This window comes from Ovis canadensis, chromosome 5, assembly GCF_042477335.2.
Source record: "Ovis canadensis isolate MfBH-ARS-UI-01 breed Bighorn chromosome 5, ARS-UI_OviCan_v2, whole genome shotgun sequence".
Lineage (NCBI taxonomy): Eukaryota > Metazoa > Chordata > Mammalia > Artiodactyla > Bovidae > Ovis > Ovis canadensis.
Window position 1 is genome coordinate 86,989,502 of NC_091249.1, and position 72,089 is coordinate 87,061,590.

The following is a 72,089-nucleotide window of genomic DNA, read 5'->3' on the forward strand; positions in this document are numbered from 1 at the left end:
CAACAGACTGGTTCCAAACAGGAAAAGGAGTACGTCAAGGCTGTATATTGTCACCCTGCTTATTTAACTTCTATGCAGAGTACATCATGAGAAATGCTGGGTTGGACGAAGCACAAGCTGGAATCAAGACTGGCAGGAGAAATATCAATAACCTCAGATATGCAGAGGACACCACCCTTATGGCAGAAAGTGAAGAGGAACTAATAAGCCTCTTGATGAAAGTTAAAGAGGAGAGTGAAAAAGTTGGCTTAAAGCTCAATATACAGAAAATGAAGATCATGGCATCTGGTCCCATCACTTCATGGGAAATAGATGGGGAAACAGTGTCAGACTTTATTTTTTGGGGCTCCAAAATCACTGCAGATGGTGACTGCAGCCATGAAATTGAAAGACGCTTACTCCTTGGAAGGAAAGTTATGACCAACCTAGATAGCATTTTGAAAAGCAGAGACATTACTTTGCCAACAAAGGTCCGTCTAGTCAAGGCTATGGTTTTTCCGGTGGTCATGTATGGATGTGAGAGTTGGACTGTGAAGAAAGCTGAGTGTTGGAAGAATTGATGCTTTTGAACTGTGGTGTTGGAGAAAACTCTTGAGAGTCCCTTGGACTGCAAGGAGATCCAACCAGTCCATTCTGAAGGAGATCAGCCCTGGGTGTTCTTTGGAAGTAATGATGCTAAAGCTGAAACTCCAGTACTTTGGCCATCTCATGTGAAGAGATGACTCATTGGAAAAGACTCTGATGCTGGGAGGGAATGGGGGCAGGAGTAAATGGGGACGACAGAGGATGAGATGGCTGGATGGCATCACTGACTCTATGGACGTGAGTCTGAGTGAATTCCGGGCATTGGTGATGGACAGGGAGGCCTGGCATGCTGCGATTCAAGGGGTCGCAAAGAGTCGGACATGACTGAGTGACTGAACTGAACTGAGGCCAGATAATTAGATTTTTTTTTTTTTTGACAGCTGCTCCACTGGATTATTTAAGTTAATGGCTTAATAGCTTTATACCCAACTTAACACCTTTCTTCAGAAGAACTATCAAGTGCAGGGAACTCCAATACCACTGTTTTAAATAAAAGTCATCTTTGTAAATTATTCTAAGTAAAGGCCTAGTATAAGAAGAACTTTTTTTAAAATTTTTATTTTTACTTTATTTTACTTTATAATACTATATTGGTTTTGCCATACATTGACATGAATCTACCATGGGTGTACATGCGTTCCCAAACACTTTTTATTGCTACTGTATTTTTTGTTTCCAGTTTCTATTAGGGTTTTAGTTTTAAATTATCCCTGAATAACAAATGTTCTCAAAGCTTCAGGCCACCAGCACAGAACATTAATATCCCATTTCTACTGAATTTCAAACTATTTTTTGACTCTCATACCCTTGTTCATCTTTCTGAGATATAATTATTAAAAACAGTCAAGCCATAATCACATTGATACTATTTAAGCAATTGTTCTCTGCAGGGAAGCTACAGTGGTTTTTGAGTGAAAAGAAAAAAAAAATCAGGTGACATTTCAAGCAATATACTTCCTGATTCTCTTAGTGAAGCATATGTAACACTTCAAATCATAACTTATTTTCGTACTAAGAATTGTTCCTGCCTCAGAACAGAATTGCCCACGGGAACTTCTTGAGGAGATTTTCTGGTATAGAAAAAAAGTCAGTCATATTCGTAATCAATTTATTCCTGTCTTGGGACAGAAACACAACTAGGCCCACTCATAAAGTCAGAGGTCATTGTCTTCAAAGGTTGTAGGTTCCAAGAGGTAACAGTAACTTCTAACCTATAGTTGATGCCTGCCATGTAGGAACAGGATCTGGTACTGCAGTATTTTGCCATTCTTCCCCCCACAGGAAGAAGGAAATCTTAGACTAGCTGTGAATTTCTGGACTTAGAAATGTCAGTGACGAATTCACATATTTAAGATATATTTTGTTTGTCACACTAAATGTTCAGGCCAGACCTATCTAATGAGCTGCTGGATTAAGACTTCTGCTTTAGGTCCTGTATGACTGCCCAAATTCATTTATTCAGAGATCCTAACCTGAGCATAATGCTAGACAGTGAGACACTACATCATTTCACAGCTACCAAAGGCAGGATCTGTGCAGCTAATTACAGTTCTGGTCTTTATTAACTACTGGCTTAATGGAATCCATTGTTGGGAGGACACTGTGACCAGAGGAACTGAGCTATTTCTCCCTACTGGGTCAAAAGTGCACTGTTTGCTAATACCAAGACAAAGAGTCAAAGAGCTATCATCTTCTAAAATCTTTTCTTGGTCCCCTCTAATTGCTGATAAGAAAACAATAATAATCCTCTTTGACTGGGTTCTACATATCCCCTTCTATGACTCTACTTCATATTAATATTATTCTAGACCAGCAAGTATCTGAAAGAACTGTCAGTGATAATATATCTGTACCTTTATCATAGGTCTATACTATTATTTTTTTTCCTTATCCCATGAATCGACTACCAGTTCCTAATGATCTTTCTGAAAACTATGAACCAAGAACAGTGAACAATGTCTTTCCAATCACTTTCTGAACTGAATAAATTTTTTCAGAATAACTATTTTATTCAGAAACTAGGTATGTAATAAGAAAGAACTACTCTTAATGAAGAGAGAACTCTCTTACTATGAACCATTCTGTTTCTTTGTTTTTCTTTCTCTCTCTCTCTCCTTCCCAGTACATCTTTGGATATTCATGGTTCTAGAGTACAAAAGAACAACTTGAACCTTGAACACCTCTATACAGAACACAATGATACCACTTGCTTGAATCTGTGACTAAACTCAGAATGTAGAAATATGTGTATGTGTGTGTTTGTGTGCCTTAAATTGACTACTGTATTTATGTAATAGTTTAACTGAATTGAGAAGCTACTCTTCCTATTGCTCATTTCTTCTTTATGCATCTTCCTCTAAGATCTACTTTTTATTTCTTGCTTAGAAATAAAACTATTCTTCTTCCTACTTTCTATCTCTTACAATTATCTCTGAGAACTTGATACATCAACTATTTACACTTCTATCTCTGTCACTCTTCACTTCATTAAAAAAAAACTATCAATCTTGAATTTCTACAGAAAGAATTCTTAAATTTTATGTTACTTGTTACCATTGCTTACCATGTTAACCAATTTCAGCAACATCTCTCTATCTTTTTTGAGGTATGTTAGCAAATAACATTGTATAAGTTTAAGCTATACAAATACAGTGATTTGAAATATGTATATATTGTAAAAATGGTTACCAATGTAAGGTTAGTTAATACACACATCACTTCACATAGTCAAAATCTGGGAGGAAGGGTGATGGTCAGAAATTTAAAAATATACTCTCTTAGTAACTTTCAAACATACAACATCGTACTATTAACTATAACAACCACACTGTACAGTACATCCCCAGGACTCATTCATCTTATAACTGGAAGTTTGTACTCTTTGTTCATCTTCACCTATTTTCCCCTCCCATCCACTCCCCGAGAAAGGGAGACAGTTTATTTAAATCTATTTCAACATTTTTAGACAAATAAAATATGCTACAATACATTTACAATGCTGACTAAAACGTTGCCCTTTTATATTGCTCAGAATTATATTAAGTGTTTTTGTCAAGTCATAGTGTTACTTACTCTGTAAAAGTTATAATATTAAAATGAAAATGATACCAAGATAGAAGAACACGATACATAATGTGACATCTCTGGGCTTGAAGGAGGTTGACAACATAGTACACTGAGGCTCTTTGTTGCTGATTGAGCAATATTTACCTAAATATAAATGTGTTTTAGAAACAAATGGAAAGACTAGGGGCAGGCAGAAGAAAGAGAATGCAAAATCTGTGAAATCTAGTGGCTGTGTTCATGCTGCCAAGAACTTAAGGAGAAACAAACAAACAAAAAATCCTTCAGATTGGAGTGCAATGCATTACTTGAAACTTAAGAATGATGAACTAAAGAGCCTCTTGATGAAGGTAAAAGAGGAGAGTGCAAAATCAGCTGAAAACTCAACATTCGAAAAACTAAGATCATGACACTTGGTCCCATCACTTCATGGCAAATAGATAAAATGGAAACAGTGACAGACTTTATTTTCTTGGGCTCCAAAATCACTACAGATGGTGACTACAGCCATGAAATTAAAAGAAGCTTTCTCATTGGAAGAAAAGCTATGACGAATCTATACAGTGTATTAAAAATCAGAGACATTACTTTGCCAACAAAGGTCTGTATTGTCAAAGCTATGGTTTATCCAGTAGTCACTTATGAATGTGAGAGTTGGACCATAAAGAAGGTTGAGTGCCTAAGAAGTGATGCTTTCGAACTGTGGTGTTGGAGAAGACTCTAGAGAGTCCCTTGGAGAGTGAAGAGATCAAACTAGTCAATCTTAAAGGAGATCAACCATGAATATTCATTGGAAGGACTGATGCTGAAGCTGAAGCTCCAATACTTTGGCCACCTGATGTGAAGAGCTGATTCATTGGAAAAGACTCTGAGGCTGGGAAAGACAGAAGGCAGAAGGAAAAGGGGACAGCAGAAGACGAGATGGTTGGATGGCATCACTGACTCAATGGACATGAGTTTGAATAATGTCCAGGACACAATGCAGGACAGGGAAGCCTGATGTGCTGCAATATGTGGGATTGGAAAGAGTCAGACACGAATAGCTACTGAACAGCACCAACAAGAATAAGATGCAAATATACATTCACAGTGTCCTTGAAACATCCCAATCACCACCCTCATCTAGTCATGGCACTAAATACACAGACAAATGTAATCTAGACAGAATCACTTTGGGGGGAAATATGGGGAAGAATCTGGAATAATTAGTTCCTCAAAGTGAGACTGTGAGAGAAAGAAGGCTAAATAAATAAGTAAATAAATAATTATTACAGTGAACACCTGTGGTGGTATCCAATTATCTTTGCCAGTGTGCTTGATCAAATCAGTGGTTAAAATCATGCAGGTATATTTCTTCACTGCCTCATTCTTTCACCTGTCATCATCTTAGCAATACACTTGAGAAAGAATGTATTCATCTGATGAGAATCACACTAAAGCTCATTTTATCATCACAAAAGATGATATTTAACTCCTTCACAGTATGTTCAATTATTATTTAATCTTATTGTCTCAATACACAGGTTAAAATTTTAAAAACAACATTCTATAATATATTAATAGTTCAGTTCAGTTCAGTTGCTCAGTCATTCCTGACTGTGCAGCCCCATGGACGGCAGCATGTCAGGCCTCCCTGTCTATCACCAACTCCCAGAGTTTACGCAAATTCATATCTGTTGAGTCGGTGATGCCAGCCAACCATCTCATCTTCTGTCATCCCCTTCTCCTCCCACCTTCAATCTTTCCCAGCATCAGGGTCTTTTCAAATGAGTCAGCTCTTTGCATCAGGTGGCAAAAGTATTGGAGTTTCAGCTTTAGCATCAGTCCTTCCAATGAATATTCAGAACTGATTTCCTTTAAGATTGACTGGTTGGATCTCCTTGCAGTCCAAGAGACTCTCAAGAGTCTTCTCCAAAACCACAGTTCAAAAGCATCAATTCTTTGCTCTCAGCTTTCTTTACAGTCCAACTCTCACATCCATACATGACTACTAGAAAAACAATAGCTCTGACTAGATGGACCTTCACTGGCAAAGTAATGTCTCTGCTTTTTAATATGCTGTCGAGGTTGGTGATAACTTTTCTTCCAAGGAGCAAGCATGTTTTAATTTCATAGGTGCAGTCACCATCTGCAGTGATTTTGGAGCCCCCCAAAATAAAGTGTGTCAGTTTCCAATATTTCCCCATCTATTTGCCAGGAAGTGATGGGACCAGATGCCATGATCTTAGTTTTCTCAACATTGAGTTTTAAGACAACTTTTTCACTCGTCTTTTACTTCCATCAAGAGGCTCTTTAGTTTTTGCTTTCTGCTATAAGAGTGGTATCATCTGCATATCTGAGGTTATTTATATTTCCCCTGGCAATCTTGATTCCAGCTTGGGCTTCATCCAGCCCAGCATTTCGAATGATATACCCTGCATATAAGTTAAATAAGCAGGGTGACAATATACAGCTTTGACGTACCCCTTTCCTGATTTGGAAATAATCTGTTGTTCCATGTTCAATTCTAACTGTTCCTTCCTGACCTGCATACAGATTTATCAGGAGGCAGGTCAGGTGGTCTGGTATTCTCTTTCAGAATTGTCCACAGTTTATTGTGATCCACACAGTCAAAGGCTTTAGCATACTCAATAAACCAGAAATAGATGTTTTTCTGGAACACTCTTGCTTTTTCAATGATCCAGCGGATGTTGGCAATTTGTTCTCTGGTTTCTCTACCTTTTCTAAATCCAGCTTGAATATCTGGAAGTTCATGGTTCACAAACTGTTGAAGCCTGACTTGGAGAATTTTGAGCATTACTTTGCTAACATGTGAGATGAGTGCAATTGTGCGGTAGTTTGAGCATTCTTTGGCATTGGCTTTCTTTGGAACTGGAATGAAAACTGACCTTCCCCAGTCATTAATAGTAAGGATCTTTATTTAGTTTTTATGTTTGCTTGTAGAAATATCTCTGGTGTTTCATTGCTACATTCAATATTTTCCTTTAATTTAGCTATTAACCTTAAAAATCCTCCTGGAAAGATTTTAATCTGTTTATGTGTATTTTCAAGAATGTGTATTTAATTTTCTCTAATGATCTCTACTAACACCAAGATTGTTTTGTTCAGTTTATTGATGTGATTCAGCAGAGAGATGTTAAATCAACCTTACATTCCTGAGGCAAACCACCTAAGTTACAAAGACTTATACTATTAAATTACCTTTGAGAATAAATTATCCAGTATATTTATGTGTATATTCAAAAGTGAATTTATTATACAATTTTATTTTTCAATGTTGCCTTGCTTATTTATTATTATGCTTAATTTCTTCTTCTTCTTTTTATTTTTTAAACTATACTCTTCTCTATTTCTAGAACATCATATCCTTTATTGGGGAAAGCAAGGCTGACAGTGTTTTAGAACCAGAGAGGGAAAAAAATAGGACAGCAAAAATGATAGTCAAGAAATGAAATGCTAAAGACAGAGAATGTCCTGTTTCTGTGAGGAAATGTTCATGTAAAGACACAGGAGAAATCTTTCATTATACCTCCAGAGTAATAATTATCCATTAGGCAGCATGGTCTGACAATATGTCTATTTTTATATCTATAAATTTTCAATTATGAAGTGAATGAGTGAACTAAAGATTAGGTGAACATTAAATTTAAATTCTAATTTATTTTTAAACTTGTTACCTGTCATTTTAGTGCATAGCTCCAAATATTTGAGAGACCTATGAGACTTTAAAGGGAAAAAAACAATCTCCAATGTGAATTTTTTATCCTGAATATATGCATTTAATATATTTAGCAGTCTAAGCATGTTCACTCTAAAATCAATAGAAAGAAACTGAAAAACAGCTTATTTCTAAAAATTTGGGGCTTATTCCAATATTATGCCTCTGAAGAAAAGGAAAGTTAAGGAAGAAATTAAAGTTTTCTTTAAAGATCATAAATCTACTGAGAAATGTCAAAACATCTCATAAAGATTAATTGTCTAAGCTTCAATGCATCTCAACAAGGTGGAAATCTTTGTTTGTTTAAATAACTGCAGTTTGCCACTTTATAGACAAAGATAGTTGGAAATTATACAATAATTTACAGTACCAAATTTTTTAAAAATGTAATCTAATTACTTGTATATGAACAAAAAATAATGCATACAAATCAACAATACCTATTTAGCAAGAATAAAATAAACCAAAATAAACTCATCAAACATGTTAGAAGGAATGTCTATTATGAAAGAGAAAGGGAGGTAGAGTGTAAGGACAAAAGACAGAAAAAAAAGAAATTTTGTAAAAGCTTTTCATTACTAAGCTACCTTAAGTAAGTAAACCTGATATTTTTGAGTGTCACCATGAAGCTTTTAAAGTTTAATTAGCTGTTGACTAAAACACTTTTCTAGTTGTCCTAGAATGATACAGCCTCTAAAATCTTGTGGTTAAAAATACAGGGAAAGATTAATATGTTTGAATAAGCTGACCCTTTTTTTTTGTTTGATTAAGGATATTAGATGGTCCTGATTCAAAAATATATAAGGTGCTCATCATGGAAAAGAACTCCTCAACCTCCTGTATTCATATCCTTTTCTCAAATACAAATAAGAAGACAGCGAGAGTTCACTTTCTACCTAAATAAATATATAGAGTTTACGAATTGCCAAAGACTATGGATTCTATTGGACCAATTTAAATGGAAAATAGAATTACTATACAATCCAGAAACCTCTTCTGGGTTTATTTCCAAAAGAAATCAGGATCTCAAAGATATACATGCACTCATATGCTTATTTCAGCTTATTCATAATAGCTGAAATGTGAAAACAACCCAATACCCGTCAACAGATGAATGGATAAAGACAATGTGATATATACATACAATGGAATATTTTTCAGCCTTAAAATAGAAGAAAATCCTGCCATTTGCAGCATGAGCCTGGAGGACATTAGATTAAGTGAAATATCAGTATCAGTTCAGTCACTCAGTCATGTCCAACTCTTTGTGACCCCATGGACTGCAGCATGCCAGGCTTTCCTGTCTATCACCAATTCCTTAAGTGAAATAAGCAAGTCACAAAAGAAAAAATAGTGAATGATTCCATTAATATGAGATATTTAAAAGAGCTGAACTCACAGAACCAAGAGATAAGTGGTGGTTGTTTGTGGTTGAGAGGAGGAAGTAAGGAGTTGTTATTCACTGAGTATAAAGTTTCAGTTATACATGATGAACAAGATCTAGAGATCTGCTGTACAGCATTATGTGTGTAGTTAGCAATATGATAAAATTTTTACAGGGTAGATCTTGTATTAAGTGTACCTACCATACACAAAAATTTGTTTTTAAAAAACTTTAGCTGGAAAAATTAATTTCTGATCTCTGTTTGAAAGGAAGAGCAGGAGCTAAAACACTGCCAACTTCACCTTCACATGTGGCCAAGTTTAGTAGGTATTACTGGGAAGCTTCTCTCCACCTATCAGGCCCCCTTCCTGTAATTAAGACATGTCAACAGTTAAGTCAGAGAAGGCAGTGGCACCCCACTCTAGTACTCTTGCCTGGAAAATCCCATGGACAGAGGACCCTGATAGACTGCAGTCCATGGGGTCTCCAAGAGACGGACACGACTGAGTGACTTCACTTTCATTTTTCACTTTCACGCCCTGGAGAAGGAAATGGCAACCTACTCCAGTGTTCTTGCCTGGAAAATCCCAGGGATGGGGAAGCCAGGTGGGCTGCCATCTATGGGGTCACACAGAGTCAGACACAACCGAAGCGATTTAGCAGCAGCAGCAGTTAAGTGGCAATATCTCACTTCATGGTTCCTAAAACTGATATAGTCTGTTCATGGATATCATTGTGCTCACATTGTTGTTCTCCTTGAATCAAAAAGAATGGGATATATTACTGTTCCCATGTCTCTGACAAAAATAGAAAAATTAATGATAAACTGAAATGCCTGCCTATTTCAGTATAACTGGAAGAAAAAAAAAATTCTATATAGAAATGAAGATGCCATTCAACCAGCTTCAATCAAGCTACCAACCTGGTCCACAAATGCACTCAAGTTTGGGATCCCTGATGTATGAAACTAGGGTACAGCAGATAACTATAGTAACTACTAAAAGAATTAAGATTTTCTATTTTTTGTGAAGAAATAGAGCATCAAAGACTATTTATTGAAGGTTCCTAAACTATAATACTACCTATTCTTAGTTGTTTTTTTTTTTTTTTTTCACAAATTGAATGAATTACCCAGCTGGTCATAAACTTAAGGAAAGAAATAACAGCAACCTTTATAGGCTGCTGCCCTATTCAGGCTGCACCCCCAATTCAGAAACTCTTCTGACAGTCTTATCACCATGGCAGAAAAATATTTGGTATATTTAGTAATTTCCATAAAACTTCAAACAGGCCTGATAGTTCTACTGTGTAAATCAAACATTCTTTTTTTGTTGTTGTTGTTATTGTTGAAAATTTTCATAGATTAATTGGGAACATTATGTAGATCAGATTATCTCAAACTTTAGTTTCAATCTAAATCACCAGGCTTATTATAACACATTTTTCTTAACCACATTCCTCAAATTTTTGACTTCGTCAATCTGGGATGGTGCCTGAGAATTTACATTTCTTTCAAGATCTCAGGTGATACCACTGATCCATGGTTCATATATGAAGAAACACTGAAGCCATAATACAATTGGGAAGTAATATATGAAATTTTTTAATCAAAGGCTACTAAGAGAATTTATGTCATGGTAAATATTTACAGCTTTAAATAACATTTTTATATAAAAGCAAGTAGCTTGACCTCTGTATTAGCACTTCCTAAAGGGTAAATCCTCTAAGTATATTCAGTTCAGTCGCTCAGTCGTGTCCAACTCTTTGCGACCCCTTGAATCACAGTACGCCAGGCCTCCCTGTCCATCACCAACCCCCGGAGTTCACTCAGATACACGTCCATCAAGTCAGTGATGCCATACAGCCATCTCATCCTCTGTCGTCCCCTTCTCCTCCTGCCCCCAATCCCTCCCAGCATCAAACTCTTTTCCAATGAGTCAACACTTCGCAAGAGGTGGCCAAAGTACTGGAGTTTCAGCGTTAGCATCATTCCTTACAAAGAAATCCCAGGGCTGATCTCCTTCAGAATGGACTGGTTGGATCTCCTTGAAGTCCAAGGGACTCTCAAGAGTCTTCTCCAACACCACAGTTCAAAAGCATCTATTCTTCGGCGCTCAGCCTTCTTCACAGTCCAACTCTCACATCCATACATGACCACAGGAAAAACCATAGCCTTGACTAGATGGACCTTAGTCGACAAAGTAATGTCTCTGCTTTTGAATATGCTGTCTAGCTTGATCGTAGCTTTCCTTTCAAGGAGTAAGCGTCTTTTAATTTCATGGCTGCAGTCACCATCTGCAGTGATTTGGAGCCCAAAAAATAAAGTCTGACACTGTTTCCACTGTTTCCCCATCTATTTCCCATGAAGTGATGGGACCGAATACCATGATCTTCGTTTTCTGAATGTTGAGCTTTAAGCCAACTTTTTCACTCTCCTCTTTCACTTTCATCAAGAGGCTTTTTAGTTCTTCTTCACTTTCTGCCATAAGGGTGGTGTCATCTGCATATCTGAGGTTATTGATATTTCTCCCGGCAATCTTGATTCCAGCTTGTGTTTCTTCCAGTCCAGCCTTTCTCATGATGTACTCTGCATAGAAGTTAAATAAGCAGGGTGACAATATACAGCCTTGATGTACTCCTTTTCCTATTTCAAACCAGTCAGTTGTTCCATGTCCAGTTCTAATTGTTGCTTCCTGACCTGCATATAGCCTTCTCAAGGGACAGGTTAGGTGGTCTAATATTCCCATCTCTTTCAGAATTGTCCACAGTTTATTGTGATCCACACAGTCAAAGGCTTTGGCATAGTCAATAAAGCAGAAATAGATGTTTTTCTGGAACTCTCTTGCTTTTTCGATGATCCAGCAGATGTTGGCAATTTCATCTCTGGTTCCTCTGCCTTTTCTAAAACCAGCTTGAACATCAGGAAGTTCATGGTTCACATATTGCTGAAGCCTGGCTTGGAGAATTTTGAGCATTACTTTACTAGCATGTGAGATGAGTGCAATTGTGTGGTAGTTTGAACATTCTTTGGTATTGGCTTTCTTTGGGATTGGAATGAAAACTGACCTTTTCCAGTCCTATGGTCACTGCTGAGTTTTCCAAATTTGCTGGCATATTGAGTGCAGCACTTTCACAGCATCATCTTTCAGGATTTGAAATAGCTCAATTGGAATGCCATCACCTCTACTAGCTTTGTTTGCAGCACTTCCTAATGGATAAAACCTTCCTCTAACTTAAATACTTTTATTTGTGTAAGTGGCCTCTGGGTTAGCATATAAAGTGATACTTCCATAGCAAGTACCATTTTTTTTTTTTTGGTGTATGTTTAGGAAAAATGTAGAGGGAAAATAAAGTAACATCTTAGTACTCTGCCAAAAGGAAAGATATCTAGCCCAGAATTTTATAGTTTATTAATTTTTAAAACAGATCTATATTCAGGATTGCAAAAAGCTTAAACGGGATTTTTTTTTTAATGTTGAGAAGGTAAAACGTCTTACTGAAAATAAACCTTAAAAAAATTATACAAACACATAGTTTTCAAAGCTATGGTTTTTCTAGTAGTTATGTATGGATGTGAGAGTAGGACCATAAAAAGGCTGAGTGCTGAACAACTGATGCTTTTGAACTGTGGTGTTGGAGAAGACTCTTGAGAGTCCCTTGGACTACAAGGAGATCAAACCAGTCCATCCTAAAGGAAATCAATCCTGAATACTCATTGGAAGGACTGATGCTGAAGCTGAAACTCCAACACTTTGGCCATCTGATGCGAAGAACTGACTCATTCGAAAAAATCCTGATGCTGGGAAAGATTGACAGCAGGAGGAGAAGGGGACGACAGAAGATGAGATGGTTGGATGGCATCACCGACTCAATGGACATGAGTTTGAGCAAGCTCTTGGAGATGGTGAAGGACAGGGAAGCCTGGCGTGCTGCAGTTCATTGGGTCACAAAGAATTAGACAGGACTGAGCAGCAACTGAACAAAAAAATTCTCTAATATCCATCACTGATCATATTCAAAATTACACATTTCATTCAAGTCATGATTCAAATATAATTCAAATATATTTTATATATTAGGTAAATTACACTCTTGAAAAATTAATGTATATAAAATACATTTGAAAATATTCATGTACATAAACTCATTCATAAGCTTAAACCTATTTTTTATGGGGTAAAAATAAATTATAGATTTTTAATTATTTTGAATGCAGCATATAAGTTCATTCCAAAACAAAATCCATATTAATGATGCCACTGATTTTTACCTATTTAAACACCTCATATCTTTTACAAAAATTACAGTTATCAATAATTCTAAAAAGTAAAATTAAGAGAACTGACTTTATTGGAATATTTCATTAAAATACCTTATATTTATAAGTTAATGCTTACTGGGCTCCATGATTATCCTCCACATATACATTCTTATTAGCACTCACATATGAAAATAAACAAAGACCACCCAACCAGAGGGTTTCCCTGGTGGCTCAGAGGGTAAAGCATCTGCCTGCAATGCAGGAGACCTGGGTTCGATCCCTGGGTCAGGAAGATCCCCTGGAGAAGGTAATGGCAACCCACTCCAGTACCCTTGCCTGGAAAATCCCATGGATGGAGAAGCCTGGTAGACTACAGTCCATGGGATAGCAAAGAGTCAGACACCACTGAGCAACTTCACTTCACTTCACCCGACCAGAACAGAGACTATTCAGAGCTTGTAATAGCAAGGAAGTCTAATCATCATCACTTGTATTACACAGAGAAACAAAGACAGGGAGGGAAATGAGATAGTTTTGTAATGAAAAGAAAGGAGGGCTTCAAGAATTTTCAAACTGGAAGTTGTTGGCATGAAGCTGAAGGCAGGCTAACTGGAAGCCAAGCACCTAATGTGAATAGTTTGGGAAGCCTGTTTGCCTTTTCTGGCTGGTCCTGAGTTGGAAGCAGGGGCAAAATATACTGAAGTTGCAGCTATTGACTAAATCCTGACCATTCTGGGCTGATTGCTACATAAGTTATGGTTTGGCTCCCCAGGTCAGATACTGCAGAGCGTGTAGGTCAGAAATCTGTGGGAATATATGCTCTGGTCATTGTTCATTTGCATATTCAATAACTCATCCATATTACATTCAAACAAGATCCTACATGTTCATGTAAACCAGCCATCAGTAATAAATTAACATAGCTTGAACTCAGAGCAACTAAAATTAACTCTATTGATATTCCATAATATAAATTCTAATTAAATAAGATAAAGAGATGTCAAAATAATTATTTTTAATGGTTTTAGAAAAGGCAGAGGAACCAGAGATCAAATTGCCAACATCCACTGGATCATTGAAAAAGCAAGAGAGTTCCAGAAAAACATCTATTTCTGCTTTATTGACAATGCCAAAGCCTTTGACTGTGTGGATAATAAACTGTGGAAAATTCTGAAAGAGATGGGAATACCAGACCACCTAACCTGCCTCTTGAGAAATCTGTATGCAGGTCAGGAAGCAACAGTTACAACTGGACATGGAACAACAGACTGGTGTCAAATCAGGAAAGGAGTACGTCAAGGCTGTATATTGTCACCCTGCTTATTTAACTTCTATGCAGAGTACATCATGAGAAAGGCTGGACTGGAAGAAACACAGCTGGAATCAAGATTGCTGGGAGAAATATCAATAACCTCAGATATGCAGATGATACCATACCACCCTTACGGCAGAAAGTGAAGAGGAGCTAAAAAGCCTCTTGATGAAAGTGAAAGAGGAGAGCGAACAAGTTGGCTTAAAACTCAACATTCAGAAAACGAAGATCATGGCATCTGGTCCCATCACTTCGTGGGAAATAGATGGGGAAACAGTAGAAACAGTGTCAGACTTTATCTTTTTGGTCTCCAAAATCACTGCAGATGGTGAATGCGGCCATGAAATTAAAAGACACTTACTCCTTGGAAGCAAAGTTATGAGCAACCTAGACAGTATATTCAAAAGCAGAGACAATACTTTGCCGACTAAGGTCCATCTAGTCAAGGCTATGGTTTTTCCAGTGGTCATGCATGGATGTGAGAGTTGGACTGTGAAGAAGACTGAGTGCTGAAGAATTGATGCATTTGAACTGTGGTGTTGGAGAAGACTCTTGAGAGTCCCTCGGACTGCAAGGAGATCCAACCAGTCCATTCTGAAGGAGATCAGCCCTGGGATTTCTTTGGAAGGAATGATGCTAAAGCTGAAGCTCAGTACTTTGGCTACCTCATGCAAAGAGTTGACTCATTGGAAAAGACTCTGATGCTGGGAGGGATTGGGGGCAGGAGGAGAAGGGGACGACCGAGGATGCGATGGCTGGATGGCATCATGGACTCTATGGACGTGAATCTGAGTGAACTCTGGGAGTTGGTGATGGACAGGGAGGCCTGGTGTGCTGCAATTCATGGGGTCACAAATAGTCGGACACGACTGAGCAACTGAACTGAACTGAACTGAACTGAATCTAGCATCATATGGTCACTATTGTATACACATAATATTGAAATGAATAAAAAGTACTTGTTCAATCAACAAGTATTCATTGAACACTACAGTGTTTGGTTGTCAAACCCAGGAAATCTAAAGCATTTCTGTAACATTTCCTTCACACTAACAGGTATCTAGAGTTCTCTTGGGGTCCCCTAAAGTCTCTGAATTGCTGGCTGTTTTGGCTGCCATATTCCAGACCTAAAGTTACCCCTAGTGGGGTAACTGATCACCCTGCCTCACATTTCCTCATTCAAACCACCATTACTTCCTTCTCCCTAATGAATCCCCCAGATCTTAGTGTCAGACTGCACCACATTTCCCAACCGGTGGTGCCATCTGCAAACTGATCTCATTCCTTCAAGATTTTGGCATCCTGCTCAAATACTTTCTTGTATTTTCTATTCCTATCATTTTTATTTGTGATTTCACAACCCAAAGAAACAATAAAACCAAAGCTTAATTTTTTCATATCAAATGAAATTAAGTGATTCCCATAAGCAGCTAGGGGTGCAAACCAGGGTCATAAACCAATCATTCTGCATATCAACAGCACCTGGGAACCTTTTTTTTTTAATTTCAGTATTCTGGTTCTACAGCCCAGACCAACTAATGTACAGTTTCAGGAATGGGGCCAGGTAACAGGTAATAAAGGAAGGAAGGCAGGCAGGCAAGAAGGAAAGAATAAGTAAATGGATGGTAAATAAGCAAGACAATTTCCTGAGGGATTTTAACAATAAGTTAAGAGCTGAAAAAGTAGCTCTACTCTAGACGTTTTCATTACCAATAGTTCCCTTGCCTCTAAAATCTTTTTTTTAATTTAAATTGAAAAAATGTTAATATCTCTGAAATTTCATTTCCCTCAAAGAGACTTCTGATCTGTTGACTTTTCTCCCTTATATTCACATTTCCCTCCCTAATCAATTAAAATTCCAACTTTACCATGTTATTCACTCACTTACAAAAATGCTCAGATCACTTGTCCCACTCTTTTCCTGCTACAATAGTGAACTGGTCTTACTCCATTTATCTGAACTATCCTTCTTGCTCACTGTAGGACTTTTTTCCTACAGTTGACTGCTCTATCTCGTTCATCACTAATGTCTCTTTCACTGGATTATATCCATCATCAAAAAATTGTTATGATAATTCTGTATCTAACAATAAGCTCTTATTTTGCATTCCTTTTCAGTTAGCATCCCTTTAACTTCTCCTTTTCACAGCATACCTCTTTGAAATGCTGTCTCCATTTATTATCTTTTCACTCTTTTCCAAACTACTCCAATCATCAAATCCATTCTTGTCAAGGTCGTAATGACTTCTACATGAAAAAGTACAGTGGCCAATTTTTAGTTCTTATATTATTCTACCTATTAGCTAGCATTTAATGTAGACGGTCACTTCTTTCTTGTAGAAATACTGATATTTGATCTATATCATACTTCAGTTTTTTCTTTCCTCCCACCTTACTCCTACTTCCTAGTTCAGTGTCCTCTTTCCTGAATGTTTATTTTCCTCCCAAACTCTAAATAACAGAGTACACAAGGGTCTGTCCTTGGATATCTTATTTTACTTAAGTACACTCAATCTCCAGGTGACCTTAGTCCGTCTCATTTTTTCATATGCCATCTTTATGCTAATGACTCACAATTTAATTCTTCGGCCTTGGCTTTCTTCTGAACTTAAGACTCCTATATCCCATCCGCCGCCTTAATTCAACCTTGCGGAGAGGAGCCTCAAATTAAACATATCCAAAAACAAACACTTGACGTTTCTCCCCTACTTTTTTCTCAATATCCTCTATCTCAATAAATGATGATAACATTCTTCCAATTCTCAGAATAAAAATCTGGCATTTACTTTTGAGATCTTTCTTTGTCTTATACCCCAATCCAAAAGCAAATCTTGCTCTTATTCCCTTCAGAATCTGTCCCACCCTGCTCCAACCATCCATTGGGGCCATTACCTCTCATGAGCCTTCTAATTAGCTCCCCTGTTTGACTCCTATACTCTTCCTGTCATTTTTATCTCCACATATTAGTCAGTGTGATTCTTATAGAACATATGTCAGATCAACCATCACTTTCTCATGCTAAAGAGAAGTAAAAACCATTCCTTAGAAACACAATTTAAAAGTTTTACCTGGTTCCCAGATATCCTACCTCCTGTGATTTTATTTTACAATCAGTTTTCTCCAGACTTAATAAACATTTTCCATTATCTGCTCCTGCTGCTACTGCTAAGTTGCTTCAGTCGTGTCCGACTCTGTGTGACCCCATAGACAGCAGCCCACTAGGCTCCTCTGTCCCTGGGATTCTCCAGGCAAGAATACTGGAGTGGGTTGCCATTTCCTTCTCCAATGCATGAAAGTGAAAAGTGAAAGTGAAGTTGCTCAGTTGTGCCCAACTCTTAGCGACCCCATGGACTGCAGCCTACCAGGCTCCTCCATCCATGGGATTTTCCAGGCAAGAGTACTGGAGTGGGGTGCCATTGCCTTCTCCTTCCATTATCTGCACATGTCCCCAAACAGTACTATTTCAGGGATTTTACACATGCTCTACCTTCTGCCTGGAAGGCTCTTCTCCCAGATATCTCAGTGACATGTTTCCTCACTAAATTCATCTCTGTTGCAATATCATCTCCCCAGGGAGGTTTTATCTGAACACCATAACTAAAAGAGCACTTTCATGGCTCTCTATTCTCTTCCTATAGTTTTAAATTTTTATTTTATATTCTTGTTCTTTTATTTATACACATACTACTTATATTATTTGTCTTTCCTCATGAAAGTCTTAAGTTTAAAGAGCAAGGACTTTGTCTATGTTTTCACTACGGTATTTGGGGAGTCTAAACCATGCCTGGCACATACTGAATATTTGCTGCTGCTAAGTTGCTTCAGTCGTGTCCAACTCTGTGCAACCCCAGAGACAGCAGCCCACCAGGCTCCCCCATCCCTGGGATTCTCCAGGCAAAAACACTGGAGTGGGTTGACATGTCCTTCTCCAATGCATGAAAGTGAAAAGTAAAAGTGAAGTTGCTCAGTCATGTCCGACTAGTAGCAATCCCATGGACTGCAGCCTACCAGGCTCCTCTGTCCATGGGATTTTCCAGGCAAGAGTACTGGAGTAGGGTGCCATTGCCTTCTCCGAGTCGTGTCTGCTAGAAATCTACAAATTATTAACCAGTTGCTTTGGTAACAGATAACTATAGAAAAAAGCTTGCCTCTATTTCTTATTTGAACTGGATAAATGGAAGATGGTGGGACAGAATGATCATTATTAGCAGAATTAAAGTAGAGGCAAGAACAAGCCAAGGTATTTTAGCCTAGCATAAGAGGTTCATACTAGAAAAGGTCTTCAGCATCAAACTAAAAAAAAAACCTAAGGTTTCAGAATAGGGAAATGATAGTATGAGAATGATTTTTAAAAGACTACTGATTTGATGGCATGAGCGAGCAAAGCTGGAAAGTGTCAGAACATTTATTTTTTTTATTTTTTTTAATGTCATAATATTTTATTTTTTTTTAATTTTTATTTTTTTTTAAATTTTAATATCTTTAATTCTTACATGCGTTCCCAAACATGAACCCCCCTCCCACCTCCCTCCCCCAAGCATGCTGCATCCTGCATCAGACATAGACTGGCGATTCAATTCTTACATGATAGTATACACGTTAGAATGTCATTCTCCCAAATCATCCCACCCTCTCCCTCTCCCTCTGAGTCCAAAAGTCGGTTATACACATCTGTGTCTCTTTCCCTGTCTTGCATACAGGGTCGTCATTGCCATCTTCCTAAATTCCATATATATGTGTTAGTATACTGTATTGGTGTTTTTCTTTCTGGCTTACTTCACTCTGTATAATCGACATTTAGAATGAGGTAATAAGGGTGAGCATCAAGGAGGAAGTACTGACAATAGTAACTAGAATGTCAGAGAACACTGGTAAAAATGGTCAAAATTCCTTTCACATATGTAAGGACAAGAAGTTAGTATTAAGTAAGAGATTTAAAAATATTATAAACACAATAGTAAGCAAGATAATAATAATAATAAATAGTAAGAACAAAATAATCTTCAACAGGTTTTTCAGATGTTTCCTTGCATGATTGTTGACACTCCACTAAGATCTCAGGAGCAGTTTCTATTGCCTTCTTTTAATGGAGTTTTGGGAACAAAATTTTCTTTACTTTCATGAAGAAAAGCCTTTGAAGAATCAAAGTGATACCCAGAACTTTATTCAATTCCTCCTGAAGTTTTGCTTCACTTTGTTTTCTTTTAGTAAGCTGAGCATGGAGTTTTAACACCTCCGATTTGAGATTGCTATTTTCATCTTTCAATTTCACAACATGCTTGATTTTTTGCTTTAGATTCTGAAGACCGAATAATTTAGCATATGAATCTCTTAGATTATTTAGTTGTTCCTGAGCCGCACAATGTTCATTCAACAAACCCTGTTTCTCTACTTCAAATGCATCCAGTTGTAGCTGAAAAGCCTTTGTTTTATTATATAATTCTTCATAGAGGAGACACCACTTACTCATTTCCTCAGTTAATTCTGCTATTGAGTTTTCTTTTTCAGCTTTTCTTGCTTCTTCCTCTTCCAGTTGTTTCTTCAAGTCTTCGCTTTGTTGCTTGAGTTAGTTCTGTAAATCAGTTAGTCTTTTAAGAGAAGAAATGGCAATTTCTTTAATTTCTGCTTCTTTAAGTGCTGATTTGGTCTGCAGATCTAGAAGCATCCATGCATATTCTTGATTTGAGTTCTCAGTTGCCAATATCTCGGACATCCTCTGCACTTTGCTCAGCCTTGGCCAGCTTTCCTTAAGTGATTCGTTCGGCACCTTAAGATCTTCTAGCTCACTTGCTGTTGATGCTTTATACCTTTCAAATTGAGCAGTAACAGCTTCCAGGTTCTGCACTGTACTGTTATGTTTTTCTTGCAAAAGCAGGGTGGCCTGAGTATGAGCAGCATTACTTTCCCCCAGTTTGGCTTCTTTCCGTTTCAGCTTTTCCTCGAGGCGTTTTAGTTCTGCAGCTCTAGATTCTGCTTCCTCTTCCAGTTGCTTAAGCAGGTTTTCCGCTTGTTCCTCCTTTTGCTGTAATTTATCCAGCTCATCCAAGGCCTGCTTTAATTCTCCCTCAAAAAGAGTTCTCTCTTTAATCATTTCTTCTTGAAAAGAACAGAGCTTCTGCTGAAGACCAGAAGATAATTCCTTCTCTTGTTGCAGAAGTGAATCCATTTGCAGTACTTTTTGTTGTAGCTCTTCAGGTTCTTGTTTTTCAAGAATAGACCTCTCTTTTAAGAATTTAGATTTTCTTCCCATTCTCTGTTCCTACTGATGAGGTCTTCTTTTTCTTCTTCAAGCACCTGGCATTTAGACTTCATGTCTTCTACTTGTTTAGTCAATATAGCAATATTTTCCTCAAGAGACTGCTTAAGGCTTAAAACATAAGAAATAAGTTGTGCATCAGATCAAGTGGAAAAATAAAAGTTAGATATTGCCCAGTTAGAAGAAAATCTGAAAGAGAAGAATCATGAAGTGAATGTTTCAGTTCAGTTCAATTGCTCAGTCGTGTCCAACTCTTTGCGATCCCATGAATCGCAGCACGCCAGGCCTCCCTGTCCATCACCAACTCCCAGAGTTCACTCAGTCTCACGTCCATCGAGTCAGTGATGCCATCCAGCCATCTCATCCTCTGTGGTCCCCTTCTCCTCCTGCCCCCAATCCCTCCCAGCATCAGAGTCTTTTCCAATGAGTCAACTCTTCGCATGAGGTGGCCAAAGCACTGCAGTTTCAGCTTTAGCATCATTCCTTCCAAGGAAATCCCAGGGCTGATCTCCTTCAGAATGGATTGGTTGGATCTCCTTGAAGTCCAAGGGACTCTCAAGTGAATGTTTAAATACACTTAAATGAAATTTTGAGTAGACATTTACTGTAAGCCAGGCTTTTTTTTCTTGTCCTATCCTCTTGCAGAAAATAAGCAAATAGAAAATAAACTTACCAAAACAAAAGTCAGATAATTACATATGGTAATAAGTACCCTGAGGGAAATGCATACAGTGATGTGTTTTATGAGATCACCTTCAGTTGGCCAGGGCAGACATTTCTGGAGAAGTGCTATTTTTGATGCATATAGGCTAAGCAGAAGCTACTGAGAAAGTTAGAAGTAAGTCGTGTTGGACTCTGCAATCCTATGGACTGTTGCTCACCAGGTTCCTCTATGGGATTATCCAGGCGAGCATACTAGCGTAGACTGCTATTTCCTCCACCAGTGAGAGTAAAGTTGCTCAGTCATGTCCGACTCTTTGCGACGCCATGGACTGTAGCCTACCCGGCTCCTAGCTCCATGGGATTCTCCAGGCAAGAGTACTGGAGTGGGTTGCCATTTTCCTTCTCTAGGGGATCTTCCCAACCCAGGGATCGAACCTGGGTCTCCAGCATTCCAGGCAGATGCTTTAACCTCTGAGCCACCAGGGAAGTACCAGTAGGATCTTCCTTACCCAGGGATCAAACCTGCGTCTCCTCTGGCTCCTGCACTGACTCTCAGATTCTTTACCACTGAGCTTCCTGCTGCTGCTAAGTCATGTCAGTCGTGTCCGACTCTGTGCAACCCCATAGACAGCAGCCCAACAGGCTCCTCTGTCCCTGGGATTCTCCAGGCAAGAATACTGGAGTGGGCTGCCATTCCCTTCTCAACTGAGATACCTGGGGAGCCACAAATATTAAGATCCTCTATTAAAAGGAAAATCCAAATGCTATATGATTGGCAGGAGGACTAAGACTACCACAGGGGAGGTGTCTGAACGAACACAGGAGTAAACCAATGAGTCTAACAGCAGGGAAAGAGACGTCACTTGAGAGGATTTGTATAGTTATCTGGGTCCATGGTAAGATTTATTTTTACCATGATGACTTTCTGCATTACCAATGCCCTACGGCCTAAATATTACCCTGACCATTTTCCCAACAAGAGTTACTTCCCTTGCAACACATGGGCTAAGCTATTCCACACTCATTCTAACCAGCATTACACACATTGTCATTCTTCAAAAATACAAAATATATAGCTTGATTAGAGTATCTTGACATCTGTTTAAACAACATTATGAGAGTTTTTAAAAAATGATTACATCTGCTGCAAAGACATAAAAATGAATTCTAGTTCCAGTTAACAGCTTATAGTTGTTATCAATACATTACACTGTTATCAATACATTAGTGACTTCAAGTTTCTGCATCTCAGTTCTTTTTATCTGCATAATAATGGAGTTTGGCTAGATCACTGGATGTCAAATTGTGTGCAAAGGAACTGACATAGAGGTCTCCTCAGGGAAGAGCTAATCAGAGCAAATGGACTTCTGGACATCAAACTCTAGTGTGATAAAAGCATCCTTGAGTTAATTTTAGGAAATATTGGAGTCCCACGTAAGGCTAAATTTTAAAATGTACGTTTCTGTACACATTGACAGACTTGTGATAAAATATAGTTAAAATTTTAATAGCAGACCATGCTGTGAATATACTGTTCACTATGAAATTATCTCAAATTTTCTTTGTATTTGAATATTTTCTTAAAATGTCAAAAACGGGTTTCACTATAAAAAATTTTGTTACATAATCTTTTGGACTTTATTTTAAAGCTTAATTAGCACTTATATCCTATGAATCAATGAAATTGTAATCTAGCCTTTGGATTTAAGGAACAGTTTTTAACATACTAGTAATACACCATGTTTATATTATAGAGAAATCATTAAATCGACAGAATCTTTTGGAAGACTGTATGCAGCAGCAGCTTGCAGCTTTTTAAGTTAATTAATTTATTTTAATTGGAGGATAATTACAATATCATGGTGGTTTTTGCCATACATCAACATGAATCAGCCACATGTGTGTAGGCTGGTCCCCCCCCATCCTGAACCCCTCCCACCCCGCTCCCCACCCCATCCCTCTGGGTTGTCCCTGAGCACTGGCTTTGAGTGCCCTGCTTAATGCATTGAAGTGGCACTGTTCATCTATTTTACATATGGCAACATACATGTTTCAATGCTATTCTCACATATCATCCCACCCTAGCCTTCTCCCACAGAGTCCAAAATTCTGTTCTTTACATCTATGTCTCTTTTGCTGCCTTGTATATAGAATTGTCATTACTGTCTTTCTAAATTTAGAAGACTGTATGCAGCTTTGAGGCAGAGGCACTCATTTCTTTCCATGCTTCTAGGTAGTAGAACAGAGACAAGCTCATTAGAGGCTCATAAATATGCAGGTATGAGGGAGATTTTTAACGAACTAATAAAAAGATGGCATAATAGCTCAGTACTCATTTTGCTAAATAATTTCATTTTATTTTATTAAGTGATAAAGCCTTCAAAATCAATTTGTATATTTGAGTTTACATGGTTGCTTCTGTACAGGTGTAATATTCCTTTGTTTCCTTTCTTTGGGCATATGTTAAAAAATAATACAAAGCAAAGAGAATAAAAAGTCTGAGTTCAGTAAAATGTGCTTACCCAAAAAGGCCCTGTGTACTTTTTAAGCCACCATTCCAGCAAGGGACAAAACTAACTTGCATCATAGTGTCCCAAATACTGCAGTGATTAGCAAATCCCTCTCTCCCCCATACCCAGTGAAGGGACAGCTTTTTTCCTTTCCTTTTTCAAAACAGTATAAGATTTCACTCAGCCTCACAATGGAGTAGGAAATGGAAACCCACTCCAGTTTTCTTGCATGGAGAATCCCATGAATAGAGGAGCCTGGTAGGCTACAGTCCACGGGGTTGCAAAGAGCTGGACATGACTGAGTGACTGAGCTTGCACATAACCTTACAATGTCAGTCCTTTGAAGATGGAATTTAGGTTGTCTAGTTTTGAACCTTTATTGCAAACAACTGATTTCCTTGTGTTCACTTGGCACAGAGATTGGGATATCAGCTCCTTCATGGGTGTCTCTTAAGCACATTTTAGAGAAACCACTTACTGTAAAAATTATCAAAACAAAACAAGCAATTAATTAAAACCTGATGTTCCAATAGTCATACAGGAGAAAACAAATAATAAAACATACAAAGGAGTTTCACGCCTGGCTCACAGGTTGAGACAATAAGCAGTCAGATATTTCAATTAATGTTGACTACATTTCGTAACGATGGTAGCAGGAGGTTACAGTTTCATTTGTGATCTGCTGACACATTAGCAAGTAAGTACTTCTTCCCAAATGTAAATATCTTCCACTAAGTGAGTAAACATGCAGAGAATTTTACTTGTGACCAAATGGAATTTTTCTCCCAAACTTTAATAAATTTGAAATGGTATGTGTTCATTTTACTTGTTAATTACAGTCATGTGCACACTAACGCTGATGAAAATCTAATTCACTCAAATTAGGACTGAGTGGTATATTTCCAAGTGTCTTCACTAATGAGAAGGCAGTCCACTGACAGAGCAAATAAAACAGAGTCTCAAAAACCCAGCAAAACCAATACAGTATTATAAAGTAAAATAGAGTAAAAATAAAAATTAAAAAAATTAAAAATAATTTTAAAAAAAACCAGCTGGGAAGGTTATGCCCTGCATCACTATGGTTGAGAAGTCATTCCTAAATTTGTTCCAATAAGAAAATAAAGAATGATAAACTGAACGCTTATTTTGTACCAGGAACTGCAATGAATGTTTCAATGCTTAATCTCATATAATTCTGACCATTTATGGAAGCAGATAATTTGATCTTAATTTCAAAGATGAGGAAACTGAGGACTGGTGAGGTAAATTGTTCAAGGTCACCCAGCTGGTAAGTAACAAAGCTGACTCAGCCCAGTTCCATTTGATTCTAAGGCATAAATGCTTAACCACCAATTTGATGGCCCCGATCAGTCATGCCTCATTGTAGCACAGCACCCTGACTAGATTGTAGGAAACTAATTTTCACCCAGAGCTCTTTTATTTGCATAACAGTTCTAGTCTGTGGATACAGAATATCAAGGTGTCAACTCTTACAGGCATGTCCTTTCTGAATTCTCTTCTCAGCATAGTGAAAGTGAAAATTGAAATGTTAAAAAAAAAAAATCAAATCAAAGTTCAGTTCAGTCGCTCAGTCGTGTCCGACTCTTTGCGACCCCATGAATTGCAGCACGCCAAGGCCTCCCTGTCCATCACCAACTCCCAGAGTTCACTCAGATTCATGTTCATCGAGTCAGTTACCACAACTTTACAGAGTATATTTTGACAAGGAATATGTATGTTTTGAAAATTAAGTATAAAAATATGTAATGACCAGTAAGATAGTAAATTAAGTAACCTTCCCTTTTAAACTTATTTTTCATTTGCTAATAAAAGTGAAGACATGACACTAATTAACCAATTGATCAACATTCTTTATTTACAACCTTTATAAGAATAATGGGCTTTGCAATACTATGATCAGTATTATTACTTAACACATATTTTCTATTTTGACATGTAAAATATGAATAGCTCATTAATATCCTGTGGTATTATTAACTTATATACATCAAGGAAACATTTTCCCAAAGTACTTTGTTCTCTCTTTTTCTCCTACAAATACATCAAAAAACACATGACTTTATTTAAACTTAAAGGAATGATTTCATTGTTTAAGTATGCCCAGTATCTATTTTTCCCTTCTGCTAATTAGTATCTTGATTTTCTTCTGGTGGGTCCCGCTAACTCATGCTCAAACAATGTGATTAAAGGGGTCTGAGACTAGTCCAAGGACTGAGAGATTAGCATATGGCCAGTCCGAGCTACATATCATGATTTAAATGTGGCCAAATGACCTGATATAGGCCAAGCAACTCAAGCCTAGAATTTTTGTTGTGTTTTGAATTGGAAAATAGGATATCTTTCAAAGAGGGTTACTAAGCTGGGGAAATGTGAGCCTGAATATCCTGGTGGTCCTCCTCCTACTTTATAGGACAGCTTGCCAGAGACTAAGGTCAACTTCTAGGACAGCAGATCCACGAAAAGGAACAGAAAGATTCTTGCAGACCTTTTCAGACACCTGGATCCAACTGTGCCAGAAGCTTGGTTCTTTCCAGACAGATATTCATTTCCTAGGCTTCTAAATTCCTTACGTTGTGTAATCTGTGTGAGCTGGGTTTTTATGACTTATGCCCCAAAGAGTCTTGCTAGTATAGTTTGACCCAAAGGAAAGAAAAATATTCACCAAGATGCTACAACACACAAAATTGAGAGGGTTACTTATTTCAGACTAAAACTAGCCTTCCTATAGGATTTCTCTTCTCTATGATATAAGGCAATTAGGTAAAGTGTGGAAGTTTTATGAAATGGACTTTTAGGCTTAGTCCTCAGAATTGCTACATAAACCCAATATAACACAGCTAAATGTATTCACTTATTCTAGAGTTAGGGGTGCTGCAGTCCATGGGGTCACAAAGAGTCGGACATGACTGAGTGACTGAACTGAACTGATTCTAGAGTGAACACCAAAAAATCTATAAATTCTTTTTGATTGCAAAAGTAAAGAATTATTAACTTAAAAGCTTTCTTACAAAACAAGGAGATATCTATCAAATAAGAGACAATACATGAAGGTAAAGTTTAATCAATAGACCTGGTTCTAAGCCCCTGTGACTTTTCCCTTTCTGCTTATCAATTTCCTCATCTATATATAAAATGAAGATGATAAAATATTCTCTCCAGTAATAAAGCTCCTCAGTTTTATTGATAACACTACAGAGTATTTTTATGTGGTTAATTGGAAGACATGACCCATACAAATAGTGAAGCTTTATTGTCTGGATTCATTTAAAACCTATTTCACAACAGAAGGCTGACTTTATATCATACACATAAATCAGTTTTTACCGTCTCAACAGAAACATGTTATGACATTTTTCAAGGCATTTTACTTGTATAAGTCATACTTCCTTATTTTCCCAGACACTTGAGGCAGAATAAAAGGGAGAAAACTAAGCATGTCTATCTCCTATGTGTTGGCAACCATGTCATTTCTGAGAATCTAGAAGGAGATTCCCAGATCCCAACCCTGAAGTTGATTACTAGTATTTTCTCCAATGGTCGCTACCATATTCTTATAAGGTATTAAATTGTCCTCTGTAAATGTTCACCTCTATGCCCTGCCACACATGACCATCTTCCGTCCTGCTGATACTGTCACCTCACATGTGCTTTAGCAGAGTCTGAACTGGCCACGCCCTTTATCCCCAAATGACTGTAGCTACAGTCTGGGAAACTAAATGCCAAAAGGCATCCCATTGACCATCACAGGATGCCTGTCTGAGCTTTTCAGGAAAAACTATGAAGAAAAACACTTGAGTTCACTGCCATACACAAATCCCCATCACTCTCATACCTCCTGCTGTGTGGCTGCCTGCACAAGGTGCCATGCTCATAAACTGACATTTATTAGCAAATGTAACCAAAGATGATTGTAATTAATCACACAATTATGAACATTTCAAGTTTAACCCCCAGAAAATTATTTAATGAACTATGTTATGAGCCTGGCTCAAAGAAAATAGGTATGACTACTTTTAAGTCACATTTGGGGCTTCCCAGGTGGTGCTAGTGGTAAAGAATCCATCTGCCAATGGAGGAGATATAAGAGACCCAAGTTTGATCCTTGGGTGGGGAAGATCTCCTGGAGAAGGGCATGGCAATCCACTCCAGTCTTCTTGCCTGGAGCATATCATGGACAGAGGAAGTTTGGTGGGCTACAGCCCATGGGGTTGCACAGATTTGGACATGACTGAAACGATTTAGCATGCATACAAGTTGCATTTAATAGTCATTTGCCAACAATCCAAGCAACCAGCTTAAATATGCAGAATTCTGATTATGTATATGTTTACTGATACAACATTAACATCTCTAATTTTGTACACATTTCCAAAGACGTGGTTTGAACTTCATGCCAACTTTGGCATTTAGTACTGCTTTGTTAACTCAGATTAAGTCATGTCCTATAGTGGTACAAGTTGCTCCGCTAAAAGGAAGTTCTCTTTCCATAAAAGATATGCTTCATACCTCCTTACCTCCTTATTTTTATCTCTTCCTCTCTCTATTCCCTCCTTCTTCCCTATACTTCTTCCTTCCTCAGTCTTAACTGAGCTCCTTCTATATTTTGGAGACCATACTAGCATGTAGAGAATATAATATTGAATAAAACAGAAGCTCATTTTCCTTCAAGGATATTAAAATACAGCTGAAAAGAGTAAACTGGAATAATGATTAGATTGAGGGATGAATAGCTGGACAGATATACTAATGTGAATATACAAAAATATTAATTATTAAATTTAGGTGGTAGAATTAATATAAATGCTCAATCTGCAATTGTTTCCATTTTTCTGCACATTAAACACTTTTCACAGAACTATGGAGAAAAATTCAGTAGAAGAGATAGAAAATAAAACAAGTAATTTTATTAAGTACAATAATTGCTCTAAAGAGAGATGTACAGAATATTAGAGGAGCAAGTCTTCTCTACCCTGGAGAAGGAAATGGCAACCCACTCCAGTGTTCTTGCCTAGAGAATTCCATGAACAAAGTCTGGCAGGCTATACCGTCCATAGGATCTCAAAGAGTCGGTCATTGACTGAGTGACTAGCACTGACTATTTTCTGGAGATTGAAATTTCTTTCCTTACATTTTTTAAAAATGATACAGAAGCCATTATGTCTCCCTTTTTGAGTAGTGTGATATGGTTTGTTTGACAGCTAGGACTGCTACATTCATTTTTCTGTCATGATAAACAAGACTTATGTGACTGACAATTGAGATCTTCATGACATCTTAGAACCAGTAATGCAGACCAAATCTAAGGCCACATTTACATTTAGATTTTCAAATTATGAGAGACAATACAGTTCCTATATTTTTAAAATTACTTTGTATTTTCAATTATTGCAACAGAGAATCCAAGCTTGTATAGATAACTATTTTTGTTGCCCATTTGTTTGTTTTATTTCTAGTTCCCAGTTTACCTCTGATTCCTGGTTTATCAACTTAAGGGACTAGTTTTTCCAGTGCTTTGCAGCCTTTGCCATGCAGGCTCAGGTGATGAGTCAAAAGACACACATATGAATGAAAATACATTACTATACCAAATACTACCTCTAGATCAAGATATATATGGTAACAAAGCTGGTATATTTTGACCCTCTCTCCCTGGTTCTGACTTGCTTAGCTGTTGTCAACCCCAGTCACCGTAATCTAACTTATCCTCAACATTCCAAAATTTTCAATTTAGCCATATATTAAAATGAACAATAAACCTTTTATTATTATGAGACAATAAACTTTTGAAATGTAACATTCATTGGCCCAGAAGTCTTTAATTTCTTATCACAGGTAAGTTAAAAAAAAAAAAAAGAGTCTATTTGTAAATAACTCAATCCATCTGTATTTTGTTACTATATTTAAAACAAAATCTCATATATGTAATCATAGAATAAACAAAAAATAAATGTTGGCATGGTTAAAAAATAATTCAGTGTTTGGGAAATGAGGGGGTTTCTTTCTATGTAAGTATTGAATATATGACATTGGCTTACTTTTCGCACCTATGTCTGCATATTTGTTGAGAGGAAAATTAAAAAAAGAAAAAAGTTCTGAGTATCTTTTGAGCTTTATGGGTCAGGCCAACATATTTTATCCCCTGCAACAATCAGCAGAAATTCCAACCTGTCCTCCATTTTTATTGGTCCTTCTTGCAGTTATCAAATAAGTATCTTTTGATCTACAAATGGTGGTAGTACTATTCTATTGAGAGAGACATTTTTAGGGTGAAACCACTTAAGAGCAGGAACAGCCAATCAAACAAAGATCAACTGTGTCTTCAGTAGCCTTCAAATAATTTTATGGTCCTCCATTTCTCTCCCAATTCTGTTTCCCATTTCAATCCCTGCACATAGCATACTTGGTGCTGGGATGTAGTCTTTATCCATATGGCTCATTTTTTTTTTGTACCGGAAGTCCAATATCATTCTTTATTCCCATCTTTTCTTATTCCCTTGTATTAGCTTTCTCTTTCAAAACAAATCACCATATGCTTAGAGGCTTAAAACAACTCAAATTTATCACATCACAGTCCTGAAGGTCAGAAGTCTGGGCTACCCCTGGTTCAGCTGGTTTTCTGCTCCAAGTTTCACCAAGCTGAATTAATAATATTTCACTGTATGTATATATCACATTATCTTTATCCATTTATCTGCAAATGGACAGTTGGGTTATTTTCATATCTTAGCTATTGTGAATAATGCTGCAGTGTACATGGGAGTACAGATATCCCTTTGATATCCTGATTTCAGTTCTTTTGTATATATGCCCAAAAATGGGATTCCTGGATCATGTAGTAAGTAGTTTTATTTTTAATTTCTTGAGGAACCTCCATACTGTTTCCTAGAGTGGGCTGCAGTTTTTTACATTCTCACGATAGTGTCAGTTCAGTTCAGTCGCTCAGTCATGTCCGACTCTTTGCGACCCCATGAATCACAGCACGCCAGGCCTCCCTGTCCATCATCAACTCCCAGAGTTCACTCAGACTCACGTCCATTGAGTCAGTGATGCCATCCAGCCATCTCATCCTCTCTCGTCCCCTTCTCCTCCTGCCCCCAATCCCTCCCAGCATCACAGTCTTTTCTAATGAGTCAACTGTCCGCATGAGGTGGCAAAGTACTGGAGTTTCAGCTTTAGCATCATTCCTTCCAAAGTACAATGGTTCAATTTCTTCACATCCTCTCCAAAGCTTGTTATTTTTTGTACTTTTGATAATGTCCATCCTAACATGTAAGTGGTGGTACTCATTGTGGTTTTGATTTCCATTTCTTGGATAATTAGCTACGTGGGGCATCTTTTCACATACCGAGTAGTCATTTTATAGATCTGCTTTAGACAAATGTGTTATCATATCCTTTGCCCACTTTTTGTGTTACTTTTGTGTGTGTTTTTTAGTTTTATGGCTATTGCATTGTAGGAACTCTATAGATATTTTGGATGTTAGCCCTTTATCTTACAAATGGTTTGCAAGTATTTTTTCAGATTTTATAGATTGTCTTTTGACTCTGTTAATTGTTTTTTGGGAACTTTTTTGTTTGACATATTTCCACTTGTCTGTTTTTGCTTTAAAGTAGTGTCAACAAGTTTTCTCTGTATTTTCTTCCAGGAGTTTTACAGTAGAGATATTTTGTTTAAGTCTTTAATTAGAGTTGATTTTTATATACAGTGTACTATAGAAATCCAGTCTCATTCTTTTGCATAAAGATATATAGTTTTAGAGTCATTTATTGAAATAATATTTTTCTCATTGTGTATTCCTGGCTCCCTTGTCAAAGATCAGTTGAACATAAAGGGTTTATTTATAGTCTGTTTTGTTCCATTGATCTGTGTCTCTGTCTCTATATAAGTACCAAACCATGGCTTTGTAATATATTTTGAAATCAGGCACTGTATTGACTTCAGCTGTGATCTTTTTTTTTTTTTTTTTAAGAAGAAAGAGAGGCTTCCTTGGGTCTTTATGGTTCTACATAAATTTAAAATAATTTTTGCAAAAAAAAAAAACTACTGGGTTTTCATGGGGATAGAATTAACTATATAAACCATTTTAGGTAGTATGGACATTTTAACAATATCAAGTCTTCCGGTTCATGAACATGGGATCTTTCCACTTATTTGTCTTTAACTTCTTAATGTTTTGTAGTTTTCAGTACACATGTCTTTTACCTCCTTGCTTATATTTACTCCTAAGTATTTTATTCTTTGTGATGTTATTTTAAATGGGATTATTTTCTTAATTTCCTTTTCTGATAAATTCTTGTTTTTACATAGAGTAGGGATTGGTTTCAGTGTGTTGATTTTCCATTCTGTAACTACAAAATTTGTTTATTAAAGTTTTTGGTGAAATTTAGAATTTTCTACATATAAGACCTGTCATCTGCGAAAAAGACAATTTTATTTTTTTCCTTTCCAATTTTAATGCCTTTTATTTAACTTTCTTGCCAAATTGCTCTGGCTACGACATTGAGTACTGTATTAAATAGAAGTGGCAGGAGTGGGCACCCTTGTTGTGTTTCTAATCTTGAGAATCTTTTAGTTTTTTACTATTGAGTGTGATGTTAGCTGTGACCTTGTCATATATGGCCTTTAATATGCTGAAATATATTCTTGCTATACCCAGAAAAGCAACAAAAAAGAAGGAAGAGTTGTTTTTTTAAAAAAGGATGTGTTGATTTTTTGAAAAGATAAATAAAATTGACAAACTTTTAGGTAAATTAAGAAAATTAGAAATAAAAATAAAATTAGAAATGAAAGAGAAAATATTACAGCTGATGTTATAAAAATGCAAAGAATCATAAGAAACCATGAACAATACACCAAAAAATTGGATTATGTCAAAGAAATGAATAAATTCCTGAAAACATATAACCTATCAACAAAGAATCATGAAGAAGTAGAAAACCTGAACAAATCAAAATGAGTAAATATACTGAATGGTAATCACAATGGCCATCATCAAAAAGTCTCCAAATAATAAATGCTGAAGAGGGTATGGAGAAAAAGGAACCCTCCTACACCGTTGGTCGGAATGTAAATTGATGCACACTCTGTGGAAAATGTTTTCAAGTTTCCTTAGGAAAAACACTAAAATGAGAGTTTGTATATGATACTGCAGTCCCACTCCTGGGCATATATCTGGAGAAAACTCTTAATTTTCAAGATACATGCACCCTACTGTTCATAGCAGCACTGTTTACAACAACCAAGACATGGAAGCGACCCAAGTGTCCATCAACAGATGAATAAAGAAGATGTGATATACACACACAATGGAGTACCACTTATATGTGGAATCTAAAAAATGATACACATAAACCTATCTACAAATTAGAAATAGACTAATGGACATAGAAAATACATTCATGGTTTCCAAAGGGAAAAGGGAGAGGGGGGTTAGATTACGAGTTTGGGATTAAAATATACACCTACTGTATATAAAATAGATAACCAAAAAGGACCTACTGTAGAGCACAGGGAGCTATGCTTGGTCTCTTGTAAAATACATAATGGAAAATAATCTTAAAAAAAAGAAGACTGTGTATTTAGCTGTTTACTTAGCTAAAGTCTGTTTTAGTGGCTTTCAACTAAGAACACTGAACAGTACAGAACATCAAATGTGCTAATGGAGACTCTGAAGGAGCTAATAGAACTTCACAGGAGACCTGATTTACTGCAATCCCAGGCTCAGACTCTGAAAGAGAGGAATACAGCCTGCCCCTGATGTAGCTTTGCCACTCATCCAGGGATTTTCATTTGAAAGAATTTAACTATGCATTTGGAAAATGCCATTTTCTCACTTTGTTTTTGTTTTGCTATCATGCCATTTTTTTTCTGTTTACATGACTAAGTGTTCAGTGAGTTGTAAGCAAAATAAAAATTTTCAATTTTGACATATTTACATAAGAAATTAGTGTAATGATTTTTAATTGCATTCCAGTGAAATAAACTCATAGTCGCAGTAATTCAGATGGAAAACCATGCATATTTTTCCTTTAATGAAAAATGAAGTTTCTCATTTAGAAGACTAAAATTAAACTCAGCTATGTTCTTAAGAAAGTCTTGAAAGTAATTTCAAACAAGAATAACAGAAACAGTAAAAAGTCAAAATTAAACATTATACCTAGCTTAAATCCTTCATTTGGCCACAACATGCATTTTTTAAAATTCTTCGGTTTCCCACTCTTTCTTCTTTGGCTGTAGATAATATGGAGCTAAAGAGAACTAAATATCTAGTGGTGGCAACTTCATCAACAATTCGAATGATGAGTAAAACAGAAGACAGACATCTCTTACATGTGAATGCCAATTAAAAGCAAATGAAAAAGAGAAAGAACACGAAAGTCACATATCAATATTTATTGATCAATGAAACCACTTCCATTTTATTTCAGATATTGGCGAGAAAAGGAAATAGTCAAGTTACCCAGAATACATCTTTGTATTCTTTATCCTAGCTTAAGACAAAGGCAGGTTCTGAGTCTGGATAGTGGGTATATATGACTCAATTCTCTTTACATATACTTGATTTATTATGAGATACAGTTTTAAACATAATATTAATATTAACCAATTCTTTAAAGCATGACATTTTGGTGAATTATGATTCTTTCCAGTCAAGCCTAAAGGAATCAACCCTGAATATTCATTGGAAGGATTGAGGTTGAAACTGAAGCTCCAATACTTTGGTTTTCTGATATGAAGAGCTAACTCACTGGAAAAGACCCTGATGCTGGCAAAGACTGAAGGCAGGAGGAGAAGGGAACAACAGAGGATGAGATGGTTAGATGGCATCACTGACTCAATGGACATGAATCTGAGCAAACTCTGGGAGACAGTGAAAGACAGGGGAGCCTGGCCTGCTACAGCTCATAGGACCACAAAGAGTCGGACATGACTTAGTGACCGAACAACAACCACCAGTCTCGTCAAAGAAACTTTTTACCAGAAACATTATTTATTTTGTGCCAATTTAAAACTCATAGAAAGCAGATTCCAAGACTTCCTCTCTCAGCAGTAACTAGCTTTAACAAATTTTTATTAGGAAGTCATTTCAGATGACTGTTTTACTAAATTAGAGTTGTTTAGTCTTATTAATCTCAATTGCAATAGACAAGTATTTTCTGAGCACTAGTGCATATGTTTCAGGGCGTATATGTACATTTCTGTGTGTGTGTGTGTGTGTGTGTGTGTGTGTGTCCATCCAATGCTCCATGCCCTTCTTCCTTGAAAGGAACCCTTCACTAGAAATATGACTGCAGGGGTGGATATTTTCCATCACATCCCCCTCTAGAAGGCTGGTCAGTGGAGAACTAAAGAATCTTTAATCCTTATTCTGCCCCCTTTGCTGGCAGTTGTATGCAAACACATGGACTATGTCACCAATCACAAGTTTGCAAATCTCCTCTTATTCATTTGATTGCGAGGTAAAGAGGATGAGCACCTGCCTCTTTAAACATAGCATATGCTTCCTACTATCATATCAGCTTTCTTTCTACACCCCCCCACCACCACCACCACCCATATGCACACTTGACAAGTTTGGTTCTCCAGCCTTTATTTTCTTCTGTGAATTCCAAAAAGCTTTTTATTAAATTTCTTTTTTCAGGATAGCTAGAGATGGTTTTAGTTGTTTGCAATAAGGAAACTTAAAACTCAAGAGGCCTGATACACTACCAGATTTAAAGGATGGAACTGACTACTCATACATGCCATACATTCAGGAAAAGTAACTGCACGTGTGGGTAAAAGGGATGGAAGAGAATATTGATTGATGCTAGTTTTGCAAATGCTGATTCACTTAAACACCCTGACTTTCCATCTCCTTTTTTTTAAACAATCTTAGAATCACTGAAAGAAAATCTCTCAGTATTCTCTTTTCCAAGTAAGATTGTCCCACTTTTAAGGTTTAAAAATGTGTAGCTTAAGGCTTTCATTTAACAAATATGTACTCTTAAAATCCCGGGGACGGGGGACCTGGTGGGCTGCTGTCTCTGGGGTCACAGAGTCGGACACGATTGAAGTGACTTAGCAGCAGCAGTAGCACCCTTAAAATATTAGAAAACTAAACATTTATAAAATAAACTTTGCCATCATCATTACATACAAAATTTTAGAAAACTAATTATGTTCACATCTCTACCCTTCTACAGTGGAGCCTATGTACTGTCACTGTTTAAATTTTATTTGACATAAATGAAAAGGAAAGTAGCTTTAAAACAGATCTGCAACTAGCATCACTGTGTTAGAGTTGCAGGCGACCCAACTCAGGCTCATGAGCTTGCCTTCAGATTTAATTCTAGATGTCCTTTCTCTCCTGCACATGTGAATAAATAGGGAAATGATTTCTGTTAGCTAGATCTCAGGTTTAAGCAGAAATGCAATCATCATGGTTCCTAAGTGTTGTGTGTACACTCTCTAACTCAATTTTCTCAGCATTATTTAGACACGCTCACTGCTTAAACCTGATAGGAAGCCTTCCCGCCCATACCAATTAACCTAACCCTGCAATTTAGTTTTACCCAGTCGTCCTTGAATCCTCCCTTGTTCTCCTCTGTGCTGCCTATTTGAATTGGTTTGAATCCTTTCCCAGAAAGTGTTTCTAATCTAAAAATTGTCTTAATCTCTTTGGTCCAATTTTTTCCTGCTCTTTAATTTCCCATAGGACCCAAGTGGATTTCCAAACTTTTCCACACATCACATGGAACACTATTTTGTAAGCACAATTTTCTTTTTGTGTTTTGCCCACGGGAAATGGCACTCTAAAAACAGCAGTCAATGGCCAAACCTCATGAAAGAGCTTCTCTTCTTCCAGTTCTCCTGGGATTTCTAGATGTTTCTCTCACAGGACCCAGGACGGAAAAAAGAGACAAAAATATGTCTTACCTGCCAAACTAATGCCACTCTCAACAGGTTAGGCATTGGCAAATATAAATCGAGTGCTATGGAGTAAACTGTGCCCTTGGAATGACTAATTCTATGGGTATTTGGGACTAGATTTACATAAATAAATGACGCTTAGAGAAATCTTCAATTTGGCTCAAATGGGAAATTAATTATTAACCCCATATCACCTCTCATCATAAAAGCAAGATAAAGCATCAGAGGAGATAAGCTCTCTGAAGTTTCCATTTAAAACTTGGTTGTCTTTTAAGTCCTCACCTTTACATTTCCTATTATTACCCTCAAAGTGATGATATGGATTCATAGGTTTAATTGGCTTAAGTACATAAAAGATGATGCTGTGAAAGTGCTGCACTCAATATGCCAGCAAATCTGGAAAACTCAGCAGTGGCCACAGGACTGGAAAGGTGAGTTTTCATTCCAATTCCAAAGAAAGGCCATGCCAAAGAATGCTCAAACTACTGCACATTTGCACTCATCTCACACGCTAGTAAAGTGATACTTAAATTTCTCCAAGCTAGGCTTCAGCAATACGTGAACCGTGAACTTCCAAATGTTCAATCTGGTTTTTAAAAAGGCAGAGGAATCAGAGGGTCAAATTGCCAACATCAACTGGATCATCGAGAAAAACAAGAGAGTTTCAGAAAAACATCTATTTCTGCTTTATTGACTATGCCAAAGCCTTTGACTGAAAGAGATGGGAATACCAAACCACCCAACCTGACTCATGAAATCTGTATGCAGGTCAGGAATAAACAGTTAGAACTGGACATGGAACAACAGACTGGTTCCAAATAGGAAAAGGAGTACATCAAGGCTGTATATTGTCACCATGGTTATCTAACTTATATGCAGAGAACATCATGAGAAACACTGGGCTGGAAGAAGCACAAGCTGGAATCAAGATTGCCGGGAGAAATATCAGTCACCTCTGATATGCAGATGACTCCACCCTTATGGCAAAAAGTGAAGAGGAGCTAAACAGCCTCTTGATGAAAGTGAAAGAGGAGAGTGAAAAAGTTGGCTTAAAACTCAACATCCAGAAAACTAAGATCATGACATCCGGTCCCATCACTTCACGGCAAATAGATGGGGGAACAGTGTCAGACTTTATTTTTCTGGGCTCCAAAATCACTGCAGATGGTGACTGCAGCCATGAAATTAAAATATGATTACTCCTTGGAAGGAAAGTTATGACCAACCTGGACAGTATATTAAAAAGCAGAGACATTACTTTGCCAACAAAGGTCCATCTAGTCAAGGCTATGGTTTTTCCAATGGTCATGTATGGATGTGAGAGTTGGACTATAAAGAAAGCTGACCACCAAAGAATTGATGCTTCTGAACTGTGGTGTTGGAGAAGACTCTTGAGAGTCCCTTGGACTGCAAGGAGATCCAACCAGTCCATCCTAAAGGAGATCAGTCCTGGGTGTTCACTGGAAGGACTGAAGTTGAAGCTGAGACTCCAATAGTTTGGCCAAGTGATGCAAAGAGCTGTCTCATCTGAAAAGACCCTGATGCTGGGAAAGATTGAGGGCAGGAGGAGAAGGGGATGACAGAGGATGAGATGGTTGGATGGATGGCATCACCGAGTCAATGGACATGGGTTTGGGTGGATTCCGGGAGTTGGTAATGCACAGGGAGGCCTGGCGTCCTGCAGTTCATGGGGTCACAAAGAGTCGGACACGACTGAGTAACTGAACTGAACTGAACTGAACATAAATTCATGACTCTACAAAAACACTGACACATATTCATGTCTCTCTTTCTGTGCTTACATTTTAGTTATATTTGGTGGGAATTGTATCGATTGATATTCTCCATCCAGTAAACAAATTGCTGCTGCTGCTGCTGCTAAGCCGCTTCAGTCGTGTCCGACTCTGTGCGACCCCATAGATGGCAGCCCACCAGGCTCCCCCATCCCTGGGATTCTCCAGGCAAGAACACTGGAGTGGGTTGCCATTTCCTTCTCCAATGCATGAAAGTGAAAAGTGAAAGTAAAGTCTCCCAGTCGTGCCTGACTCTTAGCGACCCCATGGACTACAGCCTACCAGGCTCCTTGGTCCATGGAATTTTCCAGGCAAGAGTACTGGAGTGGGTTGCCATTGCCTTCTCTGAAAGAAACTAAGCCTTGTAATAATATGTTGTATAATAATAAACTGACTGACCTTGGATCTTACATCTCCAAAACACAGATTTTATATGGAAACAAAAACCAAGTAACATAAAATATGGTAACATATCTAATTTCTCTTTGGCTTTTTAATGATTTTAAATGGTGCCTTTAAATTAATTTATTTAATTAGTTTAAATAAATAAAATGACCAGGGTTTGTTTATACTTCTTCCATTTCTTCAAATCTTCTCAATTGTTTTCCATCACAAAATATGGACCAAAGAGTCTAACAATAATTAATTAAATGCTAGATATTATATTTGCATCATTTCAGTTTGTCTCTAAATAAAATAAGTATCCACATTATTTCAATTTTTCAAATGGTAAGACTTAGAATTGTTACCTGCCCAGAGTGACACACCTAGCAGCTTTTAGAGCCAGTTTTTGAACACAGGACCATGTGAGTCTGTGTGCGTGTGTGTGTGTGTGTGTTAGTCGCTCAGTCATGTCTGACTCTTTGCAACCCCATGCACTGTAGCTTGCCAGGCTACTCTGTCCATGGGATTCTCCAGGTACTGTTGTAGGTTGCCATTTCCTTCTCCACGGGATCTTCCTGACCCAGGGATTGAACCCAGGTCTCCTGCCTTGCAGGCAGATTCTTTACCATCTAAGCCACTAGGGAAGCCCCTATGTGATAACATAGTTCAAATTCTTAAACATGTCTTATTTTCATGGAGAATCACAAATGTTTATATCATAAATGTAAATCATACAAACGACAATTTTGAAATTAAATCTACGCTTGGTAGGAACAACTGTACTTTGCTATTTATCTTTGGCAGTGGGTGGAAAAATCTTTCTCAGATACACCAGAGTTTTCCATTTGTGCAATAATGATTTGCATTTCTCTCTAAAAGAGTAGAGAAGATTCAAAATTTCCCCAAAGACAGTGACATTACCAATCTACTTGGAGCTTTTTGCTCAACCTGAAATTATATTAAACTTTACGTCCAAAAGTTCAAAACACTAAGAATGAACATACTTGGAAACAGTGACCTGATTATTCAGCATTTTTGAAGTATTATATAATGGACCAGGATAATATTAAATATATATCCTAGATAAGCAGGAGTACAGTTCCACATGTGGCTTTTAGTATACACGTAAAAAATATGTGTAGGAGTTTGCATATGGTGGACATAGAGAAAAAAAGAGAATATTCAAAACTGTCTAGTCTCACAGATTTATTTTAGGAGTTATGAAATGATATATGTCTATAGAATATTGGGTATTTTAATCACTATCTAAAGAATCCCATGTATCCTGTAATTCATGCATTAGTTGAGTTTTCTTTAATATTTTGAAAGTTTTATCCATTAATATATGCAACCACAGTTACATGCTCTTGAAATTGTCTTTCTTGAATTTGATTTACTGCTCTGATGCTTGCTGAATAGAAATATATCAGAAAAGGCTAAAATAAATAGCTAACCACATTACAGAATACAGCCCTAAGCTGTGATAAGCCTAAAACTGTATGCATTCTGTAGTACCATATGTAAGTTGTTTTCAGATTAAAAAACAAGTTACAAAATAATTTTTTTCTCAAAATAGACGTTTCACTATTTTTTCTTTTTGTTCTAACATATTAGAAAGGGAATTTGTGAAATCTGATATGTGTGTGTTATAAGTCGGAGGGCACAAAATTAGAGACCATAGGCTTTTATTAGTTCACAGAAAGGTTTACTTCAGTATAAATCTGAACCATATAAAAATACAGACTCTTCACGTTAGCACTCTCCTATGTAAAATGTAATTGTTAGACAAGGTGATCTCTGAGTGCTTCTTTTTTCTATTGGAGTTTATTGCTTTACAACGTTGTGTTAGTTTCTTCTGTACAATGGAGTGAATCAGCCATATAGACACATACATGCCCTCCATCTTAGGCCTCCCCCTAACCCTCCCTACCCCACCCCTCGAGGTCCTCACATGGCACCAAGCTGAGCTCCCTGTGCTAGACAGCAGCTTCACATGAGCTATCTATTTTACACACAACAGTGTATGCATGTCAGTTCTGCCCTCCCAGTTCATCTCACTCTCCCTGCTCCTGCTCTGGGTCCACAGGTCCATGCTCTACGTCTGTATCTCTATTCCTGCCCTGCAAACAGGCTCGTCTATACCATCCGTCTAGATACATTCTGGAAAAATACTGTAATTCAAAAAGACACATGTACCACAGTGTTCACTGCAGCACTATTTATAATAGCCAGTACATGAAAGCAACCTAAATGTCCACTGACAGATAAATGGATAAAGAAGATATGGTACATATGTACAATGGAATGTTACTCAGTCATAAAGAAGAATTACAAATTGGGTTATTTGTAGCAAGGTAGAAGGACCCAGGGTCTGTCAAACAGTGTGAAATCAGAAAGAGAAAAACAAATATTATATATTAATGCGTATATCTGAGCTTTTCTTGGTGGAAAAGGTTGGACATGCTGAATGCTGAAAATTGCTATCTGCTGATTTAAAATGGAAGAAGGACTGCCGATTTCCACTAAAGTGATATTTTCCCTCAGTAGAGCTGAGGAGGTAGTTGGTAGGAGTGCATAGTAATGTTGTTTGCAAGTCTGTAAGACAGTACTTTTGAAAAGTTAGAGTGTAAAAGAATCACCTAAGAACCTGAGAAAATGCAAATTCTGAGGCCACACCCCAGAGATTCTGTCTTAATAATTTGGGAATGGAAAGCTGAGTATTTGTATTTCTAACAAGCTTCCAAGTGATGCTGCTGTTGTTGGACCTCAGACACATGTTGAATAACACCCACTGACCTGAACATGAATCTCAAACCTTAAAAGGCATTCAAATCACATCATTCACAAAAATAGCTCAAAATGTGATCAAAAACCTGAAGATGAAAACTATCTTAAAAATCAGTAAAAATCTTATGTTAGGTGGCTCAGACGGTAAAGCGTCTGCTTGCAATGCAGGAGACCCAGGTTCAATTCCTGGGTCAGGAAGATCCCCTGGAGAAGGAAATGGCAATCCACTCCAGCACTCTTGCCTGGAAAATCCCATGGATGGAGGAGCCTGATAGGCTATAGTCCCTGGGGTCACAAAGAGTCGGACATGACTGAGCGACCTATGGTATGGTATGGTATGGTATTAATAAATAAAACTTAGGCACAAATCTTCATCACCTTGCATTATGCACTAGCAACTACAAAAACAAATAGACAGACATTATCAAAAGTAAAACATTTTTGCTTCAAAGGACACTAATAAGAAAATGAAAATGAAATTCATAGAATAGGAAAAAGAAAATTGCAAATCATGTCTATGATAAGAGGTTCTTACAACTCAACACCACATAGAAACTTGTGCATAAATGTTCATAGCATCCTTGGACACAATACCCAAAAAAGTAGAAACAATCAAATATCCATCAATGACTAGATAAATAAAATATGTTGTATCCATACAATGGAGTACTAGTTGGCAATAAAAAAGAATGAAGTACTGATACATGCTACTATATGGATAAAACTTGTAAACTTCATGCTAAGTAATAGAATTCAGCTATATATGAGCACATAATGTATTGTCTCACTTATATAAAATATCCAAAATAAGTAAATCAATACTTTGGCCCCAGGATGTGAAGAGCCAACTCACTGGAAAAGACCCTGATGCTTCAGAAAGATTGAGGACAAGAGGAGAAGGGGGCAACAGAGAATGAGATGGTTGGATGGCACCACTGATTCACAGACATGAGTCTGAGCAAACTCCAACAGATAGTAAAGGACAGGGAAGGCTGGTGTGCTGTAGTTCATGGGGTCACAAAGAGTCAGACAAAATTTAGCGAATGAACAACATAGTCAAAAAGTAGATTTATAGGTGCTGAGGGCTGGGGAAGGGGGAATATGAGAACTGTTGGGTTGTCTACTAACAGGTGTAGGACTTTTTAGGCTAATAACAAAAAGTTCTAAAATTGGTTTTTGTGATAGATGTACAACTCTGAGAATATATTAAAAACTATTGAACTGCATACATGGAAGAATTTCATGTAATGTGAACTATTTCTCAATAAAGCTACTTTTAAAAACACATTATTCACTGAGCAATTAATTTGTTTTGAGCACTATCATCTCTCTTTTTTACCTCCCATGTATTGGATTAAATAGTATCTCTCTGGAAAAGTTTTCTAATTTTCACCTTTCCCAGTGATTTCATCATGTTTATTAAGTGCTTTCAACACACCCTCTAGTCAGGTGGTGCTAATGATAAAGAACCTGCCTGCCAATGCATGAGACGTAAGAGACGTGAGTTCGGTCCCTGGGTTGGGAAGATTCCCTGGAGAAGGGAATGGCAACCCATTCCAGTATTCTTGCCTGGAGAATCCCATGGACAGAGGAGCCAAGCAGGCCACACTCTATGGGGTTTCAGAGTCAGACACGACTGATCACTCACACTGTGCTACTCCCCCTGGAAGTGTGTGGGACACTTTAATGCGACAGAGTGTTTAACCTTGTGTCCTGGTTCTCAAATTCCAAATTTCAGTGACCACAAATGCTTTGTCTGCTTTCTCATAACAACACAGTTTTTGGAAGGGTTGCTGCTTAATTTATTATTCTAAAAAAATTAATGAAGGGTTTATGATCTTATGAAACAATAAATTTCCTTCCTTATAGTCTCATAACACTCTGGTAGCAAAAGGTGAAGAGAAAGTCAAGCACTTTCTAGGCTATCCATGGGCATACAGGCATAGTTACTGTAGAGACATGCTGACTTTTGGTTACAATCAAAGAAGAAATCAACAAAATAGCTTAAAAAGGAGCATAGGATTACAGAAGATTTAGAATAAAATTATGACCAGGTTTTTGCTGTTGTTTCTGTTTTAAAGCCATGTTGCCATAAGCAAGTTGCCTCAATCAACTGAACTTCAGTTTCCTCATCACTAGAACACTGGTAAAGATACTCACTTCTTTCCTCTCTGGTTAATTCTGAAGAACAAACAAGATAACACAGATAGTAACCCCTTACAAAGATATGAAACGGTTTAAATACAATTTACTAAAGGTGCACCATACTAGTAAAGAATTTACAATATGACAACTAAAGAAAGACATTTGTTTAGATCGGAATGTAATAGCAGACATTTTTCATTGTCCACATAAAAGCTATTTTCCCTTCCTTCCTTGACACCCAGGTGTCCTCCCTAGGAAATAAATTACAATTGGTCCAAGCAAATCATTAAAATTATATTTCCCTTACCTACAATTGGTCTAGGGATAGACATAAATTCAATTCTGCCCAATGACAAGTGAGGTGGATCTATTTTGTACTCCAGGGAAAGATTTTCCTTCTTGAAAAGAGGCACACAAGAAAATCCTTTAACCACCACACATCCTGCTTCTTATGTGAGATTCTGACTTGTAAGTTCTTCGGGGAGAGCTCTGCTGCCTTCAACTTCCAACCAAGAAAGAAGGGACAAGATGATCATGCGGCTGCTGCACCAAGCTTGGCACTGACCCATCAACCTGGAAACCACCTCCCACCAGACATTTCAACACAAGAGCAGAATAACTGGATTTAACATGGAAGTTGCTATTAGTAGGTTTTAAAATAGTTGGTTTGTTGGGGTTTTTTGTCCTTCATTAATTGATTTCTTCTCTTAATTTCTTTTTTCTTTTTTAAATTGTGAAAATATGATAACACATTTACAGGAGACTTGGAAAATATACAACAAAGTTACCCATAGTTGCACTATATATTACAATTATTTTTTAAGTAGATAAATTAAGATTTTTTTAGTTGGGAGTTTCAATGTCAAATTCTCAAAAATTAACAGAATTAATAGACAGAAAAGTAGAGGGATAGAGTAGACCTCAAAAGCACTATGAACCAACTCAACATAATTAAGATTTGTACAATTGTCACACAACACCAGGATACAAATTCTATTTAAGTTCCCATAGACTGTAAACCAGGAGATATTGTAGCATATTCAGGGACATGAAACAAGCTGCAAAAATTTCATGCTCTAATGGTATTGAAATTATACAATATGAACAGAGTCTGTTCTCTTATTATTGTGGAATTATGTTAGATATCAATATTAAAAGATATTTAAAAATAACACATATTTTGAAGTACAATATGACATAAAATAGTTGTTTTTGAAATCCATTCTAACAAATCCTGAGTTCTCTGGGGACGTACAATGGCATGGTGACAAGGGAAAGACTAGGAGTCTATCCTAAGGGCATCTAAGCTCTGTAAAGCAGTGGCAGTCCAACATCTCCTTGTATTTTGCATGCTAGAGCTATAACAATAGGCAATTAAATTTTTGAAAATTGGAAAACTTGCTCTTGCAGCTTAAGCAGATTAATTGAAATGATAAAAGGTACCTTTAAATGCTCATGTCTAAGTACTTGTCCCACTAATTTTGATAAAAGAAGAGAAGACAAAACATAGGCGAAGAGAGGATGAGCTTTTCAAGCCTGGAGGATGTGCTGATCTCTAACGCAGATTCCTATGGGTTCATACACTGTTTTAAACAAGGTACAATGGATAGTTGAAGGCTAATTATGCAATTTTCCATGTGGCTTTTTGTAGCCTTACTGTCCCAGTCTGCATTTGTCTCTTATATTAGAGTAAACACATCAAAGAAGCTGTGAGGTCCAGGAATGCATAAGCAGAAACACACATACACATGACTATTTATGACAATTTTTTAAAGAAGAAAAATAGATTTAATTTATGCCCACTTGGATTTGAGGGATACTTTTTTTGAAACCATACAAGTGCTAACTCTTAGTTAAAAAACAAAAACAAAAACAAAAAAAAAAAAACACCTACTGGGAAGGCAAACCAAGGATCTTAAAGTTTCTTAACACTGTGCCTAAAAGGAATGACTACTGACATACAGTCCTCAGTGAATTATTTTCCTCTTCTCTTCAGAGATAAACCCACAGCAGTCTCAGCCTTGGGAAGTATGAATAAAGCTGAAAAATTCTAAGACACAGTAATGAGCCATTTGTCTAACAAGGCTAACTCTAAGATCATCGGTAGCAAGGTCTTTCCTTTGCTTTAGTCACTGTGGCGTTCCCAGTGCTGGGCAAAGTGCCTGGCATAGAGTAGTGGCTCAAAACATTTTTGAGGAATAAACGTTTGAATGAATGAGGGAATGGGCAAATCAGTAATTCCCCAAATTTTACCACTATAATTTCCTTTTCATTTCTTTTCTAGATCATGGACACTGTTTTCTAATACCTCAGGGTTGTATTTCCCATATATCCTGAGAACAAGCGTCTCCCATCCCAAGCCAAACTAGAAACAAAGACTCAAAAAAGACACTGATATCGGTATACAGCAGAGTATGTGAAGCAGAAGAACAAATCAGTGAGCTGGGAGATAAAATGGTGGAAATAACTTGTATAAATAAAGTATAATAAAGTAAAAAGAATGAAAGTAAAGAAAGAATAAAGAAAGAATAAAGTAAAAAGAATGAAAAGAGCTGAGGATAGTCTCAGAGACCTCTGGGACCACATTAAATGCACCAACATTCAAATTATAGGGGTCCCAGAAGAAGAAGAGAAAAAGAGAGGGTATGAGAAAATTTTTGAAGAGACTATAGTTGAAAATTTCCCCAACATGGATTAAGAAATAGGCAATCAAGTCCATGAGGCACAGAGTCCCATACAGGATAAACCCAAGGAGAAACACACCAAGACACATACTAATCAAACTAACAAAGGTTAAACACAGAAAGAATATTAAAAGCAGCAAAGGAGAAGCAACAAGTAACATACAAGGGAAACCCCATATGCTTAACAATTGATCTTTCAGCAGAAACTCTGCAGGCTAGAAGGGAATGGCAGGATATATTTAAAGTACTGAAAGGGAAAAATCTACAACCAAGATTACTGTACCTGGCAAGTATCTCATTGAAAATTGATGGAGAAATCAAAAGCTTTTCAGACATGCAAAAATTAAGAGAATTTGGTAACACCAAACCAGCTTTACAACAACTGTTAAAGGGACTTATATAGTCAAGAAATACAAAAGAAGAAAAAGATCTACAAAATCAAACCCCAAACAATTAAGAAAATGGTAATAGGAACATGTATATCAGTAATTACTTTAAATGTAAATGAATTAAATGCTCCAATGAAAAGACACAGATTGGCTGAATGGATTCTAAAACAAGACCTATATATATGATGTCTACAAGAAAACCACTTCAGACCTCAAGAAACATATAGACTGAAAGTGAGAGGATGGAAAAATATAGTCCGTGCAAATGAGAAGCAAAAGAAAGCTGGAGTAGGAATCCTCATATCAGACAAGAGACCTTAAAATAAAGAACATTACAAGAGATAAGGAAGGACACTATATAGTGATCAAAGAATCAATCCAAGAGGAAGACATAACAATTGTAAATATCTATGCATCCAACACAGAGAACACAATGGCACCCTACTCCAGTACTCTTGCCTGGAAAATCCCATGGATGGAGGAACCTTGTGGGCCACGGTCCATGGGGTCGCTAAGAGTCAGACACGACTGAGTAACTTAACTTTCACTTCTCACTTACATGCATTGGAGAAGGAAATGGCAACCCGCTCCAGTGTTCTTGCCTGGAGAATCCCAGGGACGGGGGAGCCTGGTGGGCTACCATCTATGGGGTTGCAGAGTCGGACACAACTGAAGCAACTTAGCAGCAGCAGCAGCAGCAGCATGCATCCAACATAGGAACACCTCAATACATAAGACAAATACTAAAAAACTTAAAAGGAAAAATTGACAGTAACACAATAATAGTAGAAGACTTTAATACCCCACTCACACCAATGGACAGATTATCAAAATAGAAAATTAATAAGGAAACACCAGTCTTAAATGATACACTAGATGAGATGGAGCTCACTGATATCTTTAGGACATGCCATCCAAATACAGAAGAAAACACAGTCTTCTCAAGTGCACCTGGAACATTCTTCAGGATAGATCACATCTTGGGTCACAAATCAAACCTCAGTAAATTTAAGAAAACTGAAATTGTATCAAGCATCTTCTCCAATCACAATGTATAAGACTAGATATCAATTACAAGAAAAAAAACTAAGAAGCACAAACACATGGATTTCAAACAACACGTTTCTAAATAACCAACAGGTTACCGAAAAAATCAAAAGGGAAATCAAAAAAATTCTAGAAACAAATGACAATGAAAACATGACAACTCAAAACCTATGTGATGCAGCAAAAGCACTTCTAATAGGGAAGTTTATAGCAATACAATCCTACCTCAAGAAACAAGAAAAACATCAAATAGACAACCTAACTTTGTACCTAAAGCAATTGGAAAACGAAGAAGAAAGAAACCCCAAAATTAGTAGAAGGAAAGAAATTATAAAGATCCAAGCAGAAATAAATGAAAAAGAAACAAAAGAAACAAAAGTAAGGATTAATAAAACTAAAAGCTGGTTCTTCAAGAAGATAAATAAAACTGACAAGCCCTTAGTCAGACTCGAGATAAAAAGAGAGAAGAATCAAATCAACAAAATTAGAAATAAAAAAGGAGAGGTTACAACAGACAACACAGCAATACAAAGGATTATAAGAGACTATTATTAACAACTATATGGTAATAAAATAGATAACCTGGAAGAAATGGACAGATTCCTAGATGAGTTCAGTCTAACAATAATGAACCAGGAAGAAACAGAAATTATGAACAACCCAATTACAAGCACTGAAACTGTGATCAAAAAATCTCCATAAAACAAAAGCCCAGGACCAGATGGCTTCACAGGAGCATTCTATCAAACATTTAGAGAAGTGCTAATGCCTAAACTTCTAAAAAATTGCAGAAGAAAGAACACTTTCAAGCTCATTCTACAAAGCCGCCATTACCCTGATACCAAAACCAGAAAAACACAACACAAAAAAAGAAAACTACAAGCCAATATCACCGATGAACATAGATGCAAGAATCCTCAACAAATTTTAGGAAATAGAATTCAGCAACACATCAAAAAGCTCATACATCATGATCAAGTTGGGTTTATTCCAGGGATGCAAGGATTCTTCAAAATATGCAAATCAATGTGATACACCACATTAACAAATTGAAAGATAAAAACCATATAACATCTCAATAGATGCAGAAAAAGCCTTTGACAAAATTCAGCACCCATTTATGATTAAAACTTCAAAATATGGGCATAGAAGGAACTTATCTCAACATAGGCCATATATGATAAGCCTATAGCAAACATTATTCTCAATGGTGAAAAACTGAAAGCATCCCCCCTAAGATCAGGAACAAGACAAGGGTATCTGCTTTCACAACTATTATTCCACATAGTTCTGGAAGTCCTAGCTACAGCAATCAGAGAAGAAAAAGTAAAATGAATCCAGATCAAAAAAGAAGAAGTAAAGCTCTCACTGTTTGCAGATAACATTATACTGTACATAGAAAACCCTAAAGATAGTATCAGAAAATTACTAGAGCTAATCAGTGAATTTAGCAAAGTTGCAGGATACAAAATCAATACACCGAAATCATTTGCATTTCTATATACTAACAATGAAAAAACAGAAAGAGCAATTAAGGAATCAATCCCACTCACCATTGCAACAAAAAAATTAAATATCTTGGAATAAACTTACCTAAGGAGAGGAAAAAACTGTACACAGAAAACTATAAGGCACTAATGACTCATTGGAAAAGACTCTGATGCTAGGAGGGATTGGGGGCAGGAGGAGAAGGGGATGACAGAAGATGAGATGGCTGGATGGCATCACTGACTCAATGGACGTGAGTCTGAGTGAACTCCGGGAGTTGGTGATGGACAGGGAGGCCTGGCGTGCTGCAATTCATGGGGTCAAAAGAGACGGACATGACTGAGCGACTGAACTGAACTGAATGAAAGAAATCAAAGATGACATAAACAGATGGAGAGATATTCCATGTTCCTGGGTAGGAAGAATCAATATTGTGAAAATGGCCATACTACCAAATGCAATCTACAGATTTAATGCAATCCCTATCAAATTACTAATGACACTTTTTTCACAGAATTAGAACAAAAAATTTCACAATTCATACGGAAACACAGAAGACCCTGAAGAGCCAAAGCAGTCTTGAGAAAAATGAATGGAGCTGGAGGAATCAACCTTCCTGACTTCAGGTTATACTACAAAGCTACAGTCATCAAGACAGTATGTTACTGGCACAAAAAAAGAAATATAGACCAATGGAACAAGATAGAAAGTCCAGAAATAAACCCATCCACCTATGGGTACCTTATTTTTGATGAAGGAGGCAAGAATATACAATGGGGCAAAGACCGCCTCTTCAATAAATGGTGCTGGGAAAACAGGACAACTACATATAAAAGAATGAAACTAGGACACTTCCTAACACCATACACAAAGATAAACTCAGAATGGATTAAAGATCTAAATATAAGACCAGAAACTATAAAACTCTCAGAGGAAAACATAGGCAAAACATGGGATGACATAAATGAAAGTAAGATCCTCTATGACCCACCTCCTACTGCTGCTGCTAAGTCGCTTCAGTTGTGTCCGACTCTGTGCGACCCCATAGACAGCACCCCACCAGTCTCCCCCGTCCCTGGGATTCTCCAGGCAAGAACACTGGAGTGGGTTGCCATTTCCTTCTCCGATGCATGAAAGTGAAAGTGAAGTCGCTCAGTCGTGTCTGACTCTTATCAATCCTATGGACTGTAGCCCTCCAGGCTCCTCCTGCCACGGGATTTTCCAGGCAAGAGTACTGGAGTGGGTTGCCATTGCCTTCTCTGATGACCCACCTCCTAGGGTAACAGAAATAAAAACAAAAGTAAACAAGTGGGACTCGATTAAACTTAAAAGCTTTTGCACAGTAAAGGAAGCTATAAGCAAGGTGAAAAGACAATCCTCAGAATGGGAGAAAATAATAGCAAATGAAACAACTGACAAAGAATTATTTTCCAAAATATACAAGCAGCTCATACAACTCAATACCAGAAAAATAAAACAACCTAATCAAAAAGTGGGGAAAAGACCTAAACAGACATCTCTCTAAAGAAGACAACAGATGACTAATGAACACATGAAAAGATGCTCAACGTCGCTCAAATTAGAGAAATGCAAATCAAAACTACAATGAGATATCACTTCACACTGGTCAGAATGGCCATCATTAGAAAATCTACAAACAATAAATGCTGGAGAGGGTGTGGAGAAAAGGGAATGCTCTTCCACTGTTAGTGGGAATGTAAATTGATACAGCCACTATGGAAGAGAGTATAGAGATTCCTTAAAAAACTAGGAATAAAACCACCACAACAAACCAATGCCACTCCTAGGCATATTCCTTGAGGTAACCAAAATTGAAAGAGACACATGTATCCCATGGTTCATTGCAGCACTATTTACAATAGCTAGAACATGGAAGCAACCTAGATGTCTATCCACAGATAAATAGACAAAGAAGTGGTGGTAGATATACACAATGGGATATTACTCAGCCATAAAAAGGAATGCATTTGAGTCAGTTCTAACAATGTGGATGAACCTGAAACCTATACAGAATGAAGTGAATCAGAAAAAGAAAGATACATACCATATTCTAACACATATATACAGAATATAGAAAAGTGGTACTAAAGAATTTATTTATAGAGCAACAATGGAGAAAGAGACATAGAGAGCAGACTTATGGACATGGGGAGAGGGGAGGAAAGGGTGAGATGTATGGAAAGAGTAACATGGAAAGTTACATTACCATATGTAAAATAGATAGCCAATGGGAATTTCCTGTATGGCTCAGGAAAATCAAACAAGGGCTCTATATTAACCTAGAGAGATGGGATGCGGGGGGAAGATGGGAGGGAGTTTCAAAAGAGAGGGGACAGATGTATACCTATGGTTGATTCATGTTGAAGTTTGACAGAAAACAGAAAAGTTCTGTAAAGCAATTATCCTTCAGTTAAAAAATAAATTAATTTAAAAATGCAGATTAAAAAAAGTTACTGCGCCTCCCCATGAGTATTAGAAAAAATACTTATCCCTGTGCTTTCTTTTTATTTTCTCTCTAGATCATGGATTCTGTGCTTTTATAAAAGCAGGGTTTGCAGAGTTTTAATGACTAAAGAAAAAGAAATTCACATTCTGGAGGACCAGGAATTTGCATAGAAAGAACAATGGAAAATGGAGGACCTATTATCTAAGGCAACTCACACTCCCAACTTTTCTCCTCACTTTTAAGTCCCTGAACTAAGCGTATCCAAGTTTATAAAATGTTATGTAGTTTTTTCCACCTGCTCTGAATTAGGAAGCCTTGGTTTATTTATTTGAAAGGATTCTGTAAAAATTATCACCATATCTATATACCCTACAAAGTGAAGTGAAAGTGAAGTCACTCAGTCGTGTCCAACTCTTTGTGACCCACGGACTGTAGTCCACCAAGCTCCTCCATCCATGGGATTTTCCAGGCAAGAGTACTGGAGTGGGTTGCCATTGCCTTCTCCAGGGGATCTTCCTGACCCAGGGATCGAATCCAGGTCTCCCGCATTGCAGGCAGACGCTTTAACCTCTGACCCACCAGGGAAGCCCATATACCTTACAAATTCACCTCAATTATAAAGCTCTAAATATCAAGTGAAAGTGAAAACATTAGCCGCTCAGTCGTGTCCAACTCTTTGAGATGCCATGGACTATAGCCTGCCAAGTTCCTTTGTCCATGGGATTTACAAGGCAGGAATACTGGAGTGGGTTGCCATTGCCTTCTCCAGGGGATCTTTCCAACCCAGGATCTAACCTGGGTCTCTTGCATTGCAGGCAGATTCTTTACCATCTGAGCCATCAGGGAAGCCCACAAAGGACAAAAATGGTATTCAATTTATCCCAAGGGCATAGTAATTATCTTATTAATCCATATATTCAATTACCAAGATGTCTTATTCATTAAAAGCATACTTAATAACTGGAAGCTCATTTAGACATGAGAAAGCATAGGCTTCTGAAAGACCAGCAAATACCAAATGGCAATAAGATTAGGAAATGATTACAATGCATTTCTGTTCGCTACCATCCAAGCAAACATCAAATTCAAACTGCCATCTTTTGATCCTAAATCATAAAAAATTTTAACAAGGCTAATGACTTTAAAAATGAAGCAAACCACAAAGCATTTCTATTAGGGAGTACGATTAGGGAATAAAATGCTCCCAGAAATTTAGGTTTTTGTTACTAGTTAATCAAAATAATTGAAAAGCAACTTCTATCATTTTCATCCTTCCATCTAAAATATACGTACTAGTTAAGAAAGTTCTCAGGTTTGTCTATGCATAATTTATGACATCACTAATCAAAAAGGAATTGATTATTTTTACCAGCTAATTAGTGAAACAAACCTCCACTTAGCACCTTGTGCTGAAAATGTGTCAGCACTTCATTACACAGATATTGGAAACTGCAATCTGGTTACTATGGTAACAACAAGATCCAATGGGGATTTTTGTGTTTAGCTGACATATCTAGATCAAACAGAATACTATTAAAAGGAAATAATCTAACTTAAAGCACTTTTGTACTCAAAACACTGCAAAAATTGTTTTTGAAACTGCCAATTTCAAATAATATGATCGCATAAGCCTCCATAGAAATTAAGAAAAAAACCTTCTTTTTTTGTGTTTGTATCCTTGGACCTGTATTTGTTTTTTTACTTTGAAAATGAAAATCATTACTGCAACTATAACCCCCATTGTTTCAAGATTTTATTGATTATAATAATGTATAAATCATGTTAGAAGTCACAGTTAAGCCAAAGCAAAGAAGACAAAAGATGTGTGGTCTTAAAACAACAAATAAACCAGGAGCAGAGATCGCTTTATGTTAATATGTTTTTGTGACAGTAATTGGCAGGGAAGCTTGTTAAAAAGGCAATTCATTAAAAGTTATAGCTTTGGTTGGCAGGATCCCAGATTTTCCCCATCCATCCTTTATGCCATGCCTCTGTCTTCATTGCAATACCTGATTTGTAGAATTTGACATAAATATAATGGAGTTTGTGGGTCAGTATTAAAATACAGAAAGTATTCCTGTCAGCAAATAATTATTGAGCCCTAACTCACTCCAAAATAAATATAACACACTATAACACTTTAATTCACCTTTTAAAATTTCAGTTGATCTCAAAATAAGCAATGTCTGATTTGCACCATCTGATTCAGTGTCTAAACAAAGAACAATGCTGCCTGTCAAGACTAAGGTGCCATTAGCAACAGAGCAGACAAAACCCAAGAGAGGAAGCAAAGCCTAGAGTGGATGTGTCTTGTCCTTAACCATGTGAACTCTAGAGCAAATAATGCCAGAAAACTGCAACAAATAGAGAAGTTGCTTGACTGTTGGAACCCCAAATGATCAGTGCCCAGGAAAGGCTCTTAGCTACAAAAGGGATTTGAGATTTAATTGCAGCAAAGATTTCACCATCAAAAAACATAAAATGTTGGGCAGGAAAGCAAGGTATTGGCGAACCTGCAGCCTCGTTTGGGAAGCTGTTTTAAGAAATAATTTCTGCTGATGCAGAGTCAACAGGAGCCAACAAGCCATTACTGAAGTCCCATATGACACGGAATAGTTAGCTCTGGCACTGAACATGAAGTTTGAGCAGTGGTAACTCTTTTGAGAATCTGACCGTACAATATATTAGAATATACTAGTGAACAATGACTCAAGAGAGCACTAAGTACAAAAGTGTGTTCATAGAAAATCTTTAAACAGAAACCATTTTGCCAGTCTTAATAAAGAATTAGCAGGATTATAAAGACAGGAGACCCTGTCCACACAACTTCAAGAGTCATGACCAAAGCCTTTAGTATAAATTATTTTTCTGGCTTCAACTTCACTGAAAGTACAAAAGGTAAATCATCTTCTAGAAAATAAAATATGAACCGAAACTTTGATAATGTAGATCCCATTTACTCAAGGAAAAATATATATCAAATTTTCCATATTTCTGTAGAATTCTTAATTAAGTCAGTAGTAGTCATGTGTATAGCATGTCTTCAGGGCTAGTTGATAGCTTCAGTTTGGTGGTGTCACTTTTAGCTGTCTTTATGTTACCCAAGCTTTCATCTCCATGGCTAGAGCTGTAATACACAGTCTTATAGCTGTGGAGCAGATTCAAGTTTTATGTATGATGTATAAATGACTATCTGAGCTTTACACATGATTGTTAGGTCAATTTATTTCAATTTCTACTTATCATTTAGGAAGATGGATGACTATATTTTTGAGCTACACAATAATACTTGAACATCAGTCTCTAGACAAATGTGAAAGGATACACTATTTTTTTCTGTTTGTTTTATAATTAAACCACTTGGGTTGAGGTCATTTTAGATCCAAATACAGTTTTAAGAAATACCATAAAAAGGTCCTGTGTACCTTTATTCAGTTTCACCCAATGGTAACATCTTGTACTACTTTAGTACAATATCCCAGTTGGGATATTTTAAGAAATTGTACAGGTACCATCAAGTTACAGAACAAGCCCATCACCAAGTATTCCTCACGGTTGCCTTTTTACAACCATACCCACTTTAGTGACAGCCCCAGGCCTCTTCAGTCCCTGTAGCCGCTAACCCGTCCAATGTGTCTGTAAGATTTCAAGAACATTATATAAAAGAGAATTACAGAGTGTGTAATCTGCTTTTTTTACACAGCTTAATTCTCTGAAGATTCATCCAGAGAACTGTTGCATTTATCTAGCGTTTGTTCCTTTTTTATTGCTGAGTATTATTTCAAATTAATCATTCGTCTAAGGACATCCGGATTGTTTCCAGTCTTTAGATCTATGAATAAAGCTACTATAAGTATTTATTTACAGTCAGGCTTTACTGTGAATGTGCTTTCATTTTTCCATGAAAAGTGCCCAGGAATGCAATTGATAAGTCATATGGTAGTTGCTTGTTTAGCTATTCAAGAAACTGCTAAATTGTTTTCCAGAATAGGTGTACGATTTAACATTTCCAAAAGTACTGTATAAATAATCCAGTTTCTTAGTTTTCTTGACAGCAATTGCTATTATTACTTTTTTTTGGGGGGGGGGGGCATACTGATTAAGGTATAGTGAGATCTCATTGTGGGTTTGATTTCCCTAATGAAAATGATATTGATTTTCTTTTCATGAATTTATTTGCCATCTGTATATATATACTGTATCTTATTCACATATTTTGCTTATAACAGGAATTTTTTTCACCCTTGGGCTTTTTAATTGAGACAACATTGATTTACAATATTATGTAAGTTTCATATGTACACTACTCAGCTATCAATAAAGATAGAATCTTTCCATTTATGACAACATGATGGACCTTGAGGGTATTATTCTAAGTTGTTTAATGGCTAAGTCATGCCCATCTCTTTTGCAATCCCTGTCAAGCTCCTCTGTCCATGGGATTTCCCAGACAAGGATACTGGAGCAGGTTGCCGTTTCCTTCTGCAGAGGGTCTTCCCAACCCAGGGAGTGAACCTGAGTCTCCTGCTTGGCAGACAGATTCTTTATTACTGAGTCACCAGGGAAGCCCTAAATGAAATGCCAGATGAAGAGAGAAATATTGTATGATTTCACCCAATGGTAACATCTTGTAATACTATAGTACAATATCCCAGTTGGGATATTTGCATGTGGAATATAAAAAACAAACAAAAATATTGTTGGACTTTGAGATATCTTTATATACTCTAAATTCTAGAGAGGGAGGGAAAGATGGCGGAGGAATAGGACGGGAAGATCACGTTCTCCCTCACAAATTCCTCAAAAGAACATTTCAACGCCGAGCAAACTCCACAAAACAACTTCTGTAGGCTGGCAGAGGACATCAGGCAACCAGAAAAGCAGACCATTCTCTTCAAAACAGGTAGGAAAAAATATAAAAGACGAAAAAGGAGACAAAGGAGGTGGGGAGGGAGCTCCGTCCCGGGAAGGGAAGCCCGTCCCGGGAAGGGAATTTTAAGAAGAGAGGTTTCCAAACACCAGGAAACACTCTCCCTGCCGAGTCTGTGGCGAGCCTTGGAAACACAGAGGGCAACATAACAGGAAGGAAAAATAGATAAATAATTAAAACCAACAGATTACAAGCCCACCAGTAACTCCCCCAGCGGAAAAGCAGCACAGACGCCTGCATCCGCCATTGGGAAGTGGGGGCAGGGCAGGGACGCGCGGGAGGCGCGGGCTGCAGAGCTTTGTAAGAATCGGGCAGGAATGCCCCACGCGCAACCAGAACGATCTAACCTGGGCTAGCAAACCAGACTGTGGGATAGCTACCACGCGAAAAGCTCAAACATAAGACACCGCCAGGACTGAGCACAGAACAAAGGACGGAGCGGAAAAAGCCGGCTGCAGACCATTCCCCGCCGGGGACAGGCAGCCAGAGCCGTAAGGACTGGAAAGGGGCAATTGCAGACCCGGAGAGACTTTACTTACCTAACTGCAAGCAGGCTCCTTTGCTAAGACTTCTGGGGGTGCTGGACAGTCACAGTCTGCTTCACGGGGTGCGCCAGCGGTCCACCCAGAAAGCTGAGCAGCAGCGGCGGAAAAGGTGACAAGCCCCGGCGATTGCACTCGCCAAACTCCTGAGCTACTCGGACCTGGGAAGGGCACAAAGCGCAGTCCCAGCCGCATTTGTGCCTCTGAGGGCTGCCTGAGGGCCGAACCTGAGCGGCTTGGACCGGGGAAGTACACGCAGCCTAGGGCTGGCCCCAGAGGGTTCCCGGCTGAGCATCGTAGAGCCGGAGCGGTTTGTGCGCTGCGAGAAAGGACAGGTCAAGCGGGGCAGAGATACTGTGTACACACGACAGTGCTATTTGTTTGCAGCATCCCCCCTCCCCACAGCGCGACTGAACTAGTGAGCCTAAAAACCAGCAAACAGAAGAAGTTAAACAGAGGAAACCACCTTGGAAGTGAGCCCACACGGCCCATAACATCAGAGAAGAGCCAGATATATTTTTAATTTTTTAATATTTTTAAAATCATTCTTTTTTTTTTTGCCTTTTGCTTTTTTTTTCTTTTTTTCCGAGCTTTTTTTTAATTGTTAAGTCTTCTATTTCTCCTCTAATTTTTATTTCTATAACCTAGTATTACTATTTTTTTTTTTTTTAAACTTTTTTTTTTTTTTTTTAAGGCAAACACCATATATACTCTTTGGATGGTTGTTGGTGTTTTGGTTTTTTTTGTTTGTTTGTTTGTTTGTTTTTTAATAATTCTTTTTTTTTCTTTCTTCCTTTTTCCTTCTGCTTTTCTTTAATATTGTATCTTTGAAAATCCAACCTCTACTCCAGATTTTTAATCTTTGTTGTCAATTTTGTACATTTAAAAACCCAAACTTCACTACCCAAGTTTACCTGAGAGCGAGATTACTGGCTTGTCCACTCTCTCCTCCTCTGGCCTCTCCTTTTTCTCCACCAGGTGGCCTCTGTCTCTTTTCTCCCCCATCTCCTCTCTATCCAACTCTGTGAATCTCTGTGTGTTCCAGACGGTAGAGAACACCTAAGGAACTGGTTACTGGCAGGATTTGTCTCTCTCCTACTCATTCCTCTCTCTTATCCTCCTGGTCACCTCTGTCTACTTCCTCCCTCTCCTCTTCCCCGTATAACTCTGTAAATACCTCTGAGCAGTCCAGACTATAGAGCGAACATAAGGAAGAGACTACTGGCTAGCTTGCTCTCTCCTCTCTTGATCTCGCCGCATCTCATTCCAGTTACCTCTAACTACCCCCTCCATCTTCTCTTCTCCTTGTAACTCAGTGAACCTCTCTGAGTGTCCCTCAAGGTGGAGAAACTTTTCATCTTTAACCTAGATGTTTTATCATCGGTGCTGTATAGATGGAGAAGTCTAGAGGCTACTGTGAAAATAAAACTGAAAACCAGAAGCAGGAAGCTTAAACCCAAAGCCTGAAAACATTAGAGAACTCTTGAATTCAGGGAACATTAAGCAATAGGAGCTCATCAAATGCCTTCATACCTACACTGAAACCAAGCTCCACCCAAGGGCCAACAAGTTCCAAAACAAGACATACCACGCAAATTCTCCAGCAACACAGGAACACTCCCCTGAGCCTCAATATACAAGCAGCTCAAAATTATCCCAAAACCTTTGATGTCTCATAACCCATTACTGGTCACTCCACTGCACTCCAGAGAGAAGAAACCCAGCTCCACCCACCAAAACTCCAACACAAGCCTCCCTAACCAGGAAACCTTGACAAGCCACTGATAGAACCCCACCCAAAGTGAGGAAGCTCCATAATAAAGAGAACTCCACAAATTATCAGAATATAAAAAGGCCACCCCAAACGCAGCAATATAACCAAGATGAAGAGACAGAGGAATACTCAGCAGGTAAAGGAACAGGAGAGTTGCCCACCAAACCAAACAAAAGAGGAAGAAGTAGGGAATCTACCGGAGAAGGAATTCCGAATATTGATAGTGAAAATGATCCAAAATCTTGAAATCAAAATGGAAACACAGATAAATAGCCTAGAGACAAGGATTGAGAAGATGCAAGAAAGGTTTAACAAGGACCTAGAAGAAATAAAAAAGAGTCAAAATATAATGAATAACACAATAAATGAGATCAGAAACACTCTGGAGGCAACAAATAGTAGAATAACGGAGGCAGAAGATAGGATTAGTGAAATAGAAGATAGAATGGTAGAAATAAATGAATCAGAGAGGAAACAAGAAAAACGAATTAAAAGAAACGAGGACAATCTCAGAGACCTCCAGGACAATATGAAACGCTCCAACATTCGAATTATAGGAGTCCCAGAAGAAGAAGACAGAAAGAAAGATCATGAGAAAATCCTTGAGGAGATAATAGTTGAAAACTTCCCTAAAATGGGGAAGGAAATAATCACCCAAGTCCAAGAAACACAGAGAGTCCCAAATAGGATAAACCCAAGGCGAAACACCCCAAGACACATATTAATCAAATTAACAAAGATCAAACACAAAGAACAAATATTAAAAGCAGCAAGGGAAAAACAACAAATAACACACAAGGGGATTCCCATAAGGATAACAGCTGATCTGTCAATAGAAACTCTTCAGGCCAGGAGGGAATGGCAAGACATACTTAAAGTGATGAAAGACAATAACCTACAGCCCAGATTACTGTACCCAGCAAGGATCTCATTCAAATACGAAGGAGAAATCAAAAGCTTTACAGACAAGCAAAAGCTGAGAGAATTCAGCACCACCAAACCAGCTCTCCAACAAATTCTAAAGGATATCCTCTAGACAGGAAACACGAAAAGGGTGTATAAACCCGAACCCAAAACAATAAAGTAAATGGCAACGGGATCATACTTATCAATAATTACCTTAAACGTAAATGGGTTGAACGCCCCAACCAAAAGACAAAGACTGGCCGAATGGATACAAAAACAAGACCCCTCTATATGCTGCTTACAAGAGACCCACCTCAAAACAAGGGACACATACAGACTGAAAGTGAAGGGCTGGAAAAAGATATACCACGCGAATAGAGACCAAAAGAAAGCAGGAGTGGCAATACTCATATCCGATAAAATAGACTTTAAAACAAAGGCTGTGAAAAGAGACAAAGAAGGCCACTACATAATGATCAAAGGAACAATCCAAGAAGAAGATATAACAATTATAAATATATATGCACCCAATATAGGAGCACCACAATATGTAAGACAAATGCTAACAAGTATGAAAGGGGAAATCAACAATAACACAATAATAGTGGGAGACTTTAATACCCCACTCACACCTATGGACAGATCAACTAAACAGAAAATTAACAAAGAAACGCAAACTTTAAATGATACATTAGATCAGTTAGACCTAATTGATATCTATAGGACATTTCACCCCAAAACAACGAATTTCACCTTTTTTTCAAGTGCTCATGGAACCTTCTCCAGGATAGACCACATCCTGGGCCATAAATCTAAACTTGATAAATTCAAAAAAATCGAAATCATTCCAAGCATCGTTTCTGACCATAATGCATTAAGATTAGATCTCAATTACAGGAGAAAAACTATTAAAAATTCCAACATATGGAGGTTGAACAACACACTTCTGAATAACCAACAAATCACAGAAGAAATCAAAAAAGAAATCAAAATATGCATAGAAACTAATGAAAATGAAAACACAACAACCCAAAACCTGTGGGACACTATAAAAGCAGTGCTAAGAGGAAAGTTCATAGCAATACAGGCATACCTCAAGAAGCAAGAAAAAAGTCAAATAAACAACCTAACTCTACAACTAAAGCAACTAGAAAAGGAAGAGTTGGAGAACCCCAGAGTTAGTAGAAGGAAAGAAATCTTAAAAATTAGGGCAGAAACAAATGCAAAAGAAACAAAAGAGACCATAGCAAAAATCAACAAAGCCAAAAGCTGGTTCTTTGAAAGGATAAATAAAATTGACAAACCATTAGCCAGACTCATCAAGAAGCAAAGAGAGAAAAATCAAATCAATAAAATTAGAAATGAAAATGGAGAGATCACAACAGACAACACAGAAATACAAAGGATCATAAGAGACTACTATCAGCAGTTGTATGCCAATAAAATGGACAACATGGAAGAAATGGACAAATTCTTAGAAAAGTACAATTTTCCAAAACTGAACCAGGAAGAAATAGAAAATCTTAACAGACCCATCACAAGCACGGAAATTGATACTGTAATCAGAAATCTTCCAGCAAACAAAAGCCCAGGTCCAGATGGCTTCACAGCTGAATTCTACCAAAAATTTCGAGAAGAGCTAACACCTATCCTACTCAAACTCTTCCAGAAAATTGCAGAGGAAGGTAAACTTCCCAACTCATTCTATGAGGCCACCATCACCCTAATACCAAAACCTGACAAAGATGTCACAAAAAAAGAAAACTACAGGCCAATATCTCTGATGAACATAGATGCAAAAATCCTCAACAAAATTCTAGCAATCAGAATCCAACAACACATTAAAAAGATCATACACCATGACCAAGTGGGCTTTATCCCAGGGATGCAAGGATTCTTCAATATCCGCAAATCAATCAATGTAATTCACCACATTAACAAATTGAAAAATAAAAACCATATGATTATCTCAATATATGCAGAGAAGGCCTTTGACAAAATTCAACATCCATTTATGATAAAAACTCTCCAGAAAGCAGGAATAGAAGGAACATACCTCAACATAATAAAAGCTATCTATGACAAACCCACAGCAAACATTATCCTCAATGGTGAAAAATTGAAAGCATTTCCCCTAAAGTCAGGAACAAGACAAGGGTGTCCACTTTCACCGCTACTATTCAACATAGTTCTGGAAGTTTTGGCCACAGCAATCAGAGCAGAAAAAGAAATAAAAGGAATCCAAATTGGAAAAGAAGAAGTAAAACTCTCACTGTTTGCAGATGACATGATCCTCTACATGGAAAACCCTAAAGACTCCACCAGAAAATTACTAGAGCTCATCAATGAATATAGTAAAGTTGCAGGATATAAAATCAACACACAGAAATCCCTTGCATTCCTATACACAAATAATGAGAAAGTAGAAAAAGAAATTAAGGAAACAATTCCATTCACCATTGCAACAAAAAGAATAAAATACTTAGGAATATATCTACCTAAAGAAACTAAAGACCTATATATAGAAAACTATAAAACACTGATGAAAGAAATCAAAGAGGACACTAATAGATGGAGAAATATACCATGTTCATGGATTGGAAGAATCAATATAGTGAAAATGAGTATACTACCCAAAGCAATTTACAAATTCAATGCAATCCCTATCAAGCTACCAGCCACATTTTTCACAGAACTAGAACAAATAATTTCAAGATTTGTATGGAAATACAAAAAACCTCGAATAGCCAAAGCAATCTTGAGAAAGAAGAATGGAACTGGAGGAATCAACTTGCCTGACTTCAGGCTCTACTACAAAGCCATAGTCATCAAGACAGTATGGTACTGGCACAAAGACAGACATATAGATCAATGGAACAAAATAGAAAGCCCAGAGATAAATCCACACACATATGGACACCTTATCTTTGACAAAGGAGGCAAGAATATACAATGGAGTAAAGACAATCTCTTTAACAAGTGGTGCTGGGAAAACTGGTCAACCACTTGTAAAAGAATGAAACTAGATCACTTTCTAACACCGCACACAAAAATAAACTCAAAATGGATTAAAGATCTAAATGTAAGATCAGAAACTATAAAACTCCTAGAGGAGAACATAGGCAAAACACTCTCAGACATAAATCACAGCAGGATCCTCTATGATCCACCTCCCAGAATGCTGGAAATAAAAGCAAAAATAAACAAATGGGATCTAATTAAAATTAAAAGCTTCTGCACAACAAAGGAAAATATAAGCAAGGTGAAAAGACAGCCTTCTGAATGGGAGAAAATAATAGCTAATGAAGCAACTGACAAACAACTAATCTCAAAAATATACAAGCAACTTCTGCAGCTCAACTCCAGAAAAATAAACGACCCTATCAAAAAATGGGCCAAAGAACTAAATAGACATTTCTCCAAAGAAGACACACGGATGGCTAACAAACACATGAAAAGATGCTCAACATCACTCATTATTAGAGAAATGCAAATCAAAACCACAATGAGGTACCACTTCACACCAGTCAGAATGGCTGCGATCCAAAAATCTGCAAGCAATAAATGCTGGAGAGGGTGTGGAGAAAAGGGAACCCTCCTACACTGTTGGTGGGAATGCAAACTAGTACAGCCACTATGGAGAACAGTGTGGAGATTCCTTAAAAAATTGCAAATAGAACTACCTTATGACCCAGCAATCCCACTTCTGGGCATACACACCGAGGAAACCAGAATGGAAAGAGACACATGTACCCCAATGTTCATCGCAGCACTGTTTATAATAGCCAGGACATGGAAACAACCTAGATGTCCATCAGCAGATGAATGGATAAGAAAGCTGTGGTACATATACACAATGGAGTATTACTCAGCGGTTAAAAAGAATTCATTTGAATCAGTTCTGATGAGATGGATGAAACTGGAGCCGATTATACAGAGTGAAGTAAGCCAGAAAGAAAAACACCAATACAGTATACTAACACATATATATGGAATTTAGGAAGATGGCAATGACGACCCTGTATGCAAGACAGGGAAAGAGACACAGATGTGTATAACGGACTTTTGGACTCAGAGGGAGAGGGAGAGGGTGGGATGATTTGGGAGAATGACATTCTAACATGTATACTATCATGTGAATTGAATCGCCAGTCTATGTCTGACGCAGGATGCAGCATGCTTGGGGCTGGTGCATGGGGATGACCCAGAAAGATGTTATGAGGAGGGAGGTGGGAGGGGGGTTCATGTTTGGGAATGCATGTAAGAATTAAAGATTTTAAAATGTAAAAAATAAAAAACTAAAAATAAAAAAAAAACAAAAACAAAAAAAAAATAAATAAAATAAATTCTAGTCCTTTATCAGATATATGGTTTACAAATATTTCCTCCCAGGCTGTAGCTAGTCTTTTTACCTTCTTCACAGACGAAAAGTTTTAAATTTTGATCAAGTCCAATTAATCACTTTTTTATTTTACGTATTATGTCAAGTGAAAGAATGTTTTGCCTGGCTGTGCATCCTGAACATTTTATCATAACTTTTCTTCTAAAAGTTTTATGGTCTTCAGTATTATATTTAAATTCATGACCAATATTAACTCAATGGTTTTATAGTGTGTGAGGCTTAAGATGACACTCATTTTTTTGTATGTTTATGCTACATATTTGCTCTGGCACTGTTTTTTCCTCCATTGAATTTGAATTAATTTACTCCCTTGCTGACAATGAGTTGGTCATATCTGTACGGCCCATTTCTCTGTTGTTTTTTTAACGACCTTAGAGTGCAGGCTCTAATTGTAGCACACGGGCTTAGTTGCTCTGCAGCTTGTGGAATCCTCCCAGTGAAAGTGTCACTCAGTCATGTCCAGCTCTTTGTAACCCCATGGACTATTCAGTTCATGCAATTCTCCAGGCCAGAATACTGGAGTGGGTAGCCGTTCCCTTCTCCAGGGGATCTACCTGACCCAGGAATCAAACCGGGGTCTCCTGCATTGCAGGCAGATTCTTTACCAACTGAGCTATCAGGGAAGCCAGTATCTTCCCAGACCATGGATCAAACTGGCGTCCGCTGTAATAGCAGATGAATTCTTATGTACCACACCAACAGGGAAGTCCCATTTCTCTGTATTATTCTGTTTAATTGGTCTATCTCTACCAATATCATTTATTTTGGATTATAAGATTCAAAAATAGATTGGTTCTTCCCACTTTATTCATCTTATTCAAAATTGTTTTAGCTTTTCTATATCCTTTGTCTATTAAATTTTAGAATAATTTTGTCTGTATAAAAACTGTTGCTGGGATTTTGATAGAAATTGTGTTAAATTTATATATCCATTTAGGGAGAACTGATATCTTTATTGGCTGAGTCTTATTGATGAACATGTTACATCTATGTATGTATGTAATTCTTCTTTGAATTCTTTTATTAACATTTTATAGTTTTCAGCAGACAAGTCTTGTACTGATGGTTTACATTTAAGTATTTAAATTTGTTAATGATTAATAAGCAGCTTTTTATTTTTAACTTCAGTGTCCCAAGTTCATTGCTAACATAGTGAAAGACAATTGATTTTTTTTAAGTGCATCTTGTGATCTTGATGAATTGACTTATTAGTACTAGGAATTTTTCTGGACACTTTGGATAGTTTATGTAGAAAACTATGTCATTTGCAGATAGGGAAATTCTGAGACCTTCATTTCTAATGTGTATGCATTTTAATATATCCATTTTTCACCTGTTGGACTGGCTAGAAATTCCAGCAATATGTTGAGTAAGAGTGTCAAGAATAGACATCTTTGTTATCAACCTTTAGGTGAAAAGTATCTAGCTTTTCACCATTAAATAAAATATTATATGTATTTTGGGGGATTATTTTTAGATGCTCTTTACCAAGTTGAGGAATTTCCCCTCTATTCTTATTTTTTCTGAGAGGTTTTTATGATGAATGTGTGAGATTTTGTCAAATTTTGTCAAATACTTAAATTGTGTGATTTGTTGTATGATTCTTATTATGGTACATTGCACTGATTTCTTCATATTGAACCAATCTTGCATGCATGGAATGAATCCAACTTGGTAATGGTATATAATTCTTTTTATGCATTGCTCAACTCCCTTTGATAATACGTTTTAGGGTTCTGCATCTCATTAATGAGGGATATTGGTCTACAGTCTATTTGTATTTTTTGCACTCTCATTTTTGGGTACTGGCATCAGGGTGATAATTACTTTATAAATGACTTGATAATTGGTCCTTCATTTATTTTCAGGAAGTGATTGTACAAAATTGGTGTTAATTCTTATTTCAATGTTTGGGAGAATTCTCCACTGAAATGTTTTTTCCCTGGAGGATATCTTTGTGGGAAAGCTTTTACTTACGAATTAAATTTCCTTCATAGTTATAAGGCTATTCAAAATACTACTTCATAATTTTTTTTGTTTGTTTTTTCTTTAACAGTATATGCTTACAGTCTTTGTGTGATTAGTAGTTCCTGTGTGTAGTAGCTTTGTGTGTCTGTAGTTACATCCCCTGTTTCATTCCTGCTATTGCTAACTTGTACTTTCTCTCTTTTCTTAATATTTTCTCTGTCAGCCTTACTAGAATTTTGTCATTTTTACTGATGTTTCCTAAGAGCGAAATCTCTCTTTAATAGATGTGTTCTATTGTTTCTATTTTAACTTAGCTGCTCTCTGCTCTTTTCCCTATTATTTTCTTCCTTCTGCCTATTTATTTGCCCTTCTTTTTCTATATTTTTGATGTAGAAGCATAAACTACTGAGTTTTTCTTCATTTCAAATGTATATTTTGTGCTATAAATTTTCCTGTCAGCACTGCTTTAGCCATTTAGTCTCACCGATTTTTATATGCTCTAGTTTCCTTTTCATTCAGTTAAGTATTTTTTTTTTAATTTCTCTTGATACTTTCTCTTTTACTCATAGATTGTCTAGAGGTGTGCTGTTTAATTTTCAAGTGTTTGGAGGTTTTCCTGATATATGTTATTAGGATTTCTAGTTTAATTTCATTTTAGTCAGAGTATAATTTATATGATTTCAATAGCTTTTTATAAAAAGGAATGCATTTGAGTCAGTTCTAATGAGGTGGATGAAGCTGGAGCCAACTATACAGAGTGAAGTAAGTCAGAAAGAGAAAGACAAATACTGTATATTAACACACGTATACAGAATTTAGAAAGAGTACTGATGACCCTACATGCACGGCAGCAAAGGAGACCTGATGTAAAGGACAGACTTTTGGACTTAGTGGGAGAAGGTGAGAGTGGGATGACTTGAGAGAATAGCATTGAAACATGTACATTACCATATGAAAAACAGATAACCAGTGTGAGTTTGATGTAGGAAGCAGGGCACCCAAAGCCGCTGCTTCAGGACAACCCAAAGGGAGAGAGTGGGGAGGGAGGTGGAGCTGTTCAGGATAGACAGATAGGTAGGTAGGTAGGTAGATAGATAGATAGATATTGGATTTCCCTGGTGGCTCAGTAGTAAAGAATCTGCCTGCAATGCAGAAGACGTGGCAGGCAGAAACTACCATCCTTGAGTCAGGAAGATTGCCTGGAGAAGGAAATTGCAACACAGTCCAATATTTTTGTCTGAAAAATCCCAAGGACAGAGGAGCCTGGTGGGTTACAGTCCATGGGGTGACAAAGTTGGATATGACTGAGCAACTAAACAACAACATAGTATATATACTTTACCTCCCTTTCACTATCATTAAACTCCATTTATAATTGTCTTATTTATTTATTTTAATTGGAGGCTAATTACTTTACAATATTGTATTGGTTTTGCCATACATTGACATGAATCTGCCATGGGTGTACATGTGTTCCCCATCCGGAACCCCACTTCCACCTCCCTTGCCATCCCATCCCTCTGGGTCATCCCAATGCACCAGCCCTGAGCACCCTGTCTTATGCATTGAACCTGGACTGGCAATTCGTTTCACATATGATAATATACATGTTTCAATGCTATTTCTTAAGTATTTTCTCCACATACATTTAAAACCAAATCTGATGGGTTTTATAATTTTCACTTAAACCAATTAAAAATTCAGAAAATTCAAGAGAAGTATTTGCTCATATTTTTGCTTACTGTGTTCAAATGTACTAAGACTTCCTATTTATTTCACTGAGACTTTTTATTTGTCCATTTGTTTCAGGTACATTCAAAATTTGTACCTGAAATACATTTATTATGGCTGCTTTAAAATATTTCAGAGAATTCTAACATCCCTGTCATCTTGATGTTTGTATATATATAGACTTTTTTCCTTCAGTGTGCAATCTTCCTGCTTCTTGGTATGACAAGGTATTGCCTGTTAAAGCCTGGATATTTTGGATATTACATTATGAGATTCCCATAATTACAAATCCAGAGGTCAAGATCAATCCTTATCTTACTTGATCTATCAGTAATAGTTAGCACTTGCTAGATCCTTCTTCCCTGGTGGCTCAGACAGTAAAAGTGTCTGCCTACAATGCGGGAAACCTGGATTCAATCCCTGGGTCGGGAAGATCCCCTGGAGAAGGAAATAGCAAACCACTCCAGTACTCTTGCCTGAAAAATCCCAAGGATGGAAAAGCCTGGTAGGCTACAACCTATGGGATGGCAATGAGTCAGACATGACTGAGTGACTTCACTTTCCTTCTTAAAGGACTTTCTTCACTTGACCTCTTATCATCTTTCAACTCCATTAATCTTCCCTTCTCTAGTTCCTCTTTTAACTACTGAAATGCCCAAGATAAGGCTCTAGACCTATTTTCGTTCTACATTCCCTAAGCAATCTATTCCAGGTTTTAACATACTATAAGATATATTGTCAATTCAATATACACAGATTAGAGTTCATCCATAACTCAAGATTCTTATATTCTACCAACTACTCAGTGTCTTCATATGATTGTCTAATAGGCATTTCAACCAACATCATAAATGGAATTCTTGAGCTGTTCTTTCAAACCAGTGTTTCCTGTCGTCTCGCATATTATCTCAGTAAATGGTCATACATTCCTTCATTTGTCCAAACCAGAGTCCTAGAATCATTCTTAATTTTTCTCTTTGAAAATATTTTATTAATATTTTATTAGAGTACAATTGCTCTACAATGTTGTGTTAGCTTATGTTGTACAATGAGGTGAATCAATCATATGCATACATATATCCCTCCCTCTAGAGCCTCCCTCTCACCCCACTCCCCCAACATAGCACCTTTAAATATGTTACAAATTCTTTGACAATCTTTCCTTCAAGAGATGGCAGTATATTCCCTTCCCCTTGAATGTGGGTTGGACGTAACTGATATATTTATGGATGAAACTGGAGCCGATTATACAGAGTGAAGTAAGCCAGAAAGAAAGACACCAATACAGTATACTAATCCATATATATGGAATTTAGAAAGATGGCAATGATGACCCTCTTTGCAAGACAGCAAACAAGACACAGATGTGTATAGCGGACTTTTAGACTCAGAGGGAGAGGGAGAGGGTGGGATGATTTGGGAGAATGGCATCGAAACATGTATACTATTGTGTAAAAATCGAATCACCAGTCTATGTCCGATGCAGGATACAGCATGCTTGGGGCTGGTGCACGGGGATGACCCAGAGGGATATTGTGGGGAGGGAGGTGGGAGGGGGGTTCATGTTTGGGATCACATGTACACCCATGGTAGATTCATGTCAATGTATGGCAAAACCAATACAGTATTATAAAGTAAAATAAAGTAAAGAGAAAAAGAAAAAACAAACAAACAAACAAAAACCCTTTTTATTTTATATTGGGGTACAGCCAATTAACAATGATGTAATAATTTGAGGTGAATGGCAAAGGGACTCAGCCATACATATATATGTTTCCCTTTTACCTCAAACTCCCCTCTCATCCAGGCTGCCACATAATACTGAGCAGAATTCCATGTACTGTACAGTAGGTCCTTGTTTGGTATGTATTTTACAAATCCCAAACCCCTTAACTATTCCTTCCTCCCATTTTTCCCTCCTGGCAACCATAAGTTTGTTCTCAAAGTCTATAAGTCTGTTTCTGCTTTGTAAATATTAATAAGTCCATTTGTATCATTTCTTTTTAGATCCCACATATAAGGGATGTCATACAATATTTCTCCTTCTCTTATTTACTTCACTCAGTATGACAATCTCTAGGTCCATTCATGTTGCTGTAAACAGCATTATTTCATTCTTTTTCATGGGTGAGTAATATTCCATTGTATATATGGATCATCTCTTCTTCATCCATTCCTCGGTCGATGGAAGGTTGCTTCCATGTCTTGACTACTGTAAACACTGCTGCAATGAACACTGGGGCGCATGTATGCTTTCGGATCATGTTTTTCTCCAGATAGATGCCCAGGAGTGCAGGGTCATATGGTAGTATCTATTTTTAGTTTTTTAAGGAACCTCTATACCGTTCTCCCTAGTCACTGTACCAGCTTACATTTCCCACCAATAGTGTACGAGAGCTTCCTTCTCTCCACACACTCTCCAGCATTTATTGTTTGAGGATTTTTTGGTGATAGCCATTCTGGGCAGTGTGAGGTGATACCTCATTGTAGTTTGGATTTGCATTTCTCTAATACTAGTGATGTTGGACATCTTTTCATGTGCCTCTTGGCCATCTGTACGTCTTCTTTTGAGAAATGTCTATTTAGGTCTTCTGCCCATTTGTTGATTGGGTTATTTGTTTTGATGCATCATGAACTGTTTGTAAATTTTGGAGACTAATTCCTTGTCAAACACATCATTTGCAAATATTTTCTCCCAATCTGTGGGTTCTCTTTTCAATTTTTTTTTACTGTTTTCTTTGCTATGCAAAAGCTTTTGAGTTTAAATACATCCCATTTGCTTATTTTTCCCCATTATTCTAGAATATAGAGCAAAAGAGATATTGCTACATTTATGTCACAGTGTATTCTGCCTGGTTTCCTCTGGGAGTTTTATCATATCTACTCTCACATTTAGGTCTTTAATCCATTTTGAGCTTATTTTTGTGTATGGTGCTAAACAATAATCTAATGTTTAATTTATTCTCTTACCTCATATTTAATTCATCAGAAAAAAAGAAAATCTTTTAAAATATACGTAAAATCTTATTAGTTCTGCAAACCATCATTACTAGTATCATGGCCAAAATTATCATCATTTCTCACCTGTTCTTGCTTCAGTGCTTGTCTGTAAGGAGACAGATTAGTAATCTGTAAGATTAGTCTCCTTACAGATTAGTCTGTCTTATACAGTAGAAACAGAGAAGGCAATGGCACCCCACTCCAGTACTCTTACCTGGAGAATCCCATGGACGGAGGAGCATGGTGGGCTGCAGTTCATGGGGTCGCTAAGAGTTGGACACAACTGAGCGACTTCACTTTCACTTTCATGCATCGGAGAAGGAAATGGCAACCCACTCCAGTGTTCTTGCCTGGAGAATCCCAGGAAAAGGGGAGCCTGGTGGGCTGCCGTCTATAGGGTCGCACAGAGTCGGACATGACTGAAGCGACTTAGCAGCAGCAGCTACAGTAGAAATAAGATTATATGACCCATCTGTTTAAAATACCCCAGTCTTTAATACATTTCATAGAATAGAATTACAGGGGCTTACCATGACATATTAAGCCTTGTATGATTTGGTCTTTTTGTATTTTAACAATATGACGCAAGGGACAAAAAGTAGTAAAAGTAAAAACCCTGTAGTAGCTACATCTATTGAATATTACATTTATTATGTCATCTTTTCTAGTGAACTTCCCTGGTGGCTCAGACGGTAAAGCACCTGTCTACAATGTGGGAGACCCAGGTTCGATCCCTGGGTTGGGAAGATCCCCTGGAGAAGGAAATGGCAATCCACTCCAGGACTATTGCCTGGAAAATCCCATGGACAGAGGAGCCTGGTAGGCTACAGCCCATGGGGTCACAAAGAGTCGGACACGACTGAGCGGCTTCACTTTCACTTTTCTAGTGAAAGTTAAATAACATATTTGTTCATATTGTTTTAGAGGAGAAACTGGATTACTTAGAGAAGTGATCCCCAAACTGTTT

At 37.4% G+C, this 72,089-nt stretch overlaps 1 non-coding gene and 1 pseudogene across 1 annotated transcript; both read right to left on the reverse strand.

Moving 5' to 3' along the window:
- Nucleotides 1-19,355: 19,355 nt before the first annotated feature.
- On the reverse strand, nt 19,356-23,829 carry LOC138441631 (hyaluronan mediated motility receptor pseudogene; annotated as a pseudogene).
- Nucleotides 21,657-21,728, reverse strand: TRNAS-GGA (transfer RNA serine (anticodon GGA)). The gene has a single exon. It is a non-coding gene; the product is annotated as a tRNA-Ser (tRNA).
- Nucleotides 23,830-72,089: the final 48,260 nt, after the last annotated feature.